The sequence below is a fragment of the Hyaena hyaena genome, unplaced genomic scaffold, assembly GCF_003009895.1.
Source record: "Hyaena hyaena isolate Hyena2069 unplaced genomic scaffold, ASM300989v1 scaffold_339, whole genome shotgun sequence".
NCBI classification, from domain to species: domain Eukaryota; kingdom Metazoa; phylum Chordata; class Mammalia; order Carnivora; family Hyaenidae; genus Hyaena; species Hyaena hyaena.
Genome location: NW_024080971.1, coordinates 904,877 through 976,965, shown reverse-complemented (window position 1 = coordinate 976,965; position 72,089 = coordinate 904,877). Strand labels below are relative to the sequence as shown.

Genomic DNA, 72,089 nt, shown 5'->3' with positions numbered 1-72,089 from the left:
ACTGCCTGATGAGTGTAGCCAAAAATCTGTGCAAATGTAGCTATTCTGAGAATCACACACTCGGATTCTAGGAACCTATTAGACAGTGTTCGGCAACTTGCATTTTATCAAGCAGAAGACAGGGTCACTGGCTCAGTTCCTCTGTGACCAACCACTTTTTTGGTGGTTGTTTTTTTTAACATTTTAAAAGACAGAGAGGGAGAGGGGAAGGGGGTTTATGGGCATGGGGGAGGGCGCTTGTTGGGATGAGCACTGGGTGTTATATGGAAACCAACCTGATAATAAACTATTTAAGAAAAATAAATAAATAAATAAAAATAAAATAAAAGAGAGACACCGAGCATGAGCATGGGAGGGGCAGACACAGAATCTGAAGGTGGCTCTAGGCTCTGAGCTCGGCACAGAGCCTGATGCAGAGCTCGAACTCACAAACCGCAAGATCATGACCTGAGCCAAAGTCGGACACTTAACCGACTGAGCCACTGAGGTGCCCCTGGTCAACAGTTTTCATACTTTCCTTCTTGAGATAATTTTGCTTACATGCAAAAAAGTTCACTGCAGGGCTAAAATGGGGAGCAACTTTCTGACATAAAAACAAAACTGTGTATGTTCTTAAAATAGCCTTATTGATGATAAGGCTAATGCATTTAGATTATTGAGTGGCCCATGTTAATTTGAATCTGTATTTGAATGTCTTTTTATACATGTCTTTTTTAGGGCTAAAAGTTGTATGTAATGGTAATTGTTAATGCCAGAGATGCTTTTATTTTATTCTCTTCAATAAATATAAACACATACAAAAAGTCCATTAAATTATAAATAGTGAGGTAAATAATTTCTCAAACACATTTTATGTGCATTTATGAAAACCTAACTACCATTGACAAAATTTTCTCACTAAAAAGGTTGCATAAAAAAATAATTTCCCAGGGGCACCTGGGTGGCTCAGTCAGTTAAACCTCTGACTTCAGCTTAGGTCATGATCTCATGGTTTGTGGGTTCGAGCCTCACGTTGGGCTCTGTGCTGGCAGCTCAGAGCCTGGAGCCTGCTTTGGATTCTGTGTGTGTCTCTCTCTCTGACCCTCCCCTGCTCACACTGTGTCTGTCTCTCTCTCTCAGAAATAAATTTTAAAAAAACATTAAAAAAATAATTTCTCAGTAAGACTACCATTTTCAGTGTTGAGATTAGAGGTATATCTGATAGGTAGGTATAATTTTCTAGATCAAAGGTTTATATAACTTAATATTACTAAAAACTGATCATCTTAAGTGTGTATACGTGTGTGTTGGTAAGCCCCACTTTAGAAAAACTAAGCATTCTTATTGGCTTAATTTTAGATTGCTTTTATGATTACTTTTATCCTGAATCTTTACAAAACTTAATAAGCAATCATTTTTCTACCATTAACGATTCCTAGTAATAGGTTTTTTCAACTATTGGAGAATTTATTACAAATGAGATTTTGTAAACTATTACAGAGTAATCCTTTGGAGAACAATATTAGTTACCTATTTTTTGCCTGTATGACAAAAAACAATTAGCAGCTTTTCACAGCCAAATAGCTAGTGTTTGAAAAGTATTTTAGTAGTTATGATCATATGCACAGTTTAAAATACCATTTTAAACAGTATTACAACAGTAAAAAAATTTTAAATCATTTTACCTGCAATACTCTCTTTTCAACAAATCAAGCTATTTTCATTTTTTCTGAACTTTCTTCTAATTCTATACCTGTTTACAACATTTTAAGTAGATTATTTATAAACCATGCTTTTGTGAAGTATCTGTATATACCATAAGTCATAATTCAATATCTCCTATTATTATCTATGCCATTTGCTGTTGTGTTTCTGTGTTCTTGGAGAGCCCAGTGTTTATTTGGGAGAAAATAGATTCGAATATGGTTCACATTTCTCTGTGTAGCTGATCTAGAGATTTATTAGATGAAAGAGAAGATAGCATTGATACTATTCTCTTCATGTCACTGGTCAGTTATTATTGCTGCATGTTTAGCCTTCATTACAAATGATGTGGCTAGCTCAATATAGTGAATGTCCCAGAGCCTGTGTTACATGACATCTCTAATACCAGGAATCTAGAAGGTCAAGGAAGGTCGTGTAGACCATTCTTCCCAGAGTGAGTTGACAGTAGTCAAATCATTATATACAGGTACTTTAGAGTCTAGAGTAATTTAAGGAAATATTTTCAGCTCAGCCTCTTAGGGATTCAGTAAAGAAGAAGGCAACAATTCATCTTTACCTACTTAGAATCCTGGGGTATGTTAATAACTATTCCTACAGAGACGCATTTTACAAAAGAGTTTACTATCCATGAATACGCTTCTTTTTAACTAAGAACTAGAGTTGGCAGTGCATATTAGTATTGTCTGGGCAAATCGTGCTTCCAATTTTTGCTTTATTATCTTTTGTTATCTATATTATGTTCCTTCTTTGAGATAGAATTCTGGAACATTTGTCTTTCGTGGCTAGAAGAGAGGTGCCAATACAGTTCTGTGAAGGCTCTTGAACTCTCTGAGGATGACAAAAGAGATCAACTAGAAGAGCTATCAAAATTATGAGTTAGCCATAAGTCATTCAAGAAATAACTAGTGAAAGCTTTTTTAAGATGTATTTAAAGATAGAAGTAGAATAAATTTAACTAGAAATTAAAATACAGATTTCATAAAAATATCTTCATGATGTTCTGCATTTATGTATTGTGAATTTCCACTTTGATTAATTTCTCTACTTGGTTCTGTTTACATAATTTTAAAATGTGCCTAACTAAAGGGATCATAATAATTACTCCAGAACCATCTGGCCCTTTGCATCTCCAGCCGAAAAGAATGGCATGCCTTAGTATTTTAAGTTATTTGATTTCTAACTAATAAAATAGAACTAATATAGATTTTATAGTCAATTTCATAGTCCAAATAACACAATATTTAATTATGGAACACATTTTTTTTCAATAATTTCTTATGTTTATGAACACTCTGGGTAAAAGACAATCAGATAAAGTCATTAACTTTTTGTGAAGAGACTTCACTAGGAAACCATCTAAGAATTTATTATGTGATTCATTAAGGAGTTAGTCAATATTTACAATGAATTGTCCATTTGATTTACTGTCTAGAGGGAAAATGGCACTGGAGTACATGATGGAAGGTTAGGAGTCCATAAAAATTAAGATTTTAAGAAATACTTTATTTGCTTTCAAATAACTTATCATTTTAGATCAGGGAATTAAAATCTCAGCAAAACACAATATGCTGTTATATCTAAAAAGCTGATATCATAAACTATTAGAGTGGCTTGCGTTACACAGTAGTCTTGATTTACCTTGTCAACAATCTCTTATTCAGTATCTTTAACAACTGGTAGCAGGGATGTGTGAAACCACATACAGTAAGATAGTAAGTTCTCTCTCTAAAAGTCCTTAGCTTTAGATGGTTCTCAAACTGGGTTGAGTGGGAAGTGATAAAATAGGTAAGGAAGTAGTTTAATTTACTAGATATTCTGACTGAAATAAAGACTACTTCTCTCTCTCTATTTCTCTCTCCCTTTTATTTTTCTCCCAATCATTGTTATTGAGTAATGCATATTTTGTAATATGGAAAGACGTGTCGCCATATCTATATGGATTCAATACAGACATGTTCACTGTCAACATTTCACTTCTCTCTATTCTCCTTTTAATTTAGACCTAAACTGGCTTAGCATAGGATGCTGAGTTTGCCTACAAGAAAGAAAAAAATTTTCCTGTTCCCTCCATGTCTATGTTTGAAAATAATAAATCTATCCTATAATGTAGTAAAAAAATTAGATTGGGAATTGATTGAGTATGGATTTAATTTCACGTATGCTTGTAAGTAGCCAATAATTAGCAGGGTGACTATGAACAAGTTATTTAACCACTCTTTGTCTGGGTTTCCCTATTTGTTGATGAGACTGGAATGGGTAAATTCTAAGACTTCTATCACTGCTGTGATTCTCTGACTCTAAGAATTTATTGAGTTAGCCCTCTGCTAAGCATTGTGGACAATACAGAAATAGTATTAAACGTTATGTTTGCCCTCAAGGCCTTTGCAATCTAATCATGAGTGAACAGTAAGACTAATATCATGAGTTGTTAGGAAAAAAATACAAATCTAATAGATACATCCGTATTGCTTTATCTCCTAAGAGCTTTGTAAAGAGTTCTCGCTTTTCTGAAACACTCCTCATTCCAAGACACCCCACTCTCCTGGTGTTCCTCCTACTTCCCCAACTGCTCCCTCTCACTCACTTTGCTGACACCTTTTTTCCTCACTGAGTATTTCTGTTCCTTGTCTGGGTCCTCTTTCATCTTTGCATACTTTCTCCATCTATGATCTTATTGATACTCATGCCTTTTAATGCTATCTATATTCCGCTGATTCTCACATCTATGTTTAGCCAAGATTTTTCCTTTGAGCTTCTGGCTCATATTTTAAACTACCTACTTGATCTCTTCCTGTGGTTGGTTTGTAGAAGCTTTGATTTTTAACACATCTTGTACCGAATTCTTGATCTCTCTCCTCTCTCAGTCCTCTTAGTAAATATCAAGTCCATCCATCTTACTATTGTTCTTCAAGCCAAAAATCTTAGACCCATTCTTGATTTCTTCCCTTCATTCTTCCTTTCATGGCCAAGCTATCAGTATATCCTGTTTCTTCCTCTGATGTTTCTTGTGACTCTATTTACTTCTCTTCATCGCCACCCTGACATCTTGTTCCAGGCCATTACTCTTTCTCATTTGGACCATCACAGAACACTAATTGGCATCTCACATCCACTCTTGTCATTTACAATGTTTCAGTCCAAACAGCAGTTGGAGTAATCTTCTTAATATATAAATCAGATTATATTAGACATCACACCAAAGTCTGCACATGACTCTTGAAAATGAAAGCACTTTCCCATGGCCAGTAAAGCCCTTGAACAATAAAGATGTGGACCAGCTCTAAGGTTTCAGGTTGCAGCTCCTTCCCAGGGCCCTTTCCTCATACTCCCAGCTCCACTAACCTTTCTTAGTTCTGTGAATAGCCCCAGTTCTTTTCTGCCTCAAAGTCTTTGCATTTTTTTCCCTTCCTTCTGCTTGGATTACTTTTCCTTCTATTGTATGCAAGACGGACTCTTTCTCATCTTTCCATCAACTTTGTCACCTCTCTAAGAGGTCTTCTGGTGCCTCCTGTCTAATATAGTTCCATTCCCTATTAGTCTTTGTAACAGCACTTGCTACCTTTTTTCACTGCACTCATTACAACTTTTATTTATTTATTCATGTATTTATGTATTTATTTTTGTGGACAGTCTTCCTGAGGCTGACACTATTAGATAACTACCCAATATTCAGTCTTACTGTTTATTAAGAAACACTTAATGGTCTTTGGGTAGCCATTGCAGCCAGATAAACAAAGATACCCACCCTCCTAGACTCTCTTGCTGTGTGGAGTGGCAATGTGATACAGTCCTGGTCACTGAGTCATCAGCTCATGATTTCAAAGGAAGTTCTTGCTTACAAATATCCTCTTACTTCTAGAACTCCTTTTCTGATTCCTACACGAAGAATAGATTTGGTATCTGGAGATTCAATAGCAATTGTCCAGTCATGACTATGAAAGTCATGAACCAAACTTGATGGAGCAGAAAGAGAAGAGGTCTGGTCTGGGTCTTTGACAACAAAAGTTGGTTATACTAGGCCTGGACTAACTAACTTTGAAACTTTTGTTAAACTTATACCCCAGATGCTTACGGCATTGATTTCTAGTTTTTTTGTTATTTGACCATCTGTGCGTTCTTCACAGCAGTATTTCCTTCTTGAATGCAACTGTACAAGAACAGCACCCATGACATCTTGTAGCCTCAGCATCATGGCAAATGCCTGATGTACAGTAAGTTCTTAATTAACATTTGTTAATTGGGGTGCCTGAATTGCTCAGTCGGTCAAGCGTCTGACTTCGGTTCAGGTCATGATCTCACAGTTTGTGGTTTTGAACCCCTCGTCAGGCTCTGTGTTGACAGCTCAGAGCCTGGGGCCTGTTTCAGATTCTGTGTCTGTCTATATCTGCCCCTCCCCTACTCACTCTCTGTCTCTCTGTCTCTCTCTCTCTCTTAAAAATAAATATTAAAACAATTCTTTAAGTTAACAAAATATTTGTTAATTTAAGTCTACAATTTGAAACACAAAAGCAACTACAAGAAAAAGCCAAAGCAAATCTTTTTTGGTATTTTAAAAAATACCAAACTCTAGAAGAACGGTTGTCCCTCAGCTTCCGTAACATATTAGGTGGCCATTAGATTAAACTATGAAGATTTTGTAGAGATAGAAGAATGATTATTCCAGGTCCTGGCACAACTGAAGAAGTGAGCTTCAGAGTCTTTGGCCAGTCATGGATGACTGGGGTAAGGTCTTCTTTATGGATACCATAAGTGGTGTCATCTTTTAAGCAGTCAAAGGTTTTCAGAATTGTCCGATAAGTCATAGAATATGGGAGATGTTATTATATTGCAAGCAGAACACCACAGTTAGGAAGCAGCTTTGAAATCTGAGAAGACCTAAAGTGTGCTCAGTATCTTCACAGTAGCCTTACTGGCAGGAAAACATGGAGCTAGTCATGGTTGGGTCACTAGCGGTGGGTGACATTCTCGCAGTTTATTAGAAAGAACTGGAATGATGTTGATGATACCTTCTTCTGCCCAATATTTCAAGGGTGTTCAGCTTGCTGGAGGTCCTTCCCCAGTGCCTCTAGCCCAGTTATGCCCTTGACACTCATACACTTCAGGTAATCTAATAATAAACCTGAGGTCCCAGGGTTGACATGCATAATATCAATATAAAATGTCTTCTAAGTAACTAACGCAGGTGGATTTGAAATTAACATCTGTTTCCTCCATCCTGAGAGTTTTGTGATCAATTAGGAAATAACGATTTCCTAATTAAGCATTTGAGCAAGTATTTTGGCATCGGCTTAGGTAGGCACTGTAAGCAGGCAATCTGGGTAATTCAAAATTCAGTCCTGATTTCAAACTATCCTAACTCAAAATCACTTACATAGCATCAGAAAATGTTTCCTACGGTGTTGATTGGCTCTGATGAAAGCATACCTATGAAGTTGGAAAATATAGGAAGGGATGGAAGAAAGGAAAGTGGTTAAGTGGAAGGGCTGAATTGCTGATTTTGTGATGTATGAATGAAACAAATAATTATCCAAATGAATCTCTGTAGGATTCAATTCAGAGAGTAATCAGCTCAACTCTATTTCCTTCCTCTGAATAGTTTTTCCTGTTTTGTGCACAATCTGGTTCAGTTGAGACTAAGGTTATCCTATTTATTTTATCTTATTTTATTCTTTTCTTTTATATTTTATCACTTGAGCTCCTGTTTTTAGTCTGCACAAGTCAAGTTAAATGGTGAATTCTGTCCATGAAACAATTTAATAAGAAGAGCTGCCATTTACTGAATGTCTATCAGGTACCCAGCTTTTCTTGTGGATTATCTCAGCTAACCCTCACAATAATTCTGGAAGCTAGATATTATCTCATGTTATTATTGCGCATTTCATAGGTAAAGAATCCGAGGCTCAAAGAGTTAAACTGCAACTTCTGACAAGGGGCTCTGGTTTATCTCGTTCTAAAGACCATGCTGTTTGAATCATATATGCAGCCTTTAAAAGAATCTTTTTTTTTTTTTTGAGACTTAGCTTTGCCTGCGAAGATGCAATTTTAGCTTTTTATTAAAGACAAGGGTGAAGAAGAGTTATTACACATGTATGGCATTTGCAGATCTTAGTATCTCTGGTTTAGGAAAGAATTGTAATCTTGCCACTCAAGATTCCACCTACCTCTGGTAAAAGGAAGATTAGAAGATTGGAAAATTTGACATGACTTTGATGTGTTAAATGCTAAATAGTGCTGCACAGGATGAAAATTCTTTGGAAGAAGACCACGGGTATAACTATTTTTGCAGGTGTTTTAGAGCAAAAATCTGTTCACTCAGTTATTCCACATTTTTGGGAAGGACATAACTAGGAAAAAGTTTAGCTTTTTTTTTTTTCCAAGGAAGCATCATGAAAATGCTAGAAATACAGAGGTAATTATTTTGATCAAGCTTTTACGTTACTCATTATGATGGCAAAGTCAATTTGTACCTTAGAGAATCATTTGTCAAAAAGCTTGGAAATATGGCACATGGGTAATTGCAGCAAAAGCAATTACATTTGGTTTCTTGATTAAGAAGAAAGAAAATGAGTATTACCCATTAATTAACAAAATTATAAAGAGTCTCGATTCAAATATACATTTATTTTCTTGGTAAATCCAAGGTGGTTTGACATTCATAAAATCCCATTGCAGCCTCAGTAGGGAAGTCCAGACTTTCTCAATGTCAAGGGAAAATAAATTTAAGGTTTATTAGTGACTCATTCAATGAAATGCGTAGGAAAAAAATTAGAGTTTCAAGAAAGGAAAGGTTGATCTACCAGGACATGTGGAATTATGGAAGAGAAGGGACCTGCGTTAGAAATCTTTGACATCGTCTTGGAATAGAGCTTTGTATTTTGGCTATAATCCAAATTACAAATCTGTGTTTAACCAGATGACAACTAAGGTCATGATCTGAATTGTCCAAACAGATTGAGTTAGACCTTTGGTGAGGCCCTGTTAGCCTTTGAGACTTCCCTAAGTCTCTGAGTTGACACAAAGAAGCATTAAATATCCGGCGACTTCATGAGGGAGTCTGCTCCCAAATCAGGCTCATTTCTTTTAAAACCAGGGAATGATTTCCATTAAACATGTGAGAGTTCTTTTAGAAACTTTTTGTGTGGGCTGTAGCTCATTTTCATTACTGGGTGTTTTCCCCCCATCACTCAGGACAATTCATTAGAAAATCCACCAAATTTATTTGAAGTAACCAATTAATCCTTTGAGCAGCAACAATTAATATGCAAATTGTACCACATTAAGAGTCTCAGAAGGAATGGATTAAGCTGAAAATATACAGCCCTTCAGAAATTAAAAAAGACATTGTTTTACTGTCACAGGTTTTCAAAATCCCTGTGATTTTTTTCTCTATGGTTCATTTTATTACCTCCTTGCCTAGAAATACCAAAACAAATGACCATGCCTGTCTTAAATGCATTACGTCAGGGTACTAATAGAAGGATATTAAACATGATAGTCATAGTGACGAAAGACCTGATGAAGCAAATAACAATATACATACATAAATATGAATTCAGAACAGAATAATTACATCAAAAAGTAAATAATTATCATTGCCATTTCCTTCTCAGAAATGCATGCAGAGAGATAAAGGACGGAGGTCATTTTTTGAACATTGCCAAGCAGGCAACATCTTTACTCACGCATGCAAATCCTGTGGTTCAATCAGTTATTAAATGTTTGTGGGGGTTTTTTCCTTGACAACTGGGTAATGTGAGGGAGATACGAATATTATCAATAAAGCACTTTTAAAATGGCATCCAATATTCACTGTGTGCTTTCTATACACAATTTACTGTTCAGCGATTAGCATGTCATGTCCATCTCATAGCAGTTGTGTGAAATAGGAATTGTCATTCCTGTCTTACAGGAGAGGACCCAAAGGGCAAAGTGATGGACCTGGGGCCGCTCAGGTGTCAGGGTCAAGATCTGAGCCCAAAGACTGAATTCTGGAGACTGCATTTCTCACGACTGTGTTATCTCTAAGAAAGGTGCCAGAAATATCACAGGCATTTTTTTCTGAGGTTAAGTAGTAAGCTGTTAGAAAATTAGAAAGATGAATATTGCTGTTTAGATCATTGCTGTTATGGTTCCTTCTTGCTATTATTATTCTAGATAGGCAATAAGAAATACGCCATAAGGATTAATGCACCAGAGCCTTCTTTTCCCACTGAGCCCAGGAAGTTTTAAATGTCATCATCTCATGATCTTGCCTTACATTTTCTAAATAAGAGATTGAAAGAAGCCACATTTGTCCTCACAGTGTGAATAAAAAATACTGAGTTGCCTATGGAGATAATGGTAGTGTATATTTGCAAAAGAATTCTGTTAATTATCAACATTATTCTGGAAAACAGTTACTTTCCACAAAACTACCCAGGACTAGATTCTCTTTCTTTGTTTTCTGTATGCCTACCATTATTATATATCTTTATCATTAATATTACTCCCATCATCATCGTCATTATTCTCCTCATCGTCGTCGTCTTCATCTTTTTCTCCCAAATTTGAGAACAACTGCTTGGACTCTATCCTTCAGGCAAAGACAATTTTGGCATAAAGTATTAATTATTTCAATTAACAAGCAACTGTTAAGCATGCGTCCCACGCAAAACATTACATTAGATGTCTTGTGAGAATAATTTTAAGATTCTCTTTCTAGAGGCTGTAATTTCATTGGGTCAACAAATCATATCCACAATTATAATACAAGGATTTCTCAGATGAGTACTTTTAAAGATACAGAATTGTATAGGAGGAGTTAGTTCATAGGTTATTTCCAGGCAGGAATTAGGGATGGCTAGGAGGGAACTTGACAGTGGTCATTGAGAAGGAGGCTTTTAAATAGAGTTGAATTTGAATTGAATTGTGAGAAGAGTAAGTAGTGTGTGTGTGTGTGTGTGTGTGTGTGTGTGTGTGTTTATGTAAATCTGTTTTTTATGTAATAGCTTTGCTAATTTTCCCCTTAAAGGTGGAATAGCCTTTATATAAAAAATACTATGTTAGGCAGTCAGTCTAGCACAGCTTTAACTATAGCTCTATTGCTTAGTCACTGTGTGATCTTAAGCAAATTATTATGCTCTGTTTCCTCATCTGTAAAATGAAGATGATGGTAATATCTATATCCCATAGGGTTCGTCTGATAATTAAGTGAATTAATGTGGGTAAAGCAACAATCACAATGGTTGGCACTATGTAAAAGTTAACTACTAGGATTATTAAGTAGAGGTGGCAAATTCTAATCAGTGATAGACATTAAGATATATAGGTATTAAGGCAAGAATTATTCTGTATATTTTAGCAATAGGAGGGAGGGCACAGTGAGCTTAAGAAATGGCAAAGGCGCAGATCTGGAGAAATTGAGTTTATTTAATGCAACATTTCCATTTTGTTTTGTTTGGAGGGAGGTGTGTTTGTACTTTGGACTTTAAATAATTGTTATATCCTATTTATCATGAGATATGTTTATAGGTCAAATAAAGATAAAGTTTTTGAGGACTCATAAACATTAAATGTTGAGTCCTACATTTTGCCTTAGAAGTCTTACAATCAACAAAACTATAAGGCAACCGATGGAATGGGAGAAGATATTTGTAAATGACATACCAGATAAAGGGTTAGTATCCAAAATCTATAAAGAACTTACCAAACACAACAGCCAGACAACAAATAATGCAGTGAAGAAATGGGCAGAAGACACGAATAGACACTTTTCCAGAGAAGACCTCCAGATAGCTAACAGACACATGAAAAGATGCTCAACATCACCTTATCATCAGGAAAATACAAATCAAAACCACAATGAGATACCACCTCACACCTGTCAGAATGGCTAATATTAACAACTCCGGAAACAACAGATGTTGGTGAGGATGTGAAGAAAAGGGAACGTTATGCACTGCTGGTGGGAATGCAAACGGGTGCAGCCACTCCAGAAAACAGTATGGAGTTTCCTCAAAATTTTAAAAATAGAAATACCCTATGGCCCAACAACTGAACTACTAGGTATTTACCCAAAGGATAAAAAATGCTGATTCAGAGGGGCACATGTACCCCAATGTTTATAGCAACGCTATCAACAATACCAAATTATGGAATGAGCCCAAATGTCCATCAACTAATGAATGGATAAAGAAGATGTGGTGTATATATATATATATATACACAGTGGAATACCACTCAGTGATGAAAAGGAATGAAATCTTACCATTTGCAACAACGTGGATGGAATTAGATGGTATTATTCTAAGCGAAATAAATCAGTCAGAGAAAGACAGGTATCATATGATTTCATTCATATGTGGAATTGGAGAAACACAACAGATGAACATAGGTGAAGAGAAGGAGAAATAAGAGAAAAACAGAGAGGGAGGCAAGAGACTTAAATACAGAGAACAAACTGAGGGTTGCTGGAGGGAAGATAGGTGGAGGGATGGGTTAATTGCGTGATAGGCATTAAGGGAGGGCACTTGTTGGCATAAGCACTGGGTGTCACATGTAAGTGATGAATCACCATGTTCTACTCCTAAAGCCAAGACTACATTATGTTAACTAATGTGAATTTAAATTAAAAAAAAAATATTAAAGGGCGCCTGGGTGACTCAGTCGGTTAAGCGTCCGACTTCAGCTCAGGTCATGATCCCATGGTTCATGGGTTCAAGACTGGCATCAGACTCTGTGCTGACAGCTTGGAGCCTGGAGCCTGCTTCAGATTCTGTGTCTTTCTCTCTCTCTGCCTCTCCCCACTCACACTCGTGTCTCTCTCTTTCAAAAATAAATATTAAAAATTTTTTAGTAAATAAAAAAGTAAAAACTAATAAAAATTTAAAAAGAAGTCTTACATTTTTGATGAGACGGTAAGAGCAAACTAAGCATTCCCAATCTTGCCTACATGAAGTGGTAAAGAACTAGAGATAAAATAGGGTAGAATCCACTTAAAATTAATTTCTCCTTTAAGAGAAAACAATTATTTCTTCTGTTCCACATACTTATGTAACAAAAAGCATTCTTATCCTTGTTCTTTCCAGAGAATAAAAACTGTTCTTCAAAGCTATAGAATATGTCCGATTCCTAAAAGAAATTTTTCCTCTTTAGCAAGTATCCATCACTCTGATCTCTTTGTGCCTTTAATACTGTCAACCCAAGGGAAAGGGAAAGTCTGTTTCCAATCTTGTATTCCCAAAGCTTGTTGATTTATTTTTATAGGACTGCTCAGATTTTTATAGTAAAAAGCCACTTGAAAATCTTGTCTAAATACATTCAGGTGCGTGCTAATTGATTTTTCTCCTGAAATTTGCACAACAAGAGAAACAGCTGGAGACAGTTTATTAACTAATTGGAAATCTTGAGCTTGCGAGATACTTGGAAAAGAACAGAAGGGGAAACTAGCACGGTATGAAGGGAGACAAGTGTTCTTCCTGACAATGAGATCTAGTATTTATCCATTTGTCCATTGACTACTTCCTCTACAAAGCTTCTGGCTCAGAAATAGACTGGAAATTAAATTAAATCGGTCTCTTGCATGATGCTCCAGAATGATAAATGTATGTATTTTTTGGTATTTGATATTTGACGGTCGATGCTGCTATGCTATGTATTTCAGAATGCTTTGTTTCAAAAGACATGCAACTCAAAATCATTTAAACAAAGAAGGGAATTTATTGTCTTGTTTAGCCGGGAACTTCAAGGGTTCTTCTGATTTCCGGCATGGGAGGAACTCAGTTAATGTTGCATGAGTTCTACCTTGCTATATCTCGTAACCCTCCTTTGTTATCTGGTCCAGGGAACACTTTCTGGCTGTTTTTCTCTCTGTGGTGGGGAAGAGAGGCCTCACAACCCCAAACTTAAATCCTTGTGGCCTGAGATGTAAAAGAAAAAGAAAGTCCCTTTCTCTGAAATACATGTAGCAATTCCGAGAAAAGACCCTAATAAGGCTTGCTTACCTCAATGGTCCTCTCATCTATGATAAAAATCTTCTCAAGCTTTAACATATATACATATCATACATATCACTTTATGAACTTGTTAAAATGCAGGCTCTAATTAAACTTACTTTTATATTTTTTATATGGAGAGCTTAAATTCCCAAGGCTAGGAATTAATAAAACGTGATTCATACTAAGGAAGGAGATGAGTAATAATCAATGAAATAATTAGAAATTAAGAAATCGAATGAGGCTGTTACTTAAAAAAAAAAAAAGATTTATAAAAATTAAATAGTCAAGATACCTGAGTAAGAAATTTAAGTCTTGTGTAAAACGGCAATGAAGTTTTTTCTCTTTGGAATAAAGAAAGAGTAAAACTAAGAATCTCGGTTTTATTACTTAGTTTTATCCAAATGATAATTATATTAATTTACATTATGAGATTGCACACAATCCCATTTTGTTTTCATAATAATTCTGACAGGATGCTTATTTGCAATTCTCTCCTATCTAACACATGTGCCTTCTTTCTCTGAGCAACAGACTTGGTCTGAGGACCAGTAATATGGCAGGTCAGCCCCTTACTTTACTCCTGTCTAGTGAGAAAAGCTGGGAGCTTCTGCTGGTTTAATGCCCACTTGTTAAAATGGCTTTCATTTTGATTCGGTGTCTGGCCTGTCTCCACTTTTTGACCTTTTCTTTTTTACTGGCTTTGGATTTCAGAGATCGGATATTTTGGTTCTGACACTGGCCATAAATCTAGGCCTGTGTCCTGTGCTATTGGTTTTATATGATAAAGTTTCCATCTCCTGAGTCTGGATCTGATGGTATCTGGAAAATAATTACTTGAGTCAGCTTTGTCTCTGTTGCTTATTCTGGCTCATTTTTAAATTAAAAAAAAAAGTCTGTTAGTCCTAATGCTGGTTACACTGGTTTTGATTCTAGATCCAACATATCCGTGATTCATAATAATTAATATTGTTTTAATATGTAGTAATATTAATATTAATAATGATAATAATGATGAAAATGATAACAAAAACTAACTTTTAATGAATATTCCAGGCATGGTTATAAATACTTGAAATATATTAACAGATTTAATTTTCTTGATAACCTTAAATCTACAATATTATTCTTTTCATTTACAGATGGAGACTTCAAGGCACGAAGAAATGAATTGATCTGTCCAAGTTCACACTGGGAGAAAGTAGTAGAGCCAGAATTTAAGCAAGTAGTCTGGTTATAGAGCTTCCCAATATCAAGGAGAAAAATATGCTATGTGGTATTTTAATATTAATGACAATAATGCCAATCGTTTATTATGTGTCATACTGCCTTTCCATAATGATGATGGTGGCGATGATAAGAAACATTACATAGAGGGGCGCCTGGGTGGTTCAGTCGGTTGAACGTCCAACTTCAGCTCAGGTCATGATCTCACGGTTCGTGGGTTCGAGCCCCACATCGGGCTCTGTGCTGACAGCTCAGAGCCTGGAGCCTGTTTCAGATTCTGTGTCCCTCTCTTGCTCTGCTCCATCCCTGCTCCTTCTCTGTCTCTCTCACTCTCTCAAGGATACATAAACATTAAAAATTTAAAAAAAAAAGAAACATTACATAGAACTATCTAGTTTACAAGATTATTTTTGTATGCCTTATTTCCAGAGCAGTGTCTCTCGCCTGGAGTATGGATACAGCCGGGGGTTGGCATGGTGAACATCAGAATCAAAAGACACTTGCAGATTTGAGACCAACTGCCTGACAGGGGTCACTATTTGGAGGAGACACTGAGCACCCTGTGCGAGAAGAGTAGAGAAGGGGGGCATCAGTTTTGTCTTTAAATTGGCAGACCAGGCTCTCAGCAAAAGAAAGTTGTTGGGTAAACACACCCTTTTTAAAGTGTGTGGTCATTCAAGCAATTTATCAACATTTGTCCTTTCAATCATGAAGAATATTATCACTGAGAGAAGTTCTACCCTTCGCAATTTCCTAATTTTTTTTTTTTTTTTTTTTTTTTTTTGCCCATCCAGGGGCATCTCAGTGCCCTGTGCTGCTGGGCACCTGCCCACAGCCCCTGTGCTGCTGGGTTGTTGCCTCATCCAGTTCTGTCCAGGCTGCTCGCCAGGACTCTTTGACTAAAATTTCCAGAGGTGGCTCCAGGCATAGGTACGCTTCAGAAGCTGCCCAAATGATTCTGATGAGCAGCGCTGGTTAAGAGTCACCACAGTAGAATCTTAGAACCAGAAGGACTTGGACAAAGTAAATGAGTCGAACCTCAGAGAAATGGTGGGACCTGCTGTACACAATCGCTGGTGACCCAGGACTCATGGCTTTCTTCACTGCTTTTGTCATCTGTTTGATTCTATGGGTATTCCCAAGAACAAGGGAGAGTAGCCTTCCCCCCGTGACCCCTCTCCCACTTTGCCTTGGGAGTGTCCTGGAAAGAGCAGAGCTGACCATTGACCCAATGTCTATGTGACCGCGAACAGCACTCTTCTGCTTTGTTTCTGAACAGGCTCTGGCTTCTGCCTCAAGAGTGCTGCTCAAGTGCAGATCATCAGGCTGTGCTTGTCCACCTGTTACCCTTGCCAATGTTCCCTCTCTTCCACGTTACTCTCTTGGAATGTGATTCTCTTCCCCCATCATTTTGGTTAAATATCTCATGGTTGTCAACATCAAATTTAGACCCCAAGGTATGAGGAAGTCCATCCTAAGTGGTTCTCTCTAGTTCTGAAAACTTTGCGGCCTGCTCAGAATCTGGAGTGGTTGCATCATGATAGACACAGTATTTTTCATGATAGATGGATTTTTCAGTGAGTTTTTCTTTTATCTTTACCTGAATATAAATTAAAAGGAAAGTGGAGACATGCTTTCTCCTATATTTTTTTACTTCTACATACCAGGTATTAACATAATAGTGTAAGAAGGAAGATGCCATGGGCAAAGAAAGAGAGAACCTGAGTCTTTGAAATATAGAATCTGTTTCGGCTCTAAAATCATGTAACTCTCCATTTTTGCCTTCACCCAAAAGGCATTGAAGGCCAAAACCTTGCAAAACTCAGTTGGCCCAGAGCTAAGGGATAGCACACCCTAGCATTCATTAGTATCAGGTGTCAAAACTTACATCTCCTACTCAGATTTACTCTGGCCCATGGTTAATTATCCATAAAGCCTGGGAAATAGTTTATCAGGACCCCAACATGTAAGTCACAAAGAAAAGAGAACCTCTTTTTGTGATTCAATATAGCACTGGGAGAGATTAAGGATGGGGTGAGATGGATAAAATACCTGATTCTTTTACCTAAGGTTTCATATTAAGACATATAAATTAGCATGTAGGTTGCTGAAGATATTTTTAAGTCATATTATTAAAAAAAAAGAGAGAGAGAGAGAGAGGTGCCTGGGTGGCTTAGTCGGTCAGTTAAGCAACCGACTTTGGCTCAGGTCATGATCTTGCAGTTTGTGGGTTTGACCCCCGGCTCTCTCTCTTTCTCCTCCACTCCTGCTCCATCTCTGTCTCTCTCTCAAAAATAAATAAACTTAAAAATGTTTTAATTAAAATTTTAAAAAATAAAAAAGAATAAATGGGAAAAGAGAAACCGTTCTTCTAGAAATATTACCTGAATAAGCATATCACTGAAAACAATTAGATATGAGGGTTAAACATTTCATGTGTACTGCTGAGTTGTAAGGTGTCTCTGGTGAGGCAGTCAGAAATCCTTAGAAGCCAGAAAATCAGTGAATGCCAGAAACCCACAAGGTAAGTACGCTTTTAAGCCACTCTTCTCTGGAGAACACACAAACCATGGTGACTTTGTGCTGACAATTCAACGGTCACGTAAGATGCAGAATATACTCACAAAGCCTAGTTCTAAACTACACCTAACTGGAGATTCTGAAGTCTGAAGCCAGGAAAATAATAAGAAAGAGAAATATTAAAGATAGCTGCTGGGAGTTTTCCATTCCAAGTGAGGTTTTTAAATCTTATAAATCTAGGTCCTTATACCCCTAGGCCTTCAAGTGGTTTCATATCGTTGGTGTAAGCACAAACTAGAAATAAACTTATTCCTCAGAAGGGAACAGTAAAGGATCTTGCCTATCTTAACCTTGTAGCTAACTAATGGGAAAAAGTCAACCCTTGAAAACCTATAACTATAATCCAACCCTCATACAGATATGTGATCTAGATTTGCCCTGTCCGTTTGGCAAAGAAATGAAAAACCTTAATTTGAGATTACAGGGGAAATGGTCCTGGGACTGTAATGCTTCAGAGTCCCTGGCAGAAGCAAACACAATCTGTCTCAGGAGAATCTTTGTTTTAGGCCTCGAAATTCACCCTGGTCAAGATTAGCAACAAGTAACCATATATCACAAAACACACAGGACATACAGTACCATACATTAGAACCAGTAGAAAAACAAACAGACCCAGAGAGATGTTAAATATCAACACAGAACGTTGAAGAGGGAGTTGAAAGTCTAAGAGGAGAGCAAGAGACTATGAAAATGTTCTTTGCAGATAGAAAAAGAAAAAAACAGAACACTAAGAAGTGAAAAACAAAATAATTAAAATTTAAAGATGCATAAATGAATTCAACAGTAGACCTGACACAGCTTAAGAGAAAATTAGTGGAGTAGAAGACAGATATGGGTAAAAAAATCTCTCTGGATTCAGGAAAATGAAAAAAAAAAAAAAAAAACATGGTTAAGACATTTATAGTTTTTTAAAAAAGGAAAAGGGTGATGTAATCTAGTTATGGGTCCAGAAATTGATAGTAGAAAGATGATAGGGAGTTGTAGAAAATTACAAATAATGGCTGAGAATTTTCCAGAGTTGATCAGAGGTACCAATCCTTATATTCAGGAAGCTTATTAAATCCTCAACTGTGGTAAGTTAAAAGAAATGCAAAACTAGACACACTATATAAAATTGTAAATGGGGGGGTGGTGGAGAGAAAAGGGGGTAGGGAGGGAGATATCTTTAAAAGCAGACGAAAGTAAATTAAAAAAGTAATTCAACTGGTATCTTACTTTCTAATAGCTATATATGCAGAATCAAAATAATTGTCAAATTAGAATGCACCAAAACTATCTCACAAATGAAAGCAACATAAGGATAGTTTTAGGTAAACAAAAAGTGTCAGAATTTGCCTCTCCTAGAGCCTCATGAAAATAGGTAGTTTGGGCAAAAGAAAACTGTTCTTAAAGATCTAAAATGTAAGAAGGAATGGAGAGCAAAGAAGTTAATGGGCAATTCTAAAAGCATATTTAAAGTATAAGACAATAAAAATAATGTTAAATTTTTAGATTAAAAAATAGCATTGAAGTTAGGAACATTATGAAAATAATCCAAGGATGCTTAGAGCCTATATTTTGCTAAAATAAGTGCACATATTAAATTATGGGGGAATGCTAGAAGAATAGGAACATAGGGCATAGCTTCTGAGCTGGGAAGGAAAGAAAAGGAATATAAACATCTTGTTCACGTGAAAAGAGTTCAAGAGGAACGTCTGGGTGGCTCAGTCGGTTAAGCATCCGACTTTGGCTCAGGTCATGATCTTCACAGTTCACGAGTTTGAGCCCCATGTTGGGCTCTGTGCTGACAGCTCAGAACCTGGAGCCTGCTTCAGATTCTCCTTCTCTCTTCCCCTCCCACACTCATGGTCTGTCTTTCTGTCTCTCTCTCAAAAATAATAAACAGTAAAAAATTTTTTTGAAAAAAAAAGAATTCAAGAAAAGAGAGAGACAAAAAAGCAAATAGTTCACATGTAAACTCAAAGTAATATTGGAAAAACAAGTCTACATATTTCAGTCATAATAAATATAAATGGACTAACCATTTAAAAGGGAAAATTTGTCAGGCTTTATAGAAAGAAAAGAGAGAGAGAGAAAGAGAGAGGGAGAGAGAGACAGAGAAAGAGAGAGAGGGGGAGGGAGGGAGGGAGGAAGGAAGGAAGGAAGGAAGGAAGGAAGGAAGGAAAGAAGGAAGGAAGGAAGGAAATTCATTTATTTAAGAGATAATCCTAAATCATCTCAGGTCATAGAAAAGATGAAAGACTAGAAAAAGATCCAACTATTAAGACTTTAAAGTTATAATTAAGACTTAAAGTTATAATTAAGACAGTTCGGTAAAGGTGCAGGGACAGTCAAATAGGCTTGTCTCCCATGCTCTGCCAGTCAGTGGCACCCATGCCAGACTTGAACTCTGGAGCCAGTGACCAAAACAGCAGAAAAGCAATGGTGTCAGTGACGGAGGTGTTTGTGGCAGATTCACTGCTTGGCTGCAGCAACAGTAATTGCCTCATCAGACCAGTTCTGCAACGTGATTTTGGATGTTTTTCCTGGAACTACCTGAAGCTAGGAATTCTGTGAGCTACCCTACATCCTTGACAAACAAATGCCCTGCTGCTGTGATTTTTCAGAGTCAGCTTCCATTACAGGTAACTAAGAATCCTTACTGATGGAAAAGGTGCTTTCCCAAAAGGAAGAAGAGAAAAATTTCTCCCTTTTTATTGAAATACAGATGACATACATATTGTATTCATTTCAGGTGATTCAACACTTAGGTATATTGCAACATGCTCACCACAGTAAGTGTAGCTACCGTCTGTCACCATACAAAGTCCCTGCAATACAGGGAATTGACTATATTCCCTGCACTGTGCCTTACACCCCCGTGACTTATTTTATAACTGGAAGTCTGTGAAAAAAGGAAGCCCTCCTGCCCTAATGGTGGGGTGGCCAATTGGTGCAACCACGAGGAAAACAATATGGAGTTTCCTCCAAACATTAAAAAAGAAGAAGAGGAAGAAATACATACAATTCAGCAATTCTGCTTCAGCAATTTTTGTTATCTGAAGAACACAAAAGAGAAAATCTACCCTAGGCGCTTGCCCCAGGATTGTAAACTGAGACCTTGCCATTTTGATCTTTCCTCCAAAATGGGAACACGTTTCTGAATTCTCCCACTTTGCCATGATTTTAACGCTTCCGTTTTCCAGCAAAATGTGAAAGATCAGGATCTATGCTCAGAACTCTACCGAAGGAGAAGTAAACAGAGGTAAGGAATGGTTGTTTCCTGTAAGGCAGACCAGTTTTCAGAAGTACCTGTAGATGGTTTAAAAAGAAGCTTCTAAAAAAAAAACTTTAAAAAAATAAATAAATAAAAAAGGGGCGCCTGGGTGGCTTAGTCGGTTAAGTGTCCGACTTTCGCTTAGGTCATGATCTCGCGGTTCGTGGGTTCGAGCCCCGCGTCGGGCTCTGTGCTGACTGCCAGCCCAGAGCCTGGAGCCTATTTCAGAGTCTGTGTCTCCCTCTTTCTCTGACCCTCCCCTGCTCACGGTCTCTCTCTCTCTCTCTCTCTCTCTCTCTCTCTCCTAGAAATAAATAAAAATATTTTTAAAAAAACTTAAAAAAAAAGAAGCTTCTGCTGAGGAGGGCTGATAAAGGAGATAGACTGTTTCAAAAGCGAGATTCAATTTGTTCGGAGATTTTTTTTTTTCTTCCTTCTCCACCTGAATTTTTTTTCTGAAAGAGAATCCTATACTTGTACCTTGACCCAGTATGAGTGTTCTTAAATAATTATGCATGTAATTCTTCGTTTAATACCTGCTTCCCTGGGAGGCTGCAGGCATCATGAAGGCAGGCAAAATGCTTATCTTATTCACTTTAATGGTCCCGATGTCCCGCAAAAGACGAGTGATTGATAAAACATTCTAACTTAAATGATGTGAATGAACGGAGTGGGAGAAGCAAATTTTTTTTTTAATTTTACTGTGCTATTGACAACTGTTTTGTTTCTTTATACCCCCACCCCACCGTCCCTGTTTTCGAAGAAAAGCTAAATCCTTTGGAGTGCAGACATTTGTAGTACTGGTTCTGATCAGCATAACATCCAAAAAACTTATTAGTAAAGTAATAACTTTAGTCTGAATGGTTTTAAATATAATGCCATAAAACAGCACTTTGAAATATAACTTATATTTGACATGATTGATTAGGAGTGAAGAAGTACGTATTGTTTTCCTATCTCCAAACCGACAAAATGACTTAAGGTTGAAGATTCTCATTCAAAATTCAACAATTTTCATAAAAACATTTTTAGTTAAGTAGACTTAAAATGTCAAGATTTTACAGCTCAAATAGGCCTTCTCTCAGGATTTTCTTTCAGGTTGTCCATTAACTCTTCCATATGGGAACAGCAGATTAACCTCTTAACACAGAGCTCTCTTCTGTATGCCTGTGTAGCTGTATCTGCTCTAACGAACTTGCCTTTCTGTAGGAATTACTCTTTTTCAGTCTTTAAATGAAATTTCCACTTACTTCCAAGACCTTCTTAATTAAACAATTCATCTGCCCCAGTAGTGCCCATTTCTTCCTCTTCTAGACTAATGGCTATTTGGAACATTTACTTCAAAATCATTCTTGATATTTAGGCTGAAAATGAAATATGACGTCAAACCTGCAGTGCGCCTCCATGACTGACATTGAATGCATGTGCGCGATGGTGGACGTGATGGAGCAGGGAGGGCGAACCTTTGTTTGAACATCTCTGCGGAGGGACTGCCTTCCATGTGGCTCCCCTACATCCAGTCTCCTCCTTCCAGGCTCCTTCTCCAGAATCCCAGTCCATTCTTTCATTCTTCCAGCCCTGCCTGAATGAATGACCCTGAGCCAGTCTTCTGTGGAGTCAGAGCCATCTGGAGCTTTCTCCATTCTTCTTGATCTACTTTTATGGCATAAATGTGATATATTCATTTGGTAGGGCTGCTATTAAGAAAGTACCAAGGGCTGGGCTGCTTAAATAACAGAAATATATTGTCTCATAAATCTAGAGGCTAGAAGTCTGAAGTCAAGGTGTTAGCAGGGTTGATTCCTTCTGAGACCTCTCTCTTGGCTTGTAGGTGGCTGTCTTCCTGTTTCTTCAGCGTCTTGACTCTGTCCTTGCCCATGTCCTAAATTCATCTTCTTATAAGGACACCATTCACAATGGATTAAGGCCCACCCGAATGGCAACATTTAATCTTAATTACCTCTTTAAAGATCCTGTCTCCAAGTACAGTCACATTCTGAGGTATGGGGTGGGGGCGTTTAGGAGTTCAATGTAGGAATTTTGGGGCAACACAACTCAGCTCATAACACTCTATCTATATCTTGCTTCTCTGGGATTCAAGATCCCATTTGTGAATTGTAAAAAACAAAACAAAACAAAACAAACCCCCCCCCACACACACACCCCTCCACAGAGCATTTGTTGTTTCTTCTGTCTTTGCCTTCATTGTAGAACAATTCTAATTTTCTTTGAGAAAATTAACAATACAATTATGCATAAAGAAAGGCATATGGGCTACTATTTTAAGACAGTATTTCACTGCTTCCTAAAATTAATGACCTCAATCACACAGATGCCAATGGTGTCAGTCTGTGCAAGAGGAAGCAGACCTACAGAGAGTTTAGGTCAGGTGCATAAGGTTAGTGGCAGGATCGTGAGGAAGGAATGTCTGTCTCTAAAACCCAAGCTCTAATTATAAAAGTGACTGTTCTCAGTTTATATTGGACATAAATGTTTCAGTATATCTCTATATAGATACATACTGCTTATAGTTAATGGAAGGACAATAGCAAACAAATAAGATGGTGGCTTTCTCGAAAATTCGCAAAAAATATCTGTCCGTGGTAGGGTCCTCTTATTACCATAGGTTACTTAGTAAGGAATTAATGAACCTCATGTTTCTGCCCTGTGGTTCTAAAACCTTCAATAGAACAGGAGAGAACAAAGTAGGAGAGACAGTGTTTCCCTTTCACTGAGTGGAGCAGAGCCCAGGCCACTCAGATCCCTAGGCTTTAGCCCACGCCTGGGAGAGAACCACCAGCCACTTTATTCCCAATATCTCTCGCCACGTTTTTCTACTCCTTACAAAACAATACCAAGAAGTGACAGAGGCAATAGATGTAGAAGCCGTTGGGATAGAAAATAATTTCAATAGATGTAGAATTTGTTTCCTGTTTTCCTTTGCAGAAAGGAAAAGGAAAATGACCAATCTAATAATTTTGATGATGATAATCATAATGACAATGAAACAGTGGAAATTATTATCATGTGCTATGTTTTGGGCTGTGCATATAATTCCATTAGTGAGTAAAAAAATGATCTTGACAGACCCATTGAAATGGAATAAATCACAAAATTAATTAAATCTATTAGTCGCTATTCCTAGCAGAGTTTATTTTTAGATTTTATTGGCAACAAAATAAATAAGTTTATTCATAACAAAGCAAGTTATGTGAACTCTTTGTGTGAACTCCAAGTCACATAAATTACATGTGTCTTTCTTTTGGAACAATGAAGAAAATATCTGTTGCTACTTTATTATTACCTTGTTAATAATTAAATTTTTAACCAGGAGGTTGGAAAGAACACTTTAATGCAGTGATTTATTTACTAGACCAAAGGCTATCGGGAGAAGAGGGTAAAATGAGGGTGAAATGGGAGAATGTGGGAATGAGCCTGGGTATTCTGAACCAAGTGCTTGAGGTTCTGGGACTACTAAGGAGGGCTGAAGGTTTGGACTCACTTACGTAAGAACAGGAGAGGAAAGGAGTGTATAAAAAGAATATTATGGAGGAATAAGATGTGTTCACCATCTCTAACATAGATGAATTAGAGTTCAGTGTAAATTGCAGGGTTTAATTTGCTTTAAAGAATTTCTCCAACATTAAACTGACAAAATTCAGATAGACGTTAATAAAGGGAAATAATTCATTAATTCATTCAGCCGATATTTGTTGAGTGTCTCTTTTGTGTGAGCCCAATGCATACATCAATAGATAAGAGAGAGGGGCACCTGGTGGCTCAGTTGGTTAAGCATCCGACTTCAGCTCAGGTCATAATCTCATGGTTCGTGGGTTTGAACTCCAAGTCAGGCTCTGTGCCGACAGCTCAGAGCCTGGAGCCTGTCTCGGATTCTGTGTCTCCTACCTCTCTGCCCCTCCCCTGCTCATGCTTCCCCCCACCCCGTCTCAAAATATACATTAAAAAAATAAAAAAAATAGATAAGGGAGAGACAGTCATTGGTTTTATTTTATTTAACAGTCTTGCAGAAGCTATGTAATCTTCCTGGATAGCCTAATGAATAGGACAGAGTTGTCAATTAGATTATTTACTCTGGAATTTTTACTTTTGAAATTAAATCAAGAAGGAAACTTGAGCTGTACTCTGAGGTTTGCTACTAGTTTTGAGGTGTGGAAGAGGAGAACCGTTTTCTTCAACCCCACCAGGACTGTGGACGATAATCCCATTTATACTGCCCCAAATTACAGGGAGCCTTTAAACAGAGCTCCTGTGGGACACAGAACATCAGAGTTGGGACAACACCTTGCTTTTTGGTGACGTAGAGCATCCATTTCTTATGCACCAGTGGGCCAGTAAGCTGAAGAAAAGGAGCAGAGGACTGACAAATGGGGGGGCGGGGATAGAAGAAACCCTACTTGTGAGGAGGTCCTGGACCCCACACTTGTTTAGTACCTCCGTGTCTTGGATCCTAGCTTGCTCCTGGGACTCTTCCTTTCCTCCTCTCTCCACAGAGTCACAGTCCCTATGACTGGCCATTGTTTCCTCCCACCAGGTCTCTCTGATGCCACTGCATCTCTGCTATGGGTGTGCTGGCTGCTGGCACAGCCCCTGACCTCTTACTCAGTCTCACTGATGTGCACTTGCTGCCATGTTTCTGCCCTTGTTTGGTAAAGAAGGATTCAGGGAATAATTGTTAACTCATCAGAGACCCTCCCCTTTTATGCCGTTTGTAAACATGTTGATTCTGGTTCAACGGGATTGTGGAGATGTTAACTGTGATTAATGATTACTGTGTGTGCAAACTATAAAATCGCTAGAAGTGATTTATATGGTTGAATAATAAATTCACTACATTTCCCTCTGCGAACTGTGTAAGGTCATGGGAGACAAGAATGGTAGTTGAAATGCCAAGCAGAAACTGGGAGATGACGAAGTATCTGTAATCATAAGAACCACCTGTCAAGGCAGGTGGGTGCAGTTGGATACATGGGTTGATGAGGCCATCTGGTGCTCACCCTGGACCCAGGGTCTGAATACTTGACCCACAGACCAACTTGCGGGTCTTAGAAGAATGAGTAAACATTGAGAGTAAGTATTTGAGAAAATCTTTGTGGATGGAGCAGCTCCATGGTCTGCTCGCTCTCGGAATTCTGGAGGAGCCAAGTCTTCCATTCCCTCTCCGCAGGAGCCCAGAAACTCCGCTCTGCTGGGACCAGTCCCACCAACCTTGGGGGGTCCTTAGCCTTTCACAATTCTAAAGCCCAAGCCTTATTTTGTGCCCTGGTTAATTAGAGGTGGAAGGAAGAAGGCAAAGGCTTCAGCTTTTCCTTCTCTGCTCCTCTAAATAGACTTGGGGCTCTCCCTTTTGGAAGAAGGAGAAAGGAACTTTAATTAGAGCTTTGAAATGCAAATCCAACTCTGCTTGCTGTGATACTGTCTTAATACTTGAACTTCCCCTCCCGACAGCACCCCATGGACATCAAGCAATTTTCCTGCTTGTACTTTGGACTCAAAGGTATCAGATTAGTTATTATACTTTATTCATTAATTCATTCAATTCAAAAGCAAAAATATTTTTTAAGCAATGATATCAGTTGAAAAGTTAATACGTTCCCTGATTTTAAAGAAGAAAACTGTAAAATGAACCAGTACGTGACATAAAGTGATATGGAAGTCATAATAAGAAAAAAAGGTAGGTACAGGATAAAACAGAGGCAAAAGGAATCAGGGTCAGCACCATAGTCAAAATGACCTTCAGGTGAGTTTTGGAAGTCCCCTAAGTCAACCTCACTGTCCATTGAGTCCTGGCTCTAACACTGGGGTAAGATCAGACCAAGCTTGCTTTCCATACAAAGTCCCTTGGCCTCTGGGGCTAATTTTTCTTGTCCATAAACTACAAAGAAATATCACTCCAAAGGGTTTGATTATCTTTGGTTTGAGGCTTTAACTAATTAGATTTTTGCCAATTTATCATAATCTCAAGGAAGTGCCAGGAAAACATTGTAGTAGAGTGGAAAGGCAAATTTCTTTTCTCAGAATTCATGGAAGATTGAAAGCAATAAAGAGGCAGCATAGAACTGAGTTTTTCTATGTACTTCGGTTTCATCAGTTTGAGAATAAGGATCCTCACTACTATTAAATGCGTAAACAAAAGTCTCACTTGCTACTTGCATTTTAAGAAACTGGCATTCAGCATATTTGGGGAAATTGACATTGGGTTCCATTTTTAGCATTTCAGTTCCTGTGCGGCTAAGGGTTTTCTGGTGATTAGACAGTCACCATGGCTTTACTGAAATAGTTTTTCAATCAGGTATTGACTAACAATATTATAGGATATATGATGTTATTAGTTATAGACAAGAAAATCATCGTATCCTGAGATTGGAAAGTAGGTCATATTTTCAAACATCTGATGCATGTGGCCTCAGCATTTTCCCTGAGTTTGGCAAAGCTTTTAGAAAGACAAAACCAAGGTTGTCCATAAATAGACAAATGGCTCAGTGACCCAAGAATAAAGAGTTTTAGGTCAAGAACAAACTGATCTTGAAAATTTGTCCCAGTGCTCCTCAGCAACTAAATTTCCCCAAGAGAGACACCGTTGAACAATTTTAAAAGTTGTTTGGTAGAGAAATCTTATCACTGTTATTCAAATACCATCATCTTATTTCACCCTCATGTGAACTATATGGTACAGACTGTATACAACTTATCTCTGTTTAATGAATGATGAATCCAAGAGCAAATGAAATTGGTGGCTAGTTCAGTCTCAGGCGACATGGGGCCGACCTGGAATTGGACTACACCAAATCCACATGATTTTCATGGTACCACTCTGCAGTTGTTCAATGAGTATTGTAGGGTCCTTGAAAACAAATGATTATTTTTAACGTTCTTCTTCCTCATTCTACCAAATATCACTCTGGGAGTGGATGGTTTGATTTCATTTATGGCACTATTTTCCAGAGATATGTAGGTAACAATGCCAGATAAAAGCCAAAAAATGAAACTATAAAATCCCAATAACTAACATTTTATGGCTATAGAATAAAGTCTTCTCAACAACTGTGAAAGATTGGATTTTTACCCTACTTGCAAATTATGAAGTTAGCCCTACACAGTTCCATGGAGGCCGGTGGAAGACACAGATTTCCCAAAGCGATAGCAGTAGCCAGAGCATCGGCATTTTTTTCATGTCATTTCTCCAGATCTCAGTTCCTACTGGGTGATTCCAAGAGGGCCAGATAATGCCTGCGAATGCAGTGGGTCGTATTACAGGAGGGACATTTCTTTGAACATAGAAAACCCAAATCTTCTATAATGGATGGTAAGCATGCCTGACATCTGCCATCTCCAGAGGGAGACACGATTTCTGTTTTCCCAAACTATTCATGATACAAATATCCTTGAAAAAGTAGTCCATAGTGAAGGATGGGTAAGCCACTTGGAAGATGGTAAACAAGGAGAGAATTGTCTCCTCCTTCATATGTAAAGAGGGTTCTGCATTCAATTCCAATGTGTGGGAGGGGAGGTTTCCCCCACAAGGAAGTCTCCAACACCACCTGAGTGTCCTCATGTTCCACGTGTTAAGAGCTAGTCCCTCAAGACTGCCCCTGCTTCAGATGCCAGTCGCAAGCCCCGGTCATAACCTGTGCTTCTACCTGGCTGGCTGTAAATCAGAGGTTCCTATAACTGCCTTCTTGGGTTAATTTGCTAGAAAGGCTCACAGAACTCAGGAAACCCACTTAATCATTAAATGACCGGTTTATTATAAAGGCTATTAAAGGATACAAATCAACAGCCAAATGGAAGAGATGCATAAGGCACTTGTACGTGGGAAGGGCTCAGAGTCGCCTTGCCCTCCCCAGCTGCTGGAAGCACCCCCCCCCCCCCCCCCCGCCGTGTTCACCAGCTCAGAAGTGCTCTCAACCCCCCTCCTTTGGGATTTTTATGGAGGCTTCATTACATAGGCATGATTGATTCAATCACTGGCGATTGTTTCAACCTCCAGTTCCTTCTTTCTCCCCGATGGATATAGAGTAGGACTGAAAGTTCCAACCCTCTAATCACAGGGCTGGTTCTCCTGGCAACCAGCCCCCAACCTGAGATGCTTTCCAAAAGTCACCTCATTAACATAACAAAACACACCTTTGTTACTCTCATCACTTAGGAAATTCCAAGAGTTTTTGGAGCCCTGTGCCAGAAAGAAGACAAAGACTAAAGATATATTTCTCATTATAAATCACAGCATCACGTATGATGAAGCCCCTCCTTACCTCTACGGCCTCTTGTAGAGATCCTTCCAACCTCACTTGCTATGCTCCAGACATTCCAGACCTTTTTCAGGCTCTGAGTCTGCCATGCTTCTTTCCTTCAGAGTCCTGCTACATGACTTGCCTCCGTCCAGAAATAACCAACCCTCACTATCGACTCCTTATTCTTCAGGTCAAATCTTTTGTCTTCAAGGAGATCTCTGACTTCCTACCAGATGCCCCATTGCCTTGAATGGTCTGAAATTCTTCCTTACGTGTAAGCTAATGTGTTATCCGGCCTCAGTAACACAGACGCTGGCAGAAGACTGGAGACTCCGGGATCAGAGACAAGGGTCTGTATCACCACAGCCCAGCAGGTAGTAGACGCATACGTGTTCCTAACGTCTCCCGGGGACGGCACAGGACTGTCTAAGACAGTCAGTGCTGCACACACAGTGGTGTTGCCTCACAGCTGAGGAACCTAAAGCTGAAGAAGCCTCAGGCTTCTAAAGGAGACTCAGCCAACATGCCCATCCTCCGCCATACAGGGAGCCATTGCCTTTAATGTCTTTGTAGAAATAGGACGCAGATCTTCCCCACACCCCAGAGGGAGGCACTGTCTTTATCTGCTGAGACTGCTTACTATACAAACATCCTTGAACAGAAAATATGGAACAAAGCTAAGACGAGGTGTACGTGAGAGACCCATGGAGAAAGGCCTCCCAGCACCTCCTCACTACCTCATCTAGATTATGGTAGGTTTCCCCTGTTGTAAACGCTTATAAACCCCTGCTTTTTCTCAATAACATGTGTTCCAATTACATTTAATAAAGTATTAGTGTAACTATTTGGTTTTTTAAATTTTTTTAATGCTTTATTTATTTCTGAGAGAGAGAGAGAGAGAGAGAGAGAGAGAGAGACAGCATGAGCAGGGGAGGCTCAGAGAGAGAGGGAGACACAGAATCTGAAACAGGCTCCAGGCTCTGAGCTGTCAGCACAGAGCCCGACACGGGGCTCGAACCCACCATCCATGAGATCATGACCTGAGCCGAAGTCGGGTGCTTAACTGACTGAACCACCCAGGCGCCCCACTATTTGTTTAATTTATGTCTTTGTCACTAGATTCTAAGTTCCATGTATTCTAAATATCTAACTCTTAGCAGAGCCTAGAATGATGAATGAAAATGATTGGGGCCTCCCTAATGGCTTGGAACCTCCTACAGGAAGTCTTCCCAGATTCCCTGGGAATTGGCTTGGTGTCCTGTGAGCTCTGTCAGACCCTGTGTGCGGCCCTATCAGAGCACTCCACGCATAATTGAAATGATACTTTTATTTCTTTAACTCATTTACTAGACTTTGAGCTTCTCCCCAGCACTTCTTCCCGCGTGGTGAGAACAATGTCCCGCATACAATACCAGTTTAAAAAAATAGATACTTTTCTGTATACAGATCTAAGGCTCCATGCTCACACAGTCTTTACATACATTAAATTGCTTTTTCTGCTCATTTCCTAATACCTGTAAAAGAGGGGAATATATGTTACAAATATAAAATTGCACTATTTTGATTCAATGTGTCATCCATACTTTACCCAAAGAGGCAAAAAGTAGGTAGCTTATTCAAACGGCAGCAATGATTTGGTTTGGGATTATCAAAACTTATTTGAACACAATCGCCGGCTTAAGATGTCTTATTTCTATCTCTGACATTGTTTAGTTAAAAATGATCACTGTGCTGTTTATAAAATTGAATCTGAACTATACTTATTTTACTAAAACAAGGCGACAGCATCGCTCAGTTGAAAGTGCATGGGCTTTCGAATACAAATGCGAGGGATCCAATCCTGGTTTAGTTGTTATGAATTTAGGGCAGTTACTCTCACTCTCTTGCTTTCTCAATTCAAAACTAGAACCTGTTATTTTATTGCGCCAAGAAGCTGACATTATATTTTTCTTACATCTATGAGTCCTCCCTTTTAACATTCGGGAACTCTTTGCCTTGTGAGTTTGGGCGGGTGGCCTTATAAATCTGGGGACGACCCCTGTATTCCACCACAGGCACGGGGCGGACCTCCGCCAGTCAGATCCCCTGCTCCAGTGTTTGACTCCGTAGCCAGTGACGTCATAGAGACGCTCGCTCTCTGTCTCCCTCTTGCTGTCACCACGGGCAGTAGCCATGACTGTGAGGCTTAGTTCTTGGCACAGGAATGACAACATAGTGCCCAGGGCTTGATGGCGGCAGTAGCCTTTTCTCCGTCACACGAGGTCTGCGGCACAGCCTCGGCCACCGGTCCCGGCGGCTCAGCCTCGAGTCGGCTTCCCTGGCACGAGCGGCGATCCTGGGAACAACCTGACGCAGCCTTCGCCTCATTTTCTGCCTGCTCAGTCAGAGTCAGCCTCTGCTGCCCGGATCTAAAAACCTCAAGAGGGTGCGGTGCTCAGCAGACTTGATGACCTCAGCCCATGTAGGTCCTGTGGGTTTGGCACGTGAGAACGGAGCTAATAAGCTCGGGTCAAGGCTGGGTTGAGAGGCTTCCAACAAACCCAGAGTTTAGGGCCTTCCAGGCCTGATGCTCTGAGCATTGCACACAATTATTTGGGTTCAGAAGGGTGAAAATGAGGCAATCGCTGATGATTCAAGCAAACACATAGGTTCTTTCCTTTGACTTTTGTTTCTTCAGGCATTTGGTCTGACTTCATGCACAGAATAAATTGTTTCATTCACTTGCCAAGGGAGCACAGGCCAAGGGTGTTCAGTAAGTACGAAATGCTACTCAACTAAAAAAGCAAGGGGTATTGTGGTGCTTGGGTGGCTCAGCTGGTTACGTATCCAACTTCAGCTCAGCTCGTGATCTTGCAGTTTGTGAGTTCGAGCCCCGTGTCGGGCTCTGTGCTGACAGCTCAGAGCCTGGAGCCTGCTTCAGATACTGTGTTTCCCCTTTTCTCTGCCCCTCCCCCGCTCACACTCTGTCTCTCTCTTTCTTTCTCAAAAATAAATAAACATTTAAAAAATAAAAAATAGAAAAAGCAAGGGGTATTAAATAAATAAATAAATAAATAAATAAATAAATAAATAAATAGGAAGGACCCACCAGTTTGGGGGACGTTTCAATTGAGTGAAATGGAAACATTAGGGGTGGCTGGGTGGCTCAGTTGGTTGAATGTCTGACTCTTGATTTTGGCTAAGGTTATGATCTCACAGTTTGTGAGACTGAGCCCCATATCTGGCTCTGTGTTGGCACTGTGGAGCCTCATTGAGTTTCTCTCTCTCTCTCTCTCTCTCTCTTTGATCCTCTCCCACTTATGGGCATGCCCCTCTCAAGAATAAATAGATACATTTTTAAAAAGCATTTTAAAAAATAAAGAAAACATAAGGAAAAGAAATGGAAGCATTTACAAAAGTCCTCACATTTACAAAAATTTGGCTTCAAAGTAAGGTGTTATTTTATCATCATCTATTTTTTGGTGGAAGTATCTAGGTTCTCTGATTGTAAGTAGTAAAACTTTCTGTACAGAGTTAGCCTTCAATTTGGCTTTTAATGACTTTCTAAATTCCTTAAAACTAGAAAGAATGATAAGCTTTTAAAAAAAAAAGTCCTGTACAATGTGGACTTAGAGAAAAATAAAGGATAATGTAGAGCCCTGGGCTTAGAGTCCCAAGGGTCTGATTTCTATTTCCCAACTTGCCCAGTCCCCAGCTGTAGGATAGATAGCTGGATGCTTATATGTTCCTTGCCTCAGTTTCCCTCTTTGTAACCGTGGGTCATAAGAACTGCTTCCCAGGGCTGTTTTGAGGACAAAATACTTGAGATCATATATATTAAATCCTCCTCCTGGAGACTGACACAGGAGGTTGTCAAAGAGGGTGAATGAATTTTAGTTCTGAAATTATTCTGACATGGTTGAAGATGAATTTATATGGTGAAAAGGAGAAATGCTAGGTTCTTCTAAATTGCAATTAATTTAAAAAATTTTTTATGTTTATATATTTGTTTTAAGAGAGAGAGAGTGAGAGAGAGAGAGAGAGCACGAGCAGAGGAAGGGCAGAGAGGAAGAGAAAGGATCCCACACAGGCTCCCGCTATCAGTGCGGAGCCCCCCATGGGGCTCACTCCCACAAACTGTGAGATCGTGACCTGAGCTGACACCAAGAATCCCACACTCAACCAACTGAGCCACCCAGGTGCCCCTTCTACATTGCAGTTAATGTAAATTTTGCAGGAAATTGCTCTTTTTGTGATCATTTTCTCACAACCTTAGAAAATAAGCCCAAAGCAATTGTTCCAAATCCTTATTATAGAGAGAAATCTTTTCTTTTCTCTCTCTCTCTTTTTTTTTAATAGGAGTGGTAGGATTAGTGATAAAAGAAGAGAAGATTCAGATTATGATAAATTAGGGCTACAGAGGCCTAAGTCTGCTTTGGGGCAGAGAGAACAGAGCGTGGGAACGTGGGGCAGCCCGGGGCAGCCCGGGGCAGCCGGGAAGGAGGGGCAATCCATTATTACGTCTGTGTTTCCTGCTCCCTGCGCAACAGCCCTACACATGCCGTGCGTATCTGCATGCCTTCCCTATCTCCTCACCCATACATGCACGGGAATGATTTGCTACGTTCCTAGAGCCTGCAATTACTGAGAGTCCAAACCTGCATACACATAAAGAAGGGGTGCCCTTACAAGTGGGATGTAGGCATGAATGAGCTAGGCCTTGAAACCCCTGCCTCCTTTGAGTTTGAAGGGCTGGGAGACTTGAGTGTTCCACAGAATGTCTTGGAGAGGGGATTTGTTTGTGCTTTGATGTGTGGCCAGAGCCCTTTGTAGAGCTTATCACTCCGTGGTGCTGGCCTGAAGACTTTGCTTGACAAGGGCCCCTTCCCAGCTCCCCCTGCCACACTGCTGGGGTTGTTAAGTACTGTCTCCCGAAGTCTGAGACAGCTTTGTCACAGCAGTGCCTCAACGCACCCTGAAGTCGTTCCTTTTGCCTGCTGTGTTTCTGCTCAGGCTGCTTCAGCTCTCCTGACAGCCTCTTGTCAGAAATTCTCTTGGGGAATGAGGTTCTTCATCTCCTGCTCCTTTAGAATTCTAATTCTGAAAAGCAAAAATTGTTAAAGAAACACCGAGGGAGGTCTTTCACCATAGACCTTCAGGTATGTATTTAGCACCTTGGGTGGAAATGTTACAGAAGTGTGTTGAACATTTACTGTGCCCCAACTTGGCAAACTTGGGGCTTGCTTATGACAGACATGGCTTCCCTACGAGTCCCTTACCAATGCCAGGCACCTTCCTGTTTTCATGTCTCTATTGGCTTAGTTCAGATACTTCTAATTCTCCAGATGTTCACTCATAGTCAACAGAGCTACTGGAAGAGTTCATTCAAGGAGGAGAGATGCTCCTTTTTTTATGGCTATACCATTGACCCCACTTTCTCTGTCTTTTCTGGACAGCTTGTATTTGATTAATTTTGCTGCATCTCAGTTTTCTCATCTCAAAACTTGGGAATAATATTTTTACTGTTGCGAGATTGCTTTGAGGATTAATGAAATAACGGTTGGAAGTCATCTGACATGTCATAGGCCTTGAGTTTCCTTCTCTTCACGTTTTTAACGATTGCCACAATTTGTCATCCTTAGGGACAATTCTACCATCTGTTTTCTGTGTGGGTCATGCTGCAAAAAAATGGTGCTAAATTATATAGAGAGAATGACACTCAGTATTGCCCAGTAAAAAGCTAATGAGACCTGTTAATTAACTAGATGTTTTTCAACTCTATGCTTTTGCAGAACAAGATAAATGACAGAAATTAGGGCATGATTGTCATACCAGCTGAAATAAAAAGGGAATTTTACAGCATGCACAGGTACATTATTGCACTGGGGTCACCAGTGAAATGTCTTGCGTATTGACTCTGAACACACCCAGAACCTTAATTACTAAAGACATATTACATTCATTATTAGCGTTCGTATTTGAGTGGCCTATAACATTCTGATGATCAGAGGATCTCCAATTCCTGAATGTTCAGTTAATCAAAGTTTTCTTAAATAAAAATCCAGCCAGCAATAGTAACCTCTGCTTCATTTAGAACATGCCAGAGATGGATCCTGACTCTTTGATAATTATGTTTAAGGCTACAATAGAAAACATCCAGAAGCTTCTAGCCAGAGAGTAATCACTAATTACAGCCAAGATCCCATTAGAAATTTTGGCCTCATTGTACGTCAAACTATCTATCTTTCTGATTTAAATAACAATATTAAAGATGTGCTTGCAGTTTGTGGTAATGTGGGGAAGAAAAAGGTAATTGATGACAAGACAAAATTATCTTCATGATCACTGATGCATTGGTACATTCTCATTTCTTATTCAGAAGAGCCACCTTAGTGATATAATCACACTTTGTACATTTTCTTAGATAGCAGGATTTCATTGCAGTGTGTCTGTGGTGTTTTCCAACGGATTGGCAAATTCATTAATAAGTAATCAAAGCTCTGCCTCAAGATTTAGCGTATTTAGTAGGAATTAGACTTGTATTTGGAGTCTCAACAGAAAACATCCATTCCTAATGCACTGTGAGGGCTGGTTCTAGATGATACTTAATTCTCCCTCCTGCCACGTTTATCCCCATAAGGGTGATCTGCTTACATCTCATTCTTGATTGTCCATAGGCAAGCACTGTAATACTAGCTTTAGCAAATAAAATCTACAGGTGGCATCAAACCATATTTTAGTTAGCTGAAAACTTAGGGTGTTTTCTTTGCATTTTTACAGTACCTTGTGCTAGATCTAGGTGCAAGGAAAGCAGACTTGAATATGTGAAGACCAGAACTGGTGATAAGAATACTAAACTGTCAGTATAGGGCTCTGAAACAGTAGAAAATCAATAAAGAGTACTTTTATTATGCTTCATGTCTCATTTCCATCGTTTAGTAGAGATAAGAATGCCTATGTATCAGGCCAAGGAAGAAAAAGAAGAAATGACCAGGGCTGTATGATTATTAACAATCAATGTTAAATAGTGGAGGATTCGTTAGGATATGCAGTTTGGCTCCTAAGCTAAATCTTGCTAGAGAAATTCTATCGGAAAAATATTTTTGCCACTAACATTTGTGTACTATAAAAGCCATTTGGACCTTGGGTGTCTTGAAAATTATTGGAAACAGGGGCTATATGCAGATGCCTGAATTAATGCAACCTGAAAGCAATCCTGTGACTTGTTGATTATCCATTTATGTAAAAGCAGGGATCTTGAATTTCTAGACTCATTGCTTTTGGTATTGGGATAAACTCTGGTGAATTAGTTCAATCAAGTGTTTCAGACTCCTAGCCCTTTTTGACTCTTAAACACCCAACTAGGGTCTTATTTTTGTCAGAGTCTCATCCCAAATTAAAGCAGGCAATGAGCAACCAAAAATGGATTCTTAATAAAGAGGCCAAATCTGAAAAGCTTCCATCTTGAAATGTAGCAAATTATATCTGAGTTGAGCAACAGAAAGCAAAAAATATCCATGTCAATTTAACTGTAATGAGATAATCATAATGTCGTGTTTATGTAAGTAAAGTATTCCTTCCTGTGGGATATGTAATACTGGGAAGTTGTGAACATCTCAAATAAATTGGAAAGAACTTGGACATGAGTAATAAAAATGAAGGAGCTGGAAGAACTGATTTATGGGAAAAGATGAAAAGAATTTAACATGGATAGCTTGGCTAAGTGAAGAACAGATCCTTTGATTAATAACTATGCATTCTTGAAGTGCATAACCACTAAGAAAAAAAAAATCAGTAAGTTTCTGGGTGTGGAAAACATGAATAATGGAATCAATTAAGTACAGGAAAATAGGCTGAATATAAAATGTAAAATATCTATTTCTGGATTTTTCAGATGTGCCTCTTGAGGTACTCTCAATGTTAAATATTTTCTAGTAAAATATTTAAGTTCTTAATATTTTCTATCTTTTTTTCTTAAACAAAAGAAGCAAAATCTTCCAAGAGTTTGAAAGGATACATCTTGTTCACAGTGGCATAGTGGTTAGATTCCAGGATCCATGATATGCAGGATAACATATCTTAAATCTAATGTAGTTGGTCCTGAAGCCACAGAAGAGATTCTAGCTTTTCTCTGGGAAATTTCTCTCAGGAGTCTGAGAGTTGCCAGGGCTTTGGCACCCATTGGTGAATGATGGCCTGAATACACATTGTCACCTCTTAAAAATTATCTGGTTCCATTCAGAAATTGGGCAAACCTGGAGTTAAAATTTATTAATGAAATATGCTAGCATGGTTATGGCTAGGGACTTGATCTCTGAGAGATAAGCTACAAATGCATGGGAGGTGGTGAGGAATGAATTCAGGGATTCCGGCAAGGCTGGTATAGTTGTTTAACAACATACTTGGGTATCAATCAACCCAACAAATCTGGAAGTGCACTTACTAACCATTTAATCTCGGGCAAATGCCTGACTTGTCTACATCATACTCAGTTTTCTCTTCCGTGAAGCATGGCCGCTCCAAAGGTTGTCATGAGCATTATATCAAAAATTGTATTTATAGAGCTCATCACAGTGCCTCATTCTTAGGAAGTATTCGGTAAGTCTTAGCAATTATTCTTGGTGTTATTAACCCTGCCCTCCCACCTTGATTAAATTCTCCATCAGTGATTACACCTCTCCTTCCGAAGATGAAGGCCAGTGGTGGGCCATTCTAGGAGGAGATGGGAGACAGAAGACAGTGTCCTCATTTCATGAGAAACCAGGGAGGTACTTCACATCAGTACATATGCTGGTAAACCCTCCATCATTTAAACAAAAATCTGAAGAGCCTGACATGTCTAAATTATAATATTCTGATAGGATTTCAGTTTTATTATATTTCATTATGAATAAAATCACTTTGCTTATTTCTCTTCTTTTTCCCAAGTCTCAATTTGCTAGTTTTATTTGTATTCTTTCTGTTACTCATTTATATTTTCCTGTGATATAGTGGTTCCTAGTTTTATTATATATAAGCCACCCCAAATCCTTTGTGTAGAAAGTAAAGATTTAAACAAACAAATGAAATATACATAGCTGAAATACTTATAAAACCAAATTATATATATATGCATACACACACATACACATACAGTTTAGGAATACATGCTCATGGTTTTAAAGAATAAAGGAAACTCATGTCAATGAAAAACAACTTAAGGGGCGCCTGGGTGGCTTAGTCGGTTAAGCGTCCGACTTTCGCTTAGGTCATGATCTCACGGTTCGTGGGTTCGAGTCCCGCGTCGGGCCCTGTGCTGACTGCCAGCTCAGAGCCTGGAGACTGTTTCAGTCTGTGACTCCCTCTCTCTCTGGCCCTCTCCTGCTCACGCTGTCTCTCTATCTCCTAGAAATGAATAAAAACATTAAAAAATTAAAAAAAAAAAAAAAGAAAAATAACAACTTAAGGATGCCGAGTCACTCTGAGGGAAAGGAAGAGGAACTGGGGAAGGAGAATCCAAAAGGCTGTAGCTATCCTGGAGACGTTTGGGACAGACACAGTGAGGTAAGTAGAATGTAGGCTTCTGTATGATGAAATAATTTGCACTCCAAGTGATCTTGCGAAAGTTGGCATAAAGACCAACTACTAAGACAAATAAGATCAATCCAAAGGTGATGAGAACACTACAGCACAGTTGGCTTCTGCACGTGTTGCTCGTGACTCGGTTCTCTGGGCTTCAGCTTGTACCTTCTGACAGTGCTAATGTTCCTTGCTGGTATGAATATTTTCTGTCCTTATTATTTTATTTTTCTGGGAACTTGCTGTACATACAAGGGTTCTATTAACAGCTGTGACATATAAAGTTTTTAACACCAAATGCTTTACAAGCACCATCTAATCCAATCCCTTCTTAAATTTCTTTATTCTCTTAAAATCTTTGTGGTTCTATACTCAGCAGGATAGACTAAATTGAAAGACCATCCCCTCTAGAAAGGCTACTCCAACAGTGATGTCAGAGACTAGGTTTTCAGGGACAGGATTCCTTGCCTGGGTTCATAGTGGGAAGGGCATGGTTCTGGGTTGGGAAGACATGAAAGAGGCACAGTTGGAAATCAGAACCTTGAATTGGAAAATAAAAATCTTGGGTGAAGAGATATGGAACAGGAAAAGAGACCAGGAACACAGGATGGGAACTTTTTGCTGAGCCCACTCAGATCCATGTGCAAAGTCTTAAACTTGGTAATGAAAAAACGTCAGAAGTTGGAGTCAGATGTGGATGTCAGCATAAGTCACATGCTCACAGCCACATAGCTGGTAACTGCCAGAGCTGGCTTCCATTCTGGAGTTCCTGTGCTTTATCTCTATGTTATAAACTTGTGTATACATTTTACTGTTGCTGTTGCTCAGGTCAGCAAATGTGTAAATTCCTTCACTTGCCTGTAAAAACCTAATTTCTATGTCAGGCTCCCACTGTTTCAGATGCAAACATTTAATGTAGCCATTACCAGGGAAACTCAGTTATGTTAAGTTGCTGTCATTTCAGGTTTGAGGTTCTTCAACTGTACCCCTCTTATTCCTGGAGTTAATGCTATGCTTTGAAGGGCATGCAAATGGTGGAGACAGGTTTGTTTCATGATTTGGGTTCATCTTGGTGGCCTGCCATTGTCCATTCATTTGATTCTCTGGCTTATCTCCACCATAATGGCATCTTAACAGCATTCTCAGCTGAGCCCTACTGGACAGGCCACCATAATTCTTCTAGAGCCCACCAACATGGTCTTTGGTCTAACTGGTGCACCCATTCTGGGGGGCCGCAACAACCTTTGGATGCACTTCCACGGATTCCAGGGCCTAAGGAACATCTTGGGTTGTCTCCAGCCCTCTCCCTTTATTCTCTGTGATGCCACACCAAACTGGCATAGTCAACTGCTTTCCAAGGACTTCAGTTGAAAATTGAGGCCCAGGTTCTCTTAACTTCGAATCCAACAACTTACATGAAGGGCTGAAAGTATTTTTGGCTCCCTATGGAGGCTGAGCCTGAAGAAAGGAGGGATTGGGACACAGCCTCCCCACCTCTCTCATTAATGGTTAACTCCCATGGCTTGTCTCTCTTCTGTCTCTGTTATCTTTTCCTCTCCAGCCTACAGCATTCTCTATCTGGACTGATATGGGGGTGAGAATTGAAACAGGCTGACAACATCTACTTCCTAATCCTTCGGGTCTTATTCATGGATCTGAAATGTTTGAGTTTATCTGCTTAGTTTTTCCTTTTGAAATTCTTCCTTAGAACAAAAGGGCTTCTGGGCTCCCAGCCTGTCGGGGGGTGGGGGGGGGGGTCACTTCTGTAGGGGACTGAGATGAAATAACACTCCAGTTCATGCTTGCATAGGAGATGTCCTAACTTGTATGAAATTGTTACACCTTGTTAGAGGCATCTTTTTTAAGGGAGAGCCCAAGGATTCATAATATGCATTTGTACACTTGCTGGTGTTGAAAGTTTGCCCAAATAGTTAAGACTTTGTAAGTTCAGTACAAGTTACTTAATTTGCTGCTCTGCCATTACTTCAGGAGCCTTGACATTTAAGACACTTATAAAAGGGAATAATTATGTAAGTTATAAAATTAACAAGTACTGTGGCAGTTAATGAAATACCTGAACCAAGTCTGTCATAGTGCTGGTGTTGTTTCAAAGGTGAGAAAAATTTGGCATTGACAACGGATGCCGATTACATGGGCTTGTGCTACTTACACTATCAATCACCCCCGTGTGCACAAGAAAAAGCCCTGTTACAAACATCTTTAAGAGATGGCACAAATTCTTTCATTTACTCAAAATTGCTGTATCCTGGACTCTTCCTTCATGTCTATATCCAAGCAGAAACCACATTCTGTCTTGCAAATATTTGTCCTGGCTTCTTTATTCCCATTAGTAGTGTCTTAGTTCAGTCCCTGATCATCTTTTGTTCAGAATATTATGGGGCTGCCTGGGTGGCTCAGTTGGTTAAGGGTCCAACTCTCAATTTCGGCTCAAGCTCATGATCTCACGGCTCATGAGTTCAAGCCCTGCATCGGGCTCTGTGCTGACAGCCTGGAGCCTGCTTGGGATTCTCTCTCTCCTTCTCTCTCTCTGCCCCTCCCCTGTTCTCTCTCTCTCTCTCTCTCAAAAAAAAAAAAAAAAAAAAAGAATATTATAACAGCTTCTAGATTCTCCCTGCCTCGACCAGTACAAATTCTGCTTACACACAAGTATTCTTTATGAAATACAAACCTGATCTTGACTCTCTCTTTTGAAAGCTATGATGCCTATCTACCACTTACAGAATAAAATACCAACCTTTGAGAAAGGTGTATAAGGGACTATACTGCCTGTATGCAACCTATGTCAGCATTCATTCATTCATTCATTCACCCATTTAATAAATTATTAATGAATGCTCTATGGAAACAAATGTAAATGGGCATAGTTTCTGTCCAGGTAAGAGTGTGAGTATGAATGAGGAGGAGGTAGAAAGGAGAAACACAAAGAGGGAAACCATTATATGGGAATATGCCAAAGATTTATTTCTTGCAGGGAAATTGAGAAAGTTCTCCTCTTCCACCTATACTTACATATCTTTTCCAACACACCTTTAATTCAGGGGTTCCAGAAGCATAATCTTTCACCTCTGCAAAATTATGACTTTTTTGATAAGCAAATTCTTCCTTCTCCTCTTTGTCTAACACAGTTACTGGCACATCATGGCAGCTAGTAATCCATGTCTGAATTTTGCCTGAAATAAACTGAGGTTCAGAACTGTATTTGCTATTGAGTGATGTTCATTTTAATGACAGTGCTTTATGAAGAATAGTGTATTATTTCTCCTTAGTATCCCCTTAGATATTTATTTACCTTGGTATCTCTTTCCTTTTTGAGCTGTAGGTGGAAGTCATGTGTAACTTACTCATTCGCTTTCAACACCTAGACTCTGGATTTAGCATTTTCAGGAGATGGGTTTCTGATACACATAGAAGGGGGAGTTTCCTGATTAAAAGAACAAACTAAAGATGATAGAGGAAATGCTGTGACAAAAGCACTGAGTAGCTGAAAAAGAAGTCAGAGTGACCATAGACAGCTTCATGGAGAAGGTGAGCTTCTAGCTTGATTTTGAAAAAAGGGACTGGTGAAGATGGATAGAAGCAAAGAAAAAGAACATCCTAGAGAAAGCAACCTGCATGCAGAGATGAATAGTGTGTATAGGGCAAGAGATGCAGATTGGTTGGACTATATATAGTGAAAAGAACATACAGCATTAAAATAAAGTGTGTGGTGTGCTTGCTTATTTATTTGTTTAAAGATTCTATTTTGCACTTACAAAGCACTTAGCACTTTCTTAATTGCCTGGATTGATAGAAAAGGGGTTAAAAAAGCAAGAAAATTGAAATCCAGGTAAAAGCTCCTAGAAAGTACATTAAATTAATTTTAAATTTATGATATTCCTTTTTAAATTCTTTTTATTTTTTTAATTAATGTTTTAATTATTTCTGAGAGAGAGAGAGAGAGACAGCATGAGCAGGAGAGGGTCAGAGAGAGAGAAACACACACACAGAATCTGAAACAGGTTCCAGGCTCTGAGCTGGCTGTCAGCACAGAGCCCAATGCAAGGCTCGAACCCACGAATGGTGAGATCATGACCTGAGCCGCAGTCAGACACTTAACCAACTGAGCCACCCAGGCACCCCAATATTCCTTTTTTTTTTTAAATCAGAGTTTCAGAATACAATGGTACACAGCACCATTATTTTTTTTAATTTTTTTTTTTGTTTTTTAATTTATTTTTTGAGAGACTGAGTGGCTCCTGAGTGGCTCAGTCGGTTAAGCATTCGACTTCCGCTCAGGTCATGATCTCACGGTTTGTGGGTTCGAGCCCGTCAGGCTCTGTGCTGAATGCTTGTTCAGAGCCTGGAGCCTGTTTCAGATTCTTTGTCTCCTTCTCTCTTAGCCCCTTCCCTGCTCATGCTCTGTCTTACTCTGTCTCTCGAAACTAATTAAATGTAAAAAAAAAATTATTTTTTTAAAGAGAGACTGAAAGCAAGCTGGGGAGGAGCAGAAGGAGAGGGAGAGACACAGAATTTGAAGCAGGCTCCTGGCTCCAAGCTGTTAGCACAGAGGCTAATGCAGGACTCAAACTAACCGACTGAGCCACCTAGGTGCCCCTGGAGAACTATTATTTATATCCACCTGATTGCCTTCCCTACTTCTAGAATTATATTCCCTTTCGTTTTGGAAACTTCCTGGTGGAAGTTTTGCATCACAGGAAAACCACCTGCTAGGCGTAGGGGTGAGCATGGGACTCAAGCTGAGCCAAGCCATTCCAGGGTCTCCCTTTTGGTGATGAGGGAAGCTGTGAGATACAAAGTGAGGAGCAGTAAATGGTTACGCTCTGACCCTCTAACTAAAGCCAGTCTGAAGGAAGGGAGTTGCAACTCTAGAAAGAAACCAACTTGACAGATTAGAGAACTTCCTGGTTATTCTAAGCCCCACCCCAATCTTCTCTAAGGCCAACTGCAGCCTAGAGCTATTTGCAGCTGACTCCCTGGCCAAAAAAAAAAAAAAAAAAAACTTTTGTCATGCAAATTTAAGTTCTGTTTCTAGCTTTTGCAGCCAAAGCTGATCTAGTGAATTTAGTGACTTAAGATCTACAGAATCATAAAAGGAATGTTATGTTATTGTGAGGAGGCTCTCAAGATAGCAAACCAATTTTCATTTCCTACTATAATCAATACTCTGATTCAAAAGAAGCCCAATTATTTTTAGGATAGTCTAGATTAGAACACCACTATCTCAACTTCTAGAAGAGGAGGGTCATTAAGAGTCATCTTCTCCCATCTGGGTCTGAATATCACGATGCCAGCTTTCTCAGTGTGGTGAAAAGGCATTAGAGCACAGAAAAAAGAATCTGTTTCCTGGCAACACAGAGTCCAATAGGCTCTTGTTGCTTTAGGTGCATCTGACATTCTACTGGGCACAAATGGGCCCCTGCAGTGGCCAGATTGTTTTCATGTTTTATCTGTTTTCTTTTGAGAAAGGTTGTGCTCTCTACTTTGTTTTGTGATGTCTAGGGGTACTGTGTTTATGTGGTTTTTGGCAAGTTAGCTTGACCCTGGATTCCTCAAAGTGTCGTTCTCTGAGGCAACAGAATGTGCACTAAAGGCTCTTTTAAAAATACAAAGGGCTTTTTTTTGGGGGGGGGGGGGGGCATGATATTTTGGTGTAATGCTGTCATTTGTCCTCTAGGCTAGCCCAGAGATTGTATCAACAAGTTGTATCAACAAGTCTAAACTTAAACTGACAANGGGGGGGGGGGGGGGGGGGAATGTTCCTGATTGGTTAGGATATAATTTTTTGTCAGAATGAATACAATATTACCAGAATATTTTGAAGCAGAAGTAAAACATTAAAAATATTCAGCAATAATAACTGCATGTAACAAAACTAAGGTGGGTGTCTTCTGGTGCTCTCCAATGTAGATTTCTTGTTGACTAGGTAGAATCTGGGGGCTCTTCATCACACGGTATTGGAGCTGGTCTGTTGGCCACCTGGGGAGACCACCATGTTCTCCCACCTGCGTTTGGCTCTTCCGGGATGTCTCTTGACGGTAGTGATTTGTAATGTTGTCCTCTCAACTTCTTTCCGTGTGTAGGTCTGGTTCACTTCCTAACCCGGCTTCTGTGGTCTTCTTCCTTCTCACAGCTCATGGATCTCTACCTCCAGGGTGACTACCTGCTCAAGAGAGGAGAATGCTTCCTGTGCCCACTTGTTGCCATGGTCTATTGCCTGGGCTAAAGAGAAGCAGCCCTTCGTGTGCCCTGGACCTTATAGAGACCCTCATAAGGTAGCATTTTAAAACTTACTTTATAAACTCTATGTCTCAGGAATTTTAGCTGAGTTCTTCTAGGGTTATTGGGTAGCATGGTGACTAATGGGATGGGGCAATATATATCAGGTGGCACTTAAAACCACCCCTCCTCTCCTACCCTGACCTACAGGGCTGAGATTAATGTTTGTTGACAAGAAATTACTTTCACAAGATGTTTCTTTGGCTTTCAGGCATGTAGATCTGATCTTTCTCACCCTCAGCATCCCTTTACATATGTATTCATTTGATAAAAATATAGTGAGTACTCACTATGTGTTGGTTAGTCTGCTTGGCCTTAGGGTAATGAAACAGGCCCAGTTTCTGTCATTGAGCATTGTAGTAGGAAAATTACAGTCACAAACCATCTGAATATTCAGTGGATAAAACAGCTTATATTGGCCTCTAACCCCTGATGCCCAACCAATGAACAACAGTAGATTGCATTTATGAAATCCCAAGGAAAGAAGCACAATAAGATTTCAGAGAAGACATTCCTCTGAATCTGAATCCTCTGATTCCTGGAAAGGCTAGGGTAAGGTCTGTGGAAGAGATGGGAAATAAGTTGAGACTTGAGGGAATAGAATGACATGATAAATGGAAATGCAAAGGAATGACAGTCCACAAGGAATGCATATGGTGGGTCCAAGAAGAGAAAGGCAGCACAGACTTGTACACATGCATGCCAAGAAGAACACTCAGGACAGTATGGAGTCACACAGACCTTGATTCAAATCACAGATTGATCACCTAGTATGCATGTGTGTGACCTTGGGTTGGTTTATTAAATTCTCTGAGCCCCAGTTTCCTAATCTGTAAAATGAGGATGTCAAGATCTACTTCATGGATTTTCCTATGGATTATAAGAGTACAAAGTAGATAAATGTAGACAAAGCACTAAGAATCGTGTCTGGCAAATAGTATGTGCTCAACAACTGATAGGTCTTGCCAGTTTGGTTGGAGCAGATGATGCGTGTAGGGTAAAGGAAGTGCTCATTCTGATATTTCGCTTCGGAGTTTACCCATTGCTGTTGAGTGGGAGAAAAATGCCTGAGGAACACTCTCTGCTTGGTTACCCACAAGGGGAGGAAAAAAATTCAGATGGAAAAATAAATAGGAGAAATAAACTGGTTTCTTTATTTTATTTTTTATATTTTATTTATTTCTGAGAGAGAGAGACACAGCATGAACAGGGGAGGGTCAGAGAGAAAGGGAGATACAGAATCTGAAACAGTCTCCAGGCTCTGAGCTGGCTGTTAGCACAGAGCCCGACGCAGGGCTCGAACCCACAAGCAGTGAGATCATGACCTGAGCCAAAGTCGGAAGCTTAACCGACTGAGCCACTCAAGTGCCCCTAGACCGGTTTCTTATACTTCTTCCAACCTCTTATCAGATGTGTCGAGCACCTGAATGACTCAGCCCAATTCTCTGTGCACAGAACACGTGCGCACCAACTGGGGGCTGGGGAAGGACACTCTTTTACTGCTATTGTCCTTTCCTTGCCGTGCAAAGTAGGGGAAGACTGGTGTACAAGATGACCTGACCAAATCACTGTTATGTCATGAGAACAAATTGGGTTATTTTAATTTAAAAAGCTATTAATTAACAGGGTTCAAATATTTCTCCTTCCTCTCATAAAACATCAGCTTCCAAATACTTAGCTTTATGTGCTCCAATTCTGTCTTGTCCTTTGTAGAAAATATACCTCACTGACTGATTCAACTGGCTCAGTCCCACTGTTGGCTTCTAATCTGTCTCCTTTACAATTAGCTGAAACTCAAAATCAACCAAGGGCTGTATAGACAGGGGCTTCAAAGTGAAAATGACATTTTACCCCGAAAGGACAAAATAGATCAGCTTCTTTAATTTAGACTCCGCATACACAAGTCTTTGTTGAAATCACCCGAGTTGCTGCTGCAGCCACAAGAAGGTAAAATTAGCTGCATCAGAAATAATATGTCTGACTCTGTTTGGTTCTCAATGTCTCTTTGCTAAAAGAATGCAAACTCATCCTAGAAAATCTGGGAGAAAAGCAGAAACTACCAGTGGGAATGGGACACTTAAAAGTTGCAATACAAACAACCAAAACAGGAAGAAAGTGAGAACATTTGGGAAGCACAAAAGAAGAAAAGACAACGAGGAGAAAAAAGAATTATTCAGGAAGGGGCGCCTGGATGCCTCCGTCTGTAGAGCTTGCGTCTCATGATCACGGTGCTATAAGTTTGAGCCCCATGTTGGGTGTAGAAATTACTTAAAAATGAAAACTTTATATAAAAAATAAGTATTCAGGGTAGGTTAACAGTTCGCAAATGAGACAAGTCATGAAGAATTGTGGGAAGAATGCTATGCACATATTGGGTGAGGATCCAAACAGTTGTCTGGATTGAATGAGAGCAAAGCAACGGAACCCATGGGGGTGATTATAGGAAGAAGAATCAAATGGGAATAAAATTCTATGCCCCTGGGTTTCCTGTATTCTGAATTCGCAGCAGATAGAATAAATCCTACCATGATTTAATTAAGCAGGGCATCCTTAAATTTGTATTCCTAGGTCTTTTGTTCTTCATATGGCTTCTTAGCCTTTCTTCTGGTGTTGACCACCTGAGCACCATCGTGTTACAGTGAATTGATTAAGTGTCTCACCGGAGCGTGCCAGGGACAACCCGGGGGGCATGTAGCCTGTTGTGTCTGACACTGAGTTTCTTGTGCCAGGCCCAAGACTGGGCACACATTAGGTGTCCCATGAATGTTGTGACATGAAGGAACAAATATCTCTTTTGCTTGGCCGAGCCAGCTTTCCGCCCATTTCTTTGAGTATACTTTAGACGAATTGCTTACCCATTCACTTCCTCTGAAGCAATGCATTACCTCTGACATCCAAGACACGTTATTAAAAAAAAAAAAGGAACCACAAAGCCACAGGTCTTTGATCCCCAAAAGGGTTTCCCTGCTAACACCAAGTGTTTCATGTGTCTGATGAAAGAACTAAAATCAGTCTGGCACCATCGTGACAGTAACTAACAGGCTGACAGGCTTGCTTTGCCCAATAAATCTCAGAGGGCTGGGAGGGTTTTTCATACCCTGCCAGCTTTAAGCTTCTACCTGACAGATGTCTGTCAGGCTGCAGCAAGAGAAACAAGCCTCAGGGAAGCCCAATGATGCTGCTTGCACGAATGGCTGGCTGTGAAAATTGGACTCACTTTCCCTACTATGTGATCTCTTCTCTGGGCCTGGAACCGGAGATATTTTCATTATCCTAATTCTGGAAGTCAGAGTCACGCTTAGTTACAGGAACTTAATTGTCCTTATTCTAGAGTTTGGGGACAGCCTAGTAAAAGATACAGATTTGAGAATCAGAGAGACCCTTCCGAGGTATGTGAAAGTCAGCAAATATCAACAAGTCTATTCTTCCTAATCAATGAGAAGTGTGTCTACTAGTTTCATAGAATTGCTGTGAGGATGCAGAGAGTGTACTTGGAGTTTATGAAACAGAATCTGCTTGAGGTTGAGTGATTGTGTCTCCCCAAATCCATGTGTTGAACCTGAATTTCCAGGGTGATGGCAGTAAGAGGTGGAGGCTTTGGGAAGTAATTAGGTCATGAGTGCAAAGCTCCTGTGAGCAGGATTAGTGCCCTTATAAAAAACACCCAGGAGCACTCTCTGTCCCCTTCCACCAATTGAGGACATGGTGAAAAAGTCTGTACACCCTCACCAGACACAGAATTTATTGGTGCCTTAATCTTGGACTTTCCAGCCCCTAAAATGGTGAGAAATACATGTTTGTTGTTTAATCTATGGTATTTTTGTTATAGAAATGGGTTAAGAGAGAACCTGTGGAGCAGTGGTTCTTATCTGGACCGATTTTGTCTTCTCCTGCCTTGGGGGGCATTTGGAAATGTCTAGAAACATTTTTGGTTGTCACAACTGAGGGCAGGTACTCCTGGCATCTAATGGAAAAGGCCAGGGTTGCTGTTCAACATATTACAATGCATAGCACAGTCACCCACCACACCAGGAATTGTTCTGCTCAAAATATTAGCAGTGCCAAGGCTGAGACACCCTGCTGGGAACATGAATGCTCTGGCTCTGTGCAGAAGCTTCTGGGTTTAATTTCTAGAAAGATCGCTACTCCATCCTATTTAAATAAATTCCCACTCAGAAACCCACCAGCTGACCCTTGCTCCCCATTTAAAAAGCATTTGGGTTTTACTCTATGAAAAGTTGGTTAAATGAATATGTTCCGCAGCACATATATTTTAGAGACTCAGAGAACCTGAAGAATACTTCAGGTCTGAAGGCTGTGCCACCCTCCCACAGTCTCACAAATTCCTCCAGAATATTTCTCCATGCAGCCTCTCATCCATGGACATACTCCATGTAGTCATGTGTAGGGTGTCTGCTTGTGGGATCTTCTTGCTGGCCCCTGACTTGCTGAGGTTTCCAAGTCACTGTGTTGGCAGAGTTGGCCCATCACCCCCTGAGTGATGTCCCTCTACAAACCCCTAGATTCATACGTTGAGGTCTTAAGCCCTAGGACCTCGGAACATGACTGCATCTGGAGATGGGCATTGAAAGAGGTGATTTAGTTAACAAGAAGCCATTTGACTGAGCCCTAGTCCTAGTCCAATATGACCAGTGTCCTTATAAGAGGGGATTAGGACATAGACAAGTACAGACAGAAAGACCAGCAGCATCAAGATCTCCTGGGAACTTGTCAGAAATGCACATTCCTGACCCCATCCTAGGCTTGCTGGATCAGAAACTCTATGGGTGGGACCCAGCAATTGGGGTTTTTATCAAGCCCCAGGAGGGTGTCTGATGCTCACTCAAGTTTGAGACTCTGGTCAAAGTATCTTCAGTTCCCCGAGAATTCTCTTTCTTGTTCTCAGCACAGTTACCTTCTGCTGGCACGAAAACTCTGGTAGCTGAATCCCCCCCTAGAGTGATATACTACCCTTTCATTAAAACCCTCTTCAACTGCTTTACTGTGAGGAGATTAACAGTGAGTTCACAGGTTCAGTGATGCAATGCTGGGTCCTCTAATCATCCTTCCATTAAAATGAGAGCATTGGCTATTTCTTCCCCCAAAAGTTACTTTTCCCAGACCAGGGTTAGAACATCTTTGTCCCCAGCTGCAGTGTTAAATGTTCTTTTGTGATATCACCAGGATATAAGTTCCAAATTTATGTAGTTGAAGAGGAAAGGAGGAAGGGAGGAGATCTTAGTGGTTTTAGATTGATAGTAATGCTAGTAACTTAAATCTGTAAAGCACTTTTCAATGTAGGAAGCTCTTTTTGCATCCTGAGACATTAGTTTCTTTGCCTGTAGAGTAGGGATACTTATACTTAGCTAGTTGGTCTTTTGAAACAAGCCCATGAGCTTGGTTTCCCACTTCCTAGATGGAGAAATCAGATTCAGAGACATCACATGGCACAAGAGGTCAGTCCTCCAAAGAGATAGCATGGGCCTGGTTCTCTCCAACTGATACCATCATTGAAAACTAAGCAAACCCTCATTGGTTCCCACAGCATACTTTTCAGTACTGAGCAGTAATGGACCAGCCATCCAGGGCTCTTGCTGCTATGTTCTTGGGAAAAAGCAATGCTTCTTTTCTCTTCTGATTGTGGACCCTTGGCCTTACTATAAATAACTAAAACGTACAGCCCACGGGGCCCTACTTTCAATCCTCTTCTGTAAACTTACAGAGGAGAGAAGACAGAATTCTCACTCTGGCTAATTAGGGCTAAAGATGATTTTTAAAACTGCATTACGACAAAAGCAAGGCATCAGTGGCACAGTACTGTCAGCAGCGGGAGGGCTTTGGTATTACTAAGCAGCAGGACACCCTGGAAATCAAGGTGACTCTTGTCATGGTCACCAACGCCTGCACAAAGGATCCTGAGGACCATCAGGGAAAGACAGGTGCCCTCCACAAGCTGGACAGTTATTTCTATATTTGACGCAGAAGCTCTGGGTGACATTACAGATAATTGACAAATAATTACCAGGAAAACATCCTAATAATTCATGTAAGAGATTCTACAGGAAACTAGAATATTCTGCTGAATCCTTGGTGGAGCAGCAGAATGACAGTGTGCCTGTGCACATGTGTGTTTATGTGTGTGTGCAAGTGCATGTGCATGTATGAGTGTGTGTATACATGTGCGCTTAATATATGTTTGTGTGTCCTTTACAATCCCCACACATGTTTAAGGGAAAGAACTTTGAATGCTATGTAAGCATGTTAAGGTTGTATCTGAGAAAACATTCTGGGAGACATGGAAATTGAGATGGAATTTTCCTAGGTTCTCTTAAGGAGAAATGAGTGCCAAGATTTAGGGTATAATTAGAATTTGTTAAAGTGTATTCTTGGCAACCACCTACTTAATAGGTATTTTATGTCCCCCCCCTCCTTCAAGGTGAGAGTCAATTGTCTGCCATCCCTTAGCGTGCTGGCAGAGTCTTGCTCTGGCCTCTGAAAACTGCCACCTGGCCCTGTTGTTTTTGGTTCTGAATGCATAAGTTATTATTATTGCCTTTTGCAACATGATGATCTAACTGACGTTCCAAATAGCTCACAATGATAACACAAGAGTTAACATTATCGGTCTCCCATGCACTAGACATTGTTCTAAGATTTCATAAGCAGTATAAGATTTAACTCCTCCAACTTGGGGGCAACTGAATACCTGTACTTATTTTCCTTGTTTTCTGTGAGCTCACTGTAATGAGAGTGGAGAAATAATTTTCTTCAAAAAAAAAAAAAGTATAAATCAGAGACTGAGAACCGGCAAACCAAGGGCTGGGTCTTGCCAGGGGACATGTTTTGATTGGCCTCTAGAATGTTTAGAAAAATATTGTTTTCTGACATTTAAGAACTATTTCTCATAAAAGTTAATGTGTCTGTCAAGTCTCAAAAGTCAAAGATTTGACAACACTTGTATTTTCTTCTCACAGGTCAACCATTGGCTAAGGGATAGATAATGGTCGCCATTTCAAATGAATGACAAGTCTTCGACGTGGTGCTCCACAGAGTTGTTCTCTCCTCCTGGCCCTGGCTGTCATTTGATTTTATAATTCCTTATATTAAAAATTCCATAACAGTAAAGGGAGCAGGAGAGGGCACCAATGAATGTGAAATTTCAACATAGTTCTAGAAGATTGAAAATGAATAGAAGGTTTTGATTTGGAAGTCACAGCTTAAAATACTCACAGACTGAACTAGCAGAACTCTGATGAGGCTACAGAGTCTGGGTTAGTAGGTAAACGGAGGGTGGAAGAAGACAGGGCTGAAAATGAAGGATGTATCTCATAATATGTGTGAAGTTGCGAATATCTCCCCCACTGCCATTCCAACATGTCACTGTCTTTAGTCAGGTCAGAAACTTGGTTTCTCTTCTCTTCTCTTCTCTTCTCTTCTCTTCTCTTCTCTTCTCTTCTCTTCTCTTCTCTTCTCTTCTCTTCCCTTCCCTTCCCTTCCCTTCCCTTCCCTTCCCTTCCCTTCCCTTCCCTTCCCTTCTCTTCTCTTCCCTCTTTGCATTCTTTTTGTGGTTTATTCTCTCTCTCTCTTATTGTTTTTACTGAGGTATCATCGACAAATAAAACCATAAGATATTTAAAGGGCATATGATGGTGATTTGTATACATATACATCGTGAAAAGATTTGGGGACAGGTTTCCCCCATTACCCAAAAGTAAAGCATTCCCATGAAAACTTTCATAAGGCAAAATGGCATAAAGTAAAGAAGGAATTACTGCTTTGTAAAAGTGAAAATCCTCTTTTAGTGAGCAAAAACAGGTGCTAATTGAGGTCTTTGAGAAGAGCAAAGTGCTGTAAAGCCAATTTTCAGAGAGCAGGGGAAGCCTGGAGATGTGTATGTACACATTGGGAGGAGATTCCCAACATCTAGTTAATTAACACATCCATCACCTCACATTTGCACCTTTGTCGTTGTTGTTTGGTAAGACCATATAACTTCTACTCTTTTAGCAAACTTTGGACTTTCTTCATCTTACAGCTGAAACCTGGTACCCTTTTACCAACCTCTCCCTTTTCCCTGTGCCTCTCTCCAGGCTCTGGCAAACACTTTCCTACTGTTTCAATGAATTTGACTTTGCTTTTAGATTCCACATATAAGTGGTACCATGTAGTATTTGTTTTTCTTTGTCTGGCTTATTTCACTTAGCGTCATGCCATCCAGGTCTGTCCATATTATCACACATGGCAGGATTTCCTTCTTTCTCGTGGTTGAATAATATTCCATTGTGTGTGTATGTATGTATACACATAGACATTTGTGTTGCTTTCCTATCTTGGTTATTGTGAATAAATGCTGCAGAGAACATGAGATTGCAGGTATCTTGATATCCTGTTTTCATTTCCTTTGGGTATATACCCAGATTATATAGATTATATGATAGTTCTAGTGTTAATTTTTTTAGAAAACTTCATACTGGTTCCTATGGTGGTTATACCAGTTTACATCCCCACCAACAGTGCACAAGTTTTCCCTTCTCTTCACATCCTCATCAATACCTATTTTCCCTTGTCTTTTTGAGGATAGCCATTCTAATGGGTGGGAGGGCATATCTCATTGAAGTTTTGATTCGCCTTTCCCTGAAGATTAGTGATGTTGAGCACCTTGCCGTGTACCTGCTGGTCATTTGTGTGTTTTCTTTAGAAAAATGTCTATACAGTTCCTTTGCCTATATTTTAATTGGATTGTTTGGGGTCTTTGCTCTTGAGTTGTGAGTTCTCAATATATTTTGCATATTAGCTCCTTATCAAGAATATGATATGCATTGGGGCGCCTGGGTGGCTCAGTCACTCAAGCGTCCAACTTCGGCTCAGGTCATGATCTCACAGTTCATGGGTTCGAGCCCTGCATCGGGCTCTGTGCTGACAGCCAGCTCAGAGCCTGGAGCTTGCTTCAGATTCTGTGTCTCCCTCTCTCTCTCTGACCCTCCCCTCCTCACTCTGTCTCTCTCTCTCTCTCAGAAATAAATAAAACATTAAAAATTTTTTTTGAAAAGAATATGATATGCAAATATTTTCTCCCTTCCAGGAGGTTGGCTTTTCATTTTGTTGATGGTTTCCCTTGCTATGCAGAAGCTATTTAATTTAATGTAGTCCCACTTGTTTATTTTTGTTTTTGTTGCCTTTGTTTTTGGTGTCAAATCCAAAATATCATTGCCGAGACTGATGTCAAGGAGCTTCTGTGCTTTCTTCTAGGAATTTTATGGTTTCAGGTCTTCCCCCCACCCCCTTAGAAAAGAAGTAAAACTATTTTAGGGAGAATTGGAGCAACTGCTGTGGGCGTTAGTGCTCTGTAGCAAAGCTTTCCTCATCCTGGAATATGGAGCCAGAATGCCCAGCCTAAGAATGAGCTCTGCCATTCTCCTGCCCACAGTCATTGAACTTCAAGTCAGCTACTTTGCTGTCCCATACTTAACTGTCAATCAACGGCCAAAGATTACCACTCACTTTCGAAAATATTGCAAAATGAAAAAGAGATACCAAAATAAACATGTATAAAACCTAGTCTGGGAGTAAACAGATAATTTATGCACAAGAGATAAGGTAAAATATTAAATTTAATTTAATTTAAAAAACTACTTTGTATCATGAAAGAGATCCAAGACTAAGGCAACCACAAAATAACAATAGAATGCTATATTAAGAGAGGGTCCAAAAACAAGAAAGACAACTTAAAAATTAAGCATGTGGTTTACATGAAATTTAAAATCATGTTGGGAGATAGATCTCTCAAAAATCACCCAGAAAGTAAAAAGCATAGAAGTGTAGAAAATATATATTATAAAAAGAAAAATGAGTTATAGCAATCAGTATTGAGCTTCAATATCCAACTCATAGAAATTCTAGGAAAATGGAACAGAGAAAAGTCAAGGGACAAAATTATCAAAGAAATAAGAGAATTTTGTCAGGACTCAAGAATGAGTTTTTAATATGTTGTACACCTGAAACTAATATAAGATTGTACATCAATATACTTCAATAATAAAAAAAGAATTACATGTACATTGAAAGGGGGCCACTGAAGCTGTATAGAATGGACAAAGACACCTAGACACATCAACAAGAATAAAATGAGTAACAAAAAGCACTCAGAGTGGAAAAGGCAACATTAATTAAAACAAACCAACAAAAAAATGTCATCCTTCTCACTAGTAACAACAGACCTCCAGGTTCTGAAGGATGATTTGTGAAATTTAGCACTTGATTACCTATAAAAATGTTAAATCTGGTATGCCAAATTAATGATCAGGTGTTCTTTTCAAACATGTTAAGTACTCAGAAAGTTTACCTCCTAGAAAATTCTCTAGAAAAAGCAAACAAATAAACTAACTAAAAAAAATATTAAAAAGTAGGAACATGAACTAACGCAGGGATCCAATGAAAATAAAGTATAATCCCATGACAATGAGATTGGAGACTGACTTGAGGACTACCACTCAGATTCAGGCAGGTCATGTTTCTTCTCTGTTGTGGAGAAAAGAAGCATGAGGAAGTGAGTGACTCTTAATCTTTCAGGATTTCCTCAGTTCTGTTAGTCATTTTTGTACCAGAGATATTGCACTATCTCAACTCTTGCTTGCTTTGTGAAAGTATATACTATTTGATTATTTTTCATTTATCATGTAATAATAACATGTTGCCATGTGATTGCATGTTTTTGGACCTTAGGCATTAAGATGTAGTGCATTTTCCTGTGCATCCCAGAAAAAAATATGTACACAGTGTGCTTAGAAAGCAAAAAAGTCCACATTAGTACAGATGCCGATTACTTCCTCCTTGAAGACTTTTGACTTTGCTTCAAAAGCACCACACTCCCCTGGTTCTCCTACATCACAGCCGCTCCTTGGTTTTCTTTGATGGTTCTTCGTTCTCACTCCATACTCTAAAATGCTGGGCCACCCAGGGCTCCATCGTCAGATCACTTCCTTTCTCTATTCACACTTGTCACTTACCTGGGTGACTTCATCTAATCCCATGGCTTTTAATACCATCTCAATAGAGATGAACTCAAAATTCATGTATTTATTATTCCAGAATACTCTACTTTTCAGTAAATGGCAACTCCAGCCACTGAGGGTTTAAAACATACAGTCTTCCTTGGGGCACCTGGTGGCTCCGTCGGTTGAGCATTCAGCTCCTGATTTTGGCTCAGCTCATGATCTCACAGTTCATGAGGTCAAGCCCCACATGGGGCTCTGTGCTGACAGCATGCAGCCTGCTTGGGTTTCTCTCTCTCCCTTTCTCTTTACCCCTCTCCTGCTCGCTCTCTCTTCTCTCAAAATAAATAATAAATAAACATTTAAAAAAATAAATTAAAATAAGATGTACAGTCATCCTTGACTCTTCTTTCTACAGCCCACATCAGATCCCTCAGCAAATCTCTTTGGCCCTGCCTTCAAAAATCTCCAGGTTTCCAGTGTTTCTTAACACCCACACTGCTGTTACTGCCCCAAGTCCATTATCCCCTGCCTGAGTTATCATGATGGTCTCCTCCTCACGATCATCCTGCGCCCTGTACACTAGTCAGAAGACAACTGCCACAGGGATCCCTTTAAAATGCAAGCCAGGTCATGGCTTGTCACAGCTTCCTACCTCACACAGAAAAAAAGCCAAAGCCAAAGCCAAAGCCAAAGCCATCTCACGGGCCTATGAGCTGTACATGTGCCCTTATCCCAGCCTTCTACATTGCCTCTCTGGGCTCCGCTGCCCCTCACCCTCTCCCCTATCCATGCCGCTCCAGCATGGACTGCCAGTCTTTGTGTTTCTTTAAGCCTGATAGCTATGCTCTAGTCTTGGAACTTTTTCATTTCCTGTCTGAAATGCTCCTCCCCTGGAATCCCACTTCCCTACTTCCTTCATGTCCTTGCCAAAATGTCACCTCTTTGGTGAGAACTTCCCTGAGTACCTACTTTGTCTTTCATTGCACCCCAGCCCCCCGTTCCGGCTTGATTTTTGACATTTGTAAAAAAAATTATCACCACCTGAATTATTATACGTACTTATGTGCTCATTGTCTCTTTCTCTTTGAATTGGAATGTAGCTTTCCAAAGACCAGGGTGTTCTGTTCATTGCTGCATTCCAAGTGCTACAGTGATCCCCAATACTACATACATACAGTAAGTATCTGTTGAATAAATGAATGAATAAATAAGTAGGCTCCAAGTGACAAGTTTTCAAGATGGATGGAATAGATTCAAAGGAAGAGATGAAGGGGGCTAAACAACACTAGAAATATGACTAAGAAGGCACATATTTCTTCTTTCAACCTGCAATAATGTAATTACGTCTGCACTATTTGAAATGGATATTGTGATAAATAATATCAAGGAACATGGAAAATAGAATCGTGTTTAGTAATGAATTTGTGAACATTGTTTTAGAAATCAGTGAAAATTGGAGTTAATTTCACATGGCCCAGACTGTTGCTGCTTTCAAATTTTAAAAGCCACTGAGCTTAAAGAGCCTCTTCTGTGAACATGACTTTCACTTTCCTGGGCTGTCAGTGGATTGGGTGTCCCAGGAAGAACAGAGTCAGCGTCACTTGGAACCTGTTAAAAATGCCAATTCTTGGACCCCCTTTCCCCCATCTGCCAAATCAGAAACTCTTTGGGTGGGGCTCTGAAATTTGTGCTTTAATAAGTCCTCCAGATGATCCTGATGTGTGCTAAGTTTTGAGAAGACTTGGCTCTGACCCAGTCTGGCTCCCCAGAAGACCTTGCTCCTTGTACCCCTCCCAAGTGGAAGCTGATCTCCAGTGGCATTCCTTGCACCACTGGCTTGGAGAAACCATGGACTCTTTTCTTCCTTATTACTCTTTGCCTCCCACAGGCCACTTTTTCTCCCTCCTCTCACAGCACACAGGCACGCACAGCTCGTTGTACCAGACTTACTACCATTACATCTTCTTATTTGCCATTAACCTTTGTCTTCTGCCTCATGTGCAAACAAGATCACATTTCCCTCATTTTAAAACACAAAACAGGGGGTGCCTGGGTGGCTCAGTCGGTTGAGCGTCTGACTTCGGCTCAGGTCATGATCTCACGGTTTGTGGGTTCAAGCCCCACGTCGGGCTCTGTGCTGACAGCTCAGAGCCTGGAGCCTGTTTCCCATTCTGTGTCTCTCTCTCTCCAACCCTCCCCTGCTCACGCTCTCTGTCTCTCAGAAATAAGAACTTAAAAAAAATTAAAACACAAAACAAAATGTAAAAGACCCACTCTTGGACCTCCTCTCCCTTCTAGTCAATGCCCATCTCACGTTCTTTTTCCAGCAGAACTCAAAATAATTCTCTAAAAATTCTTTTTTTTCTTTTTTCTTTTAAGTATTTTATTTATTTTTGAGAGAGAGATAGAGACAGCACGAGCAGGGGAAGGTCAGAGAGGGAGGGAGACACAGAATCCGAAGCAGGCTCCAGGCTCTGAGCTAGTTGTCAGCACAGAGCCTGATGTGGGGCTCGAACCCACGAACCATAAGATCATGACCCGAGCTGAAGCCGGACGTTTAACCGACTGAGCCACCCAGGTGCCCTCTCTTTTTTTTTCTTTCAAACTCACTAAATCAGGCTTTTAATGACACTGCTCTGCTGAAAGTGCTTCTGTCAAGGTCACTTTGCTTTGCTAACTACAGTGAGCAGTGTATATTCCTCATTATATTGACCTGTCAGCAATTTCCAATGGCCGGTCACACCTGCTTCCTGAGACTACTCTCTTCCCTCGATGTCAAGCGACCACAAGAGTGTGGTTGATTATCTCCAGCTCAGTCTCCTTTGCTAGTACCTTCTCCTATACCTGAGTACTAGACGAGTACCCTGAATTCTAGAGTTCAAACCCATATACCAATGTCTACTCACCATATGCGTTTTGTTAATTTTTGGCATCTTAGAGCTAACATGTCCAACACTGAGGTCCTATATATTCCCTCCCAGCCTACTTCTTTACAGTCTTTACTTTCTCCGGTGATGGTAACCCCGTTCTTCCAGTTGCTTAGGCCAAAAATCTCGAGGGATCCTTGGCTCCTCTTTCTCTCTTGTGCCACATCCAAATCAGCAGCAAAACATGTAGGCTCTACTTTCAAAATACATCCAGAATTTGACTGCTTAGCATCCCCTTGGTTGCTGCCATCCTACTTCAAGCCGCCATCATATCGCACCTGGAATGTGTAGTAGGCTCCTAACTGGTCCCATTTCTTCTCTGGTTCTCCACAAGTCCATCCTTAGCACAGCCCTGCACTGATCCTGCTAAACCTAAGAAAGATCTTGTCACTCCTCTCCTCAAATGCCTTTGGTGATTTCCCCTCTAACTCAGAGTGCAAAACAAGGCACTTCCAATGATGTAAAAGGACCCCTATAATCAGTCCTCCATTACCTTCTTGATCCAAACTCCTACTCAGTCTCTCTTTCCAACACTGTCCTCTAGTATTTTCGTAAACACTTCTGGCACATTTCCACTTCAGGGTCTCAGCCCTGCACTAGCTACTCTCTTTATCTGGACTGTTTCCCTCCAGGTATCTGCCTCACTCCCTCTCTCTCTCACTATCCCCCCCCCACCCATTACTCAAAGGTCACAATTCTGGTGGTTCTTATCTAACATTTAAATTATCTTTCCATTCTCTTTCTCCCTTTCAGTTATTTTCTCTCTCTTTAAAATTTAGCACTATATAACATTTGGTCTATTTTATTTATCTTGTTGTTCATTGTCTCTCTTCCACACACTGATATAAACTCCATGAAAGTAGAAATTTGTGTCTCTTTCGCTCTGTTCTAGTTCCCAGGGCCGTACCTGGCCCATGGTAGGCAGTTCACACCCATCTATTGAAAAATGAATGGCTGAAAAGTTGAGTTCTTCATTTCAAAAATGTACTGACACTCAGCCACAGGCCTAAGGGATAATGCAAATCTCCTGCATTTTTAATGGAAAGAATTTACATATTTCTGTGATAACTTTGTGAAGATCTATCCTCCCTCCTGCTTCAATGTTAGCCCATGAGGACTGGAACTGAGTGTTTTGCTCACAATTGTCCAGGACCAGGATGAGGTGAGGTAAGGGACACGTGTGCTTTGAGCACAAAATTTGATTGGGGAAGGGCACCTCAAGTAATCAAGATAAATAGCATCTTATCAGTGATCAAGATAATATTTTAATGCAATATTTTTTAATGTCAAAAATGATGTAAAAACCTGTGACATGCCAACATTTCACATAAAAATAGGATTAGTATTACTGACTTCCTATAGCCCCCTTTACCAGTGTAGTCCACTCTGGTGCTGATTTCATCTTTTGGTAGCTGATAACCTTTTGCTGAATGAATGAATAAATAAAGGCCAGCAAGAGGTTCTTTTTTTTTTTTTAATAGTTTATTGTCAAGTTGGTTTCCATATAACACCCAGTGCTCATCCCCACAAGTGCCCTCTTCCATGCCCTTTACCTCCTTTCCATTCCCCCCCCCACCTATCAGACCTCAGTTTGTTCTCAGCATTCAAGAGTCTTTCATGGTTTACCTCCCTCCCTCTCTCCCACTATTTTTCCCCTTCTTCTCCCCCACGGTCCTCCATTAAGTTCTTCCTAATCTTCCTATACGTGCAAACATATGGTATCTGTCCTTCTCTGCCTGACTTACTGCATTCAGCATAACACCCTCAAGGTCCATCCATGTTGCTACACATGGCCAGACTTCATTCTCTCTCATTGCCATGTAGTATTCCATTGTATAGATAAACCACATCTTCTTGATTCATTCATCCGTTGATGGACACTTAGGCTCTTTCCATGATTTGGCTGTTGTTGAGAGTGCTGCTATGAACATTGGCATACATGTGCCCCTATGCATCAGCACTCCTGTATCCCTTGGGTAAATTACTAGCAGTGCTATTGCTGGGTCATAGGGGAGTTCTATTATTAATTTTTTGAGGAACCTCCACACTGTTTTCCAGAGGGGCTGCACCAGTTTACATTCCCACCAACAGTGTAGGAGGGTGCCCGTTTCTCCACATCCTCGCCAGCATCTAGAGTCCTCTGATTTGCTCATTTGAGCCACTCTGACCGGCATGAGGTGGTATCTCAGTGTGGTTTTGATTTGTATTTCTCTGATGAGGAGGGATGCTGAGCATCCTTTCATGTGTCTGTTGGCCATCTGGATGTCCTCTTTGGAGAAGTGTCTGTTCATATCTTCTGCCCATTTCTTCCCTGGATTGTTTGTTTTTTGGGTGTGGAGTCTGGTGAGTTCCTTTAGATTTTGGATACTAACCCTTTATCTGATATGTCATTTTCAACTATCTTTTCCCATTCCGTCCATTGCCTATTAGTTTTATGGATTGTTTCCTTTGCCTTGCAGAAGCTTTTAATCTTGATGAGGTCCCAGTAGTTCATTTTAGCTCTTGATTCCCCAGCAAGAGGTTCTATACTAAGAAGACTGTCTCTTGGAAACCTTCCTTTGTGCCTTGGCTTTAATAACTAAAGAAATGAACCCTTATTATGTGTCAAACATTGACCAAAGGGCTTTATACATATAAATATATAGTAGTTTACTTAATCTTCCCCCAAACCGTATAGTTATTATTGTTATTACCCCCATTTTACAGATGTGGAAACTGAAGTCCAGAAGAATGAAGTCATTTCTGTGAGTTCACACACTAGGACGTGGCCAAGTTACCTTGCTAATGGTTCTGTCTCTATCTCCTTGGATGGGAAGTCTGATGGGTCTACAAGGCACCAGGAGACATTCTAAGAAAAAGGAATCCAAGCAAATTCCTTTTACTGCTATAGAGCAAGTTCACATGGACACCAAAATAAATCATGAAAACATAGGAAAAAACAGATGTCACGATCCAAACACTAGGCTAGGGAAACTAATGTGGAATTATTTTATGAAGCATGTCAAACATATGGAATAAGTTACAAAGTAGGGCCATTATAGTTTTTGTTTTTAAAGTACCATTGGGTTTGGAAACCAGAGAGTGGTATAGAAAAGAAAATGAGAGAAAGAGAGAAACTATTCTATCCTCTGCGGTAGCAGACACACGTTGCTCTGATCTGATAGATTTCTCATCAGTATCAACCTTTAAAAATGATCTTTTCTGATGAAGAATAATTTGTGGTATTGTTGTGGGGATGCAAGCAATCCAGTAAATTCTAAGTGGTTTTGTACACAAAGGATAGGATCACAGGTAGGGGTCACTTGCTAGAGATTATTTGCAAGTCCTTTCATAGCAAATGCCATTGACGTTAACCACACTAACTTGGAATTTATGGTGCAAGGGCTCTGTTGAGGTTTGTCCTCAGAAAGAAGATTTGCCATTTAAAATGTGTAAGCAAGTTTTCAGAGAATAACTAACACATTTAATCAAATATAATCTCTGTACCCTTTATAGGAGCATGATCTTCCTTTACTCTGTGCAAGATGGTGAAGTTTTATTTTATGTTGTGAATGTTGGCAATAATACATATAAAAGTCTTTGGGAAATACATCAAGGGCAAAAAGAAATGTGAGAGGGCTTTCATATTTGCGGTCTATACCTTAAAACAAATTGTGTAATACTTGGATAGTGACATAGATTTGAATTACAGCCACTTGGCTGACAATTTCTGATTTGCCCTTCCTCTTCTCAAACCTTGCCTACGGAAGTAGACTCTGCATGGGCCCTGGGGCCACAGGCTTTCCTCTTGACCTCCTAAGCTATCTGCCCTGACAACTCCACCTATATATTTAGACCAGAAAACAATACGAAAATAAATGTATCTATCTCCAGGCTCCAAGGAGAAATTCATATTTCAATCCAACTTCTTTTAAGATGTGTTGAAATAAGGTAAGATATTTTTTACTCTCCTTCTGCTTTTACATGAATTTCTGGGGCTCTTTGAAGTCCCAGAGGTGGGGCTGACAGCCCTACATCTTGTTTTTTCAAGACCTTAGGAGTGCTTGCCTGCCTGTACCACTTAGTTCCATGTCTTCTTCTTCTTTTTTAATGTTTTATTTATTTCTGAGAGAGAGAGAGAGACAGCCTGAACAGGGGAGGGTCAGAAAGAGAGAGGGAGACACAGAATTCGAAACAGGCTCCAGGCTCTGAGCTGTTGCACAGAGCCCGACGTGGGGCTTGAACCCACGAACTGTGAGATCATGACCTGAGCTGAAGTCGGACGCTTAACCAACTGAGCCACCCAGGCACCCCATTTTCTTTTCTTTTCTTTTAACGTTTTATTTATTTCTGAGAGAGAAAGAGAGACAGCGTGAGCAGGGGAGGGTCTTCCATGTGTTCTTGAGAAGTGGAAACTCAGCTCCTGGTGGGTGTTGGTATATCTGAAGAGTGAGTCTAAATCACTAAAAGCTCCAGTGAAAATAAGAGAGGCATTTTAAAGTACTGATTTCTAAAGGCAGCAGTGGGAGGAACAGGCCCTAAATACCATTAGTGTAAGATATAAACTAATTTGTTATCTTTCAATAGGAAAATAAGAGTCAGGGAATCCTCCTTCCTCTGAGCTGCCCGTGCAGAAGGCACTCTCCTACTTCGCATCATCACGGTCTCTCCCAGACCTTGGGTGAAGCCCAAGGTCATTTCAAAGAGGACCAAGAAGTTCATCCAGCACCAGTCAGACCGATACGTCAAAATTTAGTGCAACTGGCAGAAACCCAGAGGCAGTGACTATTCAAAGTGCGCAGAAGATTCAAGGGCTAGATCTTGACGCCCCACATTGGTTACAGAAACAACAAGGAAACAAAGCACAAGCTGCCCAGTGACTTCTGGAACTTCCTAGCCCTTAAGTCAAGGAGCTTGAAGTGCTGCTATGTGCAACAAATCGTACCTTGCAGAGATTGCTCACAATTTCTCCTCCAAAAACCACAAAGCCATTGTGGAAAGAGCAGCCATGCTGGCCACTGGAGTCCACAATCCCAGGCTGTGCAGCAAAGAAAATGAATAGACAGCGTATGTGCATATCTTATTTGTGTTCAAAAAGCCATAAAACTACCAAAAAAAGAAATCAGGGAAACCTGATACCAGATTTCCTTGATATTTCTTCAAACACATAGGTTTGAGCAAAAATACTAGATTTATAATAGTGCTTCCATTAGGCAATATGACAACGAATTTACAGTCTAAAATTGCGAGCAGACTGAGGGACCTGAATGTCAAACTTGTTAAACACTCTGCTATCAATTAGCTGTGTGAACTTGGACATTTCACTTCTGAGCCTTTGGTTTTTGTTTTTCTTTATAATTTCTCTTCCACATATACAAGATGAAAGTAAAAAGTCTGCAGATATAATTTCATTCATTCATTCATTGAACAAATGAGTTGATCATCTACTTTTGTGCCAGGCTGTGTACCAGGTACTGATGGTTCAGTGCCAAGCAGGACTAGACTTGGTTGCTATGGTCTTGGAGTAAACAGCCTAGAGGAAAGAGAAACACATTTCAAAACCATCATAAAAATAAAGGGGAAAACATAAATATAACAACTTTAAAGGGGAAAAATACTTTGAGCTATGTAAGCACTTAGACTCAAGCTAGTCTACCATGGATATTACATTTTGTGCAAGGGATAGTTCAGAAAAAGTAAAATATTTATGGCCACATTTCTTTTTCAAAAATAGGTTTGTTAAGTCACATAGAAAAAGTTTTATATTCTTATTTAATGAGATGAGGGAAAAAATTAGTAACTTATATGAAAACACTTTAAAGGTACAAAATCAATTTTGTTAGGAAAAGCCAAGCTTCTAAGAACTAACTATGGATCAACCTCTTCTGTGTGAGAGAGAAAATGAGATGCATTTGTGAGCTGGCTTCAAGGTGTTGAGTGAGAAGGAGCATGTGGAGCCTAGTGACCAAGATGGCAGTCTGTGAGGCACCATGACCCGTGCCCCTCTCCTGATCCTGCAAGTCTTAAACCTATTCAACTCACATAGTGCTTCATTGGAAACTGGTGTAGAGGGTGGACTTTGCAATTCTAGGCAGTAGGCCAAGGAAGGGAGATACTTAAGGATGTCAACGGTTGGAAATCTGCAGAAGGCTAGGTCAGGGCGTCCTTGGGCTCTCGCAAAGGTATGGCATTGGATTTAAGGTTAACTTCAATAAGCTTTGTTAGGAAAATGGGTCCAGCAAGCATTGGAGCTATATTAAAATTTAAATTCTATACTATATTAAATCTAGGAATGCCGAAAATTGGTCCTGCTTTTTAACTACTAAAATGGTATCTGTTGTCTCTGATGCCTGTATTCATGTTCTTTTAGCCTCACCTCCATGTGGGTTTCAGTTCATCTGATGACCACAGTATCTTCTCTTTCTACAGCCGGTGGTGGAAGCCTGCTCTCATCCAACTTCCCTTTGTACCTGGAAGTCAAGGGGTTGATGCCTCTGGGGGCATTGCCTTTATTTTTCAGAATGGAATGATAAGAAGGATAAAAGCAAAATCATTTAAAAAGTCGGTATTGTTTTGCTGTGTTGTGAAAATATACTACAAATGGCATTACAAGTTTACCTTACCCGCCCAAGATGACATAAAATAGCACACATGTAAAGAATAGCCATGTGGACATTCATTTTCAAATATGTTTCTGCTATTAGCTGAGCGACTGAAGCAGAGCTTTGGTTTCCAGCCTCACAACATTTAAGAGAAAAAATATTTGAAACTTAGTCTTCAAGGTGCTCACCTCATTTACATACAATTTCGAGAGTCTCAAAGTTTCGAGAACTTTTCCTAAAGGTTTAGTGTTGTTGCTGATCATTTCCCAAAGCATATGGCTGGTATCTTGCAAAATTCATAGTTATTACTTGGTGTAAAGCTTTTTTCCCCTAGGAAGAAAACAAAACAAAACAAAACCATAAAAAAGAACCTTTGGGATTCATAAATTCTTTATATTAATACCTTGTGTCATAATGTCGCCATATAGCGCCTAAGGATTTTATGTGGTATGGCATTTTTTATGCAGTAGTAAAGGGAAATAAATGGTTATACATATGATAAATCATATATGTCTCTATATAACTACATACAACTATATATGAACTATATTTGTATTAATATACATAATTATACACACATACACAGATGTCTCACCCTGGGTTCCCTTGAAAATTAAGCTTGACACAAGGTTTAAGTGCTAGTGCTTCACTGGGAAGAGAATCCTAGGGTAACCAGAGTGAGAAAGAGAAGCGTGGCAGAGAATAGTGGGAGCAAATGCAAGATGACGGTCAGCATGCTGACCACCGCTTCACAAAGAGCCACAGAGAGACAGCCGTCCCATCGGCTGTGCACCTGCTTGACCATGTGCGGCATTGTTTGGACAGACAGCACGGCAAAATCCTGCTGCATCTGAAAGTCCATCCGGGGGAAAAAGTGCGATGACATTTATCTGCCAGCTCTCTTTCATCTTCCGCTTCTAATTGGTCACAGTTTGTTGCATGGGAGTTGGCTCATCAATACTTAAGTTCTATCACCTCGTCCCCTTGGCAGCTTTGGGGAAGCCAGATTCCTCTCCATGGATATGTACTTCTGGATTCTCAGCCCGGAAGTAGTGGGAGGAGCCCACGACTCCGGACATGTTCCTTGTTTGGCCTCAGATATGAAATCATTCAGACTCCAAGATTCATCAGCAGCTGAGATGAAGTTGCTGAGGGTCTGGGAAACAGGTAGGGCCAAGAGAATATAGACAGGAGCATAAGATGTATATAATGCAACACAAATATATGTATCCAGGCACAGTAATAGTATGAACATAATATACAGCATAATGCATTCTCAGATTTCTGCAATGAGGGAGGAGGTAAAAAGATACATGTAAGCTTAAATGGAACAGAATTTAAAAATATGGTGAGCTTTGGATTGAGTGTTTGTATTTGCTGAAGTCCAAGTAAAAGTTTGAAAGCAGAGTAATGAAGATGTACTTAAGGAGACTTGGCTTAGGAAGCTAAAGAAAACCACTTTTCCCTGCACTCCCCTTTTTTGCCCTTGGCAAATCTTGTAGTCAAATCATGTTCCACTGGTAGTCAAATCATGTTTATCTGGAAATAGATACAATAGTCCTCCAGAAGATGCCAAGAATCAGATGCCTAGGGAGAGATGTCTTCCCAGAGCAAAAGAAATAGTTAGGCCTTTGGATTTCAAATGTCTTCACTCCAGGCTGACTATACAAGTAAACAAAAAGAGGTAAGAATCCAACGATGCAAGTGGAGAAGGTGAATCAATAAACTTGAATTCCAGAAAACTGCAGTGTGGATAATCGTCTTCCAAGTAAATAAGACTGAGTATTGGAAGTGCTTAATTGTATATTCTAGATGCCATAGAAATAGATCTGTATATCAAAAAGTGCATTCTAGGAATCAATGTGAGAGATCAAAATAAAATTGTTAGACCAATATACTTATAACAGAAAGTTATTATGTAAGAAAGGTTCATGGATAAACTGATTTCAAAAATAAGTGGCAAAATGGATGGCTCAGTCGGTTAAGCATCTGACTTTGGCTCAGGTCATGATCTCACAGTTTGTGAGTTTGAGCCCCACGTCTGAGGTGACAGCTCAGAGCCCGAAGCCTGCTTCAGGTACCGTGTCTCCCTCTCTCTCTGCTCTTCCCCCACTCATGCTCTGCCTATCTCTCCTTCAAAAGTAAATATTTAAAAAAATAAGGGGCAATTAACTTTGGAGTGAAATTCTGGAAGTACCCATTAGGCTTCCATACAGAGAATGGAAGAATACAAACTCTTGAAACACGAGCTTTCAGGATATAAAAATATCTTTGGGAGTCCTTTAACTGTGTGTTTGGTACTCTAGAAAGATTCGATCATTTCTGTGTTATTTATATTCTAATTGCAAGTCATTTGTTCTAATTTATTAATGTAGGCTCTGAACACATGAATTTGGAGAGTCTATTTAAGATAGAGGTTGCCCCATGGAAATATAACCTCTACATCTGGAATTGCACACTAGAGGCCAGTGGAGGTAAATCATGCCTGCAGATATATTTCAAAAGGTTTTAAAAATCAGGAATTTGCAGGGCACCTGGGTGGCTCAGTCAATTGAGCATCTGACTTTGGCTCAGGTCATGATCTCACAGTTCATGGGTTCGAGCCCTGCATTGGGCTCTGTGCTGACAGCGAGCTAAGAGCCTGGAGCCTGTCTTTAGATTCTGTGACTCCCTCTCTCTCTGACCCTCCCCTGCTCACGCTGTGTCTATCTCTCTCTCAAAAAAAATAAATAAAACATTTTTTAAAAATTTTAAAAATGTTTAAAAACATTTTGTAAGTTCTCTCCTACTCAAACAGCTGTCTTCAAGAAAGTTACTCCAGAGAGATGGCACCCAAGTGCTCACCTTTTCACTTGCTATTAGTGTTTGCTAACTTTGGTTTCATCATGCTTGGTGGTTTTATTTGGCTCTTCTGTGCTCTTCACTGCTGCCTCTGGCCATACCTCCAACTCTTCCTCTGACATAGGTGTCATTTTGGTGTGTTGGCTTCTCTTTCTTGGGACACTTTCTATCTACTTTAATTGGGTTTGCTTTCCTTCCTCTTCCTTGTTACTGAAAGTGAACTCTACAACTCTTACAGGTTGACGCACCCGATATCCATCCAAGTGACTAAGTATAACTGACTTGTTACTTTCAGTGTGCCTGTGATAGATGGATTGCATAAATGTCCCTAATTTTCAATGCTTTCTGTATCCACATCCTTTGGTGGTAGATGCCCCCAACATCAAGTCCAGCCTTGCCTTGTAACTTGCTTTGGCCAATGTGACCTTAGCAAAGTGACCTAAACAGAGCCTTTAAAATACACTTGTACATTTCCACTTCTTTCCTTATCTTGAAAACATACTCAAGTTGGTGTGAGAATATGCCTAGGCTAGGCTTGTAGGGGGACACAAAATATATGTACAAGTGAGAATATGAGGAGATCTCAGTTGTCCCAGCTAAAGCTATTGCATATCAACCTGCAGTCAACAGGCCCTGAAACACATTAAAGAACCCAGCCAAGATCGCAGACACTTGCCGAACTTGACTTGCAGCTGATGCACCAATGAATCCAGAGAAGACCAAAATTGGCATGCTCAACTGTATGCTAGTTAACAATAATAGATGCCTAGGGGCGCCTGGGTGGCTCAGTCAGCTAAGTGGCCTCCTTCAGCATGAGTCATGATCTCACAGTTCATGGGTTCAAGCCCCACATCAGGCTCTGTGCTGACAGCTCACAGCCTGGAGCCTGCTTCGGATTCTGTGTCTCCTTCTCTCTCTGACCCTCCCCCACTCACACTCTGTGTCTCTCTCTCTCAAAAATACATAAACATTAAAAAATGTTTTTTAAAAAATGCCTGGTGTTTTAAGCCACTGAGTTTTGAAGTAGGTGTGATACATAGCAATGGCTAACTGATACAGTGTCCCAGTCAGTGAGATTTGGGTCGAATTTATGATGTAGTCTTCTCACGAAACATGAGCCTATGGGGCACCTGGGTGGTTCAGTCAGTTGAGTGTCCTACAGCATGGAGTCTACTGCAGATCCTCTGCTCCCCCGCCGCCACCTCCCATGCTCGTTCTCTCTCAAAAACAAATAAAACATTAAAAAAATGAGCCTATGGGAAGAGCTTGAGTAGTTACACACTTAATAATATGCTGAGAAAAAAATGTTCTTATTATATTTTGAAGTTGCTCAGAAACAAACAAAAAAAAAAAACAGAAAATAGCTGAAGGGTTGCTTTGGGATAGGTTGTTTTGATTCGGGAAAATGTAAACATGTCTCATCTAAAAATCGAACACGTTCTGGAGACATTCAAACCCTATGTTTGTGTTGTAAATGGCATTCCAAACCCATTTCCACATAGGTAGGGGACCTTGGGCTGACATACAGAAGAAATTTCCCAACAAACCATTGCATTCACTGTAACTTTGAGGTCTCTATGCAGAAATGTGAGTAGAAATAAGTGCATTGGGGACCGCAGAAGGTTTGGCAGTATATTTTAGATGCTTATCTGAGCCACACAAGTTAGGAATCTGGGATGGAAATCTCCTAAGAATAACCATTCTCACGAAATTTCCAATCCTTCTTGTTTTTGGCAGAATTTTAAATTCCGTGGAAATGGCTCATGTCGCAAGACTTCTGTGTGGTGCTGGCCAGCACCAGGAAGAAGACTGGCCCAGGAAAGGGAAACCAAACCAATGTGGCTGCATGTTTTCACGCCTTTGAAAAGGTCTGGGTTTGGCTCGAACCAAGAAAGAGCACTTGGGGTTTTTATTTTCTGCCAGCTCCTTCAAATACCATTCACCTGACTCATGAAGCTTTGAACATGGGGAGGAAACAAGGGACTGAATAAATTTTCAATATTCCTCGTGTTCAAACATGCTTTGAATGAGCCTTCTTACTGGGAGAAGAAACAGAGTACTGAACACCAGTGGGGCAAGATGTACTCATACCACAAAGTCTTTGCTGGCGTGGAGGGGCAAAGCAATTTGTTTATCAGTCAGTTCATTATGTGACAGCAAAGTAGGTGATACCACGGTGCATAAGGCATAGTTTCTCCCTTGAGATAGCTCACGTGGTCAAATAAGGGGGATAAACCTGGACCAGAGTTATCTTGCCCATTCTGAGATTTTGCTGGAACTTTAAAAGCTGGTAATATACATCATTTGTGTTTTTGAGAATAATTCTGCCATTTCACTATGGCACACGTGGATTCCTCTGTCTGGAACGTCCTACCACCTGTTGTCTGCTTAGCAAATTCCGATCCTCTCCCAAATGCAGCTCAGACATCAACCTTTATCTTGCCAAACAGAATTAACAACGCCCTCATCTTTGCTACCTCTCTACTTTGTGCAAATTTACATTAATGCATGTAACATACAAACTTGTGTTCTTAGCATGGTGCCTGGGGGCATAGTAGGTGTTTGATAAATGGAAATGGATTGCCCAATACACCACTATACAAGCTTTCCTTTCCAAAATACACAAGCCCTCAATCAACATTAGCCCCTTCCTTGTCTCTAAACTTGTTACGCTAAACAACCATTCGTCATTCCCATCTTAACTTTGATCCATGCAGCCTCCACACACCCTCTCTATCTTCCAGGTCACCCTGTCCACCTTGTCACAAGCAAACATAAAAGGTCAGCAGGTGCTCATGCATTAGTACTTTTCCACCAATTGGTCTAATTCTAAGGTGCTCATTTAAAGGGATCTTAACTTCTGGACTTTGGCAACATTTAAGGCACTGAATTATTGGACAGCTAATAACATGGTAATATTTAGATTTGAAACAGGGAAAGCCTTTCCTGTGAAGTTAAAACAGGATAAGGACAATCTGATTTAGTTTCTTTATTCAAGTTGCCAGTGGCTGGGTACTTCATCAGATTATAGCATGAGACGGCACTAATGAAGCAAAGGTCAAGGTTCACATCTCTGCCTGGTTCAGTTAGCATTATTATTTTCCACATTTCCCTTCCATTCTCAGCCAAGTCTCCTGCGAATCAGGGCAACTGTGCAATGGGGTTCCGGAAAAGAGGGGACAGGAGGGGTAGAAACCCACTCTTATTTCTGGAAAGTCAACTGGCAGTGTACATGCTGGTCATGTGGGTGCATGTGTGTTTGGGCACAGGAGGGGCTTTTGGGGGCCGATCACAAATATAAGTGTCTGCCTATCTAATATCTCTCTCTCAAACGATTTGAAAAGCATTCATTGTTTTAGTCAGATGTAAGGATTGTGTTACTCGAATACTGGTATTTAATGTACATTATCACATTTGTTATCATATCAAAACCAGATGTTTAAAATTGGGGCTAGAAATTCCATGATACGGATTGCATTACCTCAGGGTCAGCCTCCCACCTAATGTTCGCTGCTCGGCTATATTTTGTTATGGCTTTAATAGAGCAATAATGTGTTTCCACAAGTCTTAGTCTGGTATTAGATGACATGTGGGCTAATTTTGGTGGGTTGAGCAGACTGGTAGGGGGTTATACAAACCAGAGCAATTTGCTTTCCCAACAATAAGAAAATACATGAAGAATTGTTGCTAATAGTCAAAGCATCTCTCTCTGTCTCTCTGTCTCTGTCTCTCTTTACCTCCCCTGTTTGCTCTCTTACCCTTTCATTCTTTATCTTTGGCTCCTTTATTTAAAAAAAAAAAAAAAGACTCCTGTCATTTTTACTGTCTCCAAATGTCCCTCAAACTTCTTCCAGAAGCAGAATCTACCTCCAATTACAAACTTTCTTATCTCAGCAAAAGCTCTTTGAAAGCTTCCTCTTA

The 72,089-nt window shown here is 40.0% G+C and overlaps 2 long non-coding RNA genes and 1 other non-coding gene across 3 annotated transcripts; all 3 read left to right on the top strand.

The window, feature by feature from the left end:
* The first annotated feature begins 31,157 nt into the window (after window positions 1–31,157).
* LOC120243375 lies at window positions 31,158–37,878 on the top strand. Its single transcript, XR_005531297.1, has 3 exons — window positions 31,158–31,452; window positions 34,763–34,839; window positions 37,637–37,878. It is a non-coding gene; the product is annotated as an uncharacterized LOC120243375 (long non-coding RNA).
* A 4,045-nt stretch (window positions 37,879–41,923) lies between these two features.
* Window positions 41,924–52,266, top strand: LOC120243376. The gene is made up of 3 exons (XR_005531298.1): window positions 41,924–42,074; window positions 44,680–44,821; window positions 51,800–52,266. It is a non-coding gene; the product is annotated as an uncharacterized LOC120243376 (long non-coding RNA).
* Window positions 52,267–57,866: 5,600 nt separating this feature from the next.
* On the top strand, window positions 57,867–57,951 carry TRNAR-UCG. Its single transcript has one exon. It is a non-coding gene; the product is annotated as a tRNA-Arg (tRNA).
* Window positions 57,952–72,089: the final 14,138 nt, after the last annotated feature.